Here is a 67,773-nt window from a genome sequence, read left to right as displayed (position 1 = left end):
CTATTATGATAAGCATCTATTTATTTATATCCATTAATAGAATTTTATCACATAAATTCATTTCGATTCATAGAATAAAATTATAATAACAAGTTTGTGCTACATGTTGTTGAGTTTGAATTAAAATTGATGTATCAAAGTTTTATTGCAATAATAAGAAGCAATAAAGTATGAATATAAGTAAATAAATAAGAAATATATAAGTTCAGAAAAGAAATAAAAATGTGGTCCATGAATTAAATTGATTTCTGTTTGAACAACTTGTTATTTTAAAAAAAATCGAAATATTAAAATTTATTTGAAATGGTATTGTAATAAGAGATACATTTCACAGTCTTGATAGTTTGGAGGTTATTATTCTACTTTAAAAATAAAAATAAAAATTTTGTTTGGTAGTTTTAACTAATCTAATTTTTTAAAAAGAACTTATGAAAAATCAACTAAAATTATTACCAACATTGAAAAAATAGTTTGGATAAAAAAAAAAAACTTAAAATTTCAGAAAAGACAAAATTTATATGTGTTTACTATGGTGTTAGGAAAAAATATTATTAATTTTATTATATTTTCATTTTTAATTTTTAAAAATATTGAATTTATTAAAAATAACAATTAGAATTGAAAATTATTTTCAGAATGTGATTGAGAATGCATAAATAGTATATAACATGCTTAAATTCATTTTTTTAAACCTTTTTGTTCTCTTTCTTTCATATGGCCTCAAATTGTGTTTAGCAAGGAAGTTTTCTACATTGCAAACATGTGATTAAGTTATATATATTGATTGAGCATTATGTATTATTTTAGGCTATTGCTAATGCCACCACAATTATTACTACTACTACAACTTGCCTTACACCACATGTCATTTACATCCTTTTGTCAATGCTAAATAAAAAAAGAGTATTTTTTTTTTAAAAAAAATCACTTATTTATATTTTATGTTTTTAGTATTTAAACTCTAAGAATATGTCATACTTTTTATATTTTACATTCAAGAAGAAGTAAGGAGTTGCTAGTCCTATTCAATTCAATTAACTTTCATGAATAAAGAGAAAGAAATCTGGATCAGACAATCAGTGGCCCTTGGGTGTGTGTTTAGATTTAATGGATGTGCTTATAACAATTTGAGATCTGCATGTAACAATTTGGCGTGTTTCTACTCAACGCTTGATTTGTGACTTTCCGTTCAGCTCTCCATCATATTTTGAGCTGAAACCTGGCTGGAATATGGATCATTCATTCATCACATGCAAACATTTGCAAATGTAAGTATGGACTATGTTTTAAAATAGCAACTGAATGGAGAAGTGGGTGCTCCTCTCCCATGGCTATACAAGCTCTCTCTGATCTTATTGTGTGCTACGTCTGGGCTTGAATCTGTATTTTTTTTGTTTGAAAAACACCTCTTAGCTTTGTGGGCAGTATGTGCTAGAACTCTGAGGGTCATGCCCAAAGGCTGGTTTTAAAATGTGCATGATTTAAACTGTGTGGTGCTTAGTTCAAAATTTATTAGGTGTGAATATGCTGAGGAATTAGAGGTCTACAAACAGGGAGTCACGATGAGTGATTGAAGGTTGTTACGGTTCATTTCTCTAAGACGTTGTAAAGATTTTTACACTAGCTACATAGAGTAACAATGTTCTGAGGATGTTAGACTTTGGAAATGGATCAGATTACTGAAAACAACGTCATTTGGGAGAAAAAAAAAAAAATGGATTTAGGATCAATTGAAATAGTAAAAAGAAAAATGCTGTGCATTTACATTGAACGAACAGTCAAAGGAATAGATCCGACTACAAATTTACAATCTCAACTCCATGATCTCTCTACACAACTTATCCTTGCATATCCATGCATCCTTTAGATGTCCAACGGTGTCGTAATACGTGAAGTCTTGCTTGAGAATGCTCCAAGCACTTGGTTGTGGAAGGAAGAATAGAAATTGTAATGACAAAATCCTAATTCTAATAGAATACTAACAATGCTCTAATTGGACCACAATAATGCTAAACAAACTTAATCAAATTCTAAGAAACCTCAAAGAAATTTCAAAGAAACAATAAAAAATCTTAAAGAAATTTTAGAATGATCACAAATATCTCTCAAATATATCTCAATTCAATCTTAATTTAATCCAAATTAAAATCCTATTGGACTTCATTCAAACTTTAGGCCAAAATTAATTAAATCTTAAATCCTAAACAAATCCTAATAAAATTCTAAACCAAACCCTAATAAAATCCTAAATCCAAATCCTAAAACAAATCCTAACCAAATCCTAAATCAAACCCTAAATCTTAAATCGAATCCTAACCAAATCCTAAACCAAACCCCAAATCCTAAATCAAATCCTAACTAAATCCTAACCAAATCCGAAGCCAAATCCTAAATCCTAAACCCTAAATCCTAAATCAAACCCTAACCAAATCCTAAATCAAACTCCTAAATCTTATCCTAAATCCTAAACCAAACCCTATCCAAACCCTAAACCAAATCCTAACCCAAATCCTAACCCTAAATCAATTCTTAACCAAACCCTAGAAATTCCTATAACAGATTTAAACCTCAATAACTAATGAATAAACTGTTGATCTTAACTCAAATTTTGCACATTTCTTAAAAACTAAGATGAAAACAATCACAAATTTTTTTAAAAGGATCGAAATTACCAAATAGGCGATAACCTCAAAAACGTGCTCAGATATTAGTTGGCCTCCTTCTTTAACCTTGATGCCAATCTTCCAGAGCCAATATCTCTTCTTTGCACTATTCGATTGATTTCAAAATTCTCATATACATAGAAAAACAAGTCTAATATCCTCTCACATAAGTTTCACTCCAATTCAATTAGTAGATTATAAGAAATCTTAAAAACCCCCACTAGACCTAAAATTCTACTTTCTAAAATCTTGACATACTTAAACCTCAATATTCTTCAATTCAACCGTTAGATCAAGCTCAAATTTACAAAACATATTAAACACAACTATAACCATGAATCCACATAATTTCACCCATAGATCTATTACCAAACTCTTGAAATCACCCAAAATATAAACCCTATTTTATTTCATAATATCCAAGTTATCCGAAACAAACCTTGACTTTGCAAAGCTCTTATAAAGTCATAAAAACTCCAAATCACCCAAAATTAATGCTCATAGAAATCCTATCCAATATTCTATCAAATCCCACTCTCTGATCTACCAAAGAGTCCCGGAGTCATCGTCAAGACTCGGTTTTGTGCCTCAGGGTCTAATTTTGATCCTAGTTCATAACCAGCCCTCTCCGAGTATCAACATCTAGTTTTTCTAAGTAATTTTTACTAGAATTTACTCTTAAATTCTTCCTAAAGATGTCTATATCATTTATTTTTCCAATCTACCTTATTTTGCCTTATTTTTGGTCCTACAAAGTAAGTAGAAGCTACTTTTCTAAAAAGGCAGCATTACTACTAAAAGTTTTATTACCTTCCTATCTTTTATCCAAATTTTTCTACTTTATCTTTTAACTTGGCTCTTCTATAATAAGATCTATAGTATAATCTTTCACCATATAGTCATGTTACAACACGACAACGGAGTTATGAGTGATTTAGCTGGAGGTCAACTACAGGGATCAGAGGTCTAGAGACAACCATGATAACAGGTACATCCGCACATATTCTCCCATTACTTACAATGATAGTATTCAAGCAAGTATTGGTCATTCACCATTTTTCTTTAATATTTATGAACATCCATTATTCTATCCACACCAACAATCTGACAACAAAAGAATTTATATAATGACTTACAACGATCTTACAAGAGGTACGGCACTGCCTGCTTTGCACAAAATTGACAGAAGTAGTATGCAGATAATTACCGATAATACAAGACCTTCGGAGAAGGTGATTAGTGTTATTCTCCAATGCCTACTTGCCACTTGCTACATCAAGCCAAATCCGCAAACTAGTACTTTAGTGGCTTGGACCTTTCCATATTTCTGCAATGATTTTTGATGTCACATACCACTTTGACCTTCTGCCACATATTCTGGTGTCGTGTTGTGATTCGGCTACTATATGAAAATAATGTAATTATGTACTTAATATATGATTTACTAAATAACATAGTCAGAGCCATGTTAGTAGATTTTAGTTGATTGAAGAATATAATTTGATTATTACCTTGAGAAGAGGTTGTTTAAAAAGATTACTGTAGAATTTGTATAACTTTAATTTCTTTTTGATAGTGGCTTTTAAGATTGGTTTTGGTTGATAGTAACTTCTAAATATTTAGAGTCACCTTTGTTAGACATTGGTGATCTTTGAAAAGTTATTTTGGTTCTTTTATTTGATGTTTAGAGCATAAATTATGTAAATCTTGTAAGAAAAAGGATTAAAGAAGGGTTTTGGTAGCAAAAGGGAATAATTAGGGCAACAATATAGATGAATGGAGATGGATGATGAAAATATCCATTCCTATTGGTCAAAAATCATAACCAATGGGCTTTGAGGAGGCTACCCAAGGCCATATTAGGGATTAGGGTTAGTTTTTCGGAGCTATTTGAGTTTTGAAGGCTAGGGTTAGGTATTTTAGGTTTTTGACTATGGTTTTGGTATAAATCTTATATGATTTGGAGTTTATATGAAGGAGATATAGGCGCTCAAAGTTAAGATGTTGATTTGAGAACTACTGTCACTATTTTTGACATAACGCATACAAAGGGTAATTGAGGATCGAAGACTGTGACTAAAGAGAGCACTTTTGCAACTACACTTTTTGTATACTTCTTGCTAGATTCCAAGTTGAAATGAAGGGGTTATTGGATTTTGAAGTCAGTGCATGCAATCTAAGGGTAGTAAGTGACCTGATTTACTAGTGGTTGTGTCTTGAGCTATATCTTTAGTAATTTGATAAAGTTTTAGCTCAAAATTTCAAATAATAGATAATATCACGTTAGTAAATTTTTTACATAAGTTTGATGACATTTGAATATTGGATTCTTAAGATATTAAGAAAATAGTGCTCATGTGCTTGTAAATTAGGATTTAGAGCATCTACTAGGATTTCTTAGATACCAAAAGATTGGAAGTGAATTTGCAATTGGTTTTTTTTGAGGTAAAACTTAAGGGTGAATTTTACTTATCCTATAAAATTAAGACAAATTGAACAATTAGATCAAGAGTTATGAATTTTTAAAGTTCAAGATGAAAAAACCCTTTGCGGAAAAAATATGTTTTGAAGGGATTTTGTTATATTTTGAGTTTTATGCAAATTAAAGGAGTTTTTTGGAAGCTAAGACAAGATTCATATAAAGGTTTAAGCTAAACTCTCTACAGCTAGATACCCAATGTGTTTTCACATAGCAAATCATGCTATACAACACCGATCCATCTGGTCTTCCATGTTTTGCAACTAAAGGAATTTCATATTGAGCCAAAACACTTTTCGGATCAATATCAACCACCACTACTACCATTTGTTGTTGATGACTAATAAGAATATGAAGTGGACAACATTTTGGAGCATTGCTACCTTTGCCGTGGCAGTGAATGTCCATAACTTTAGTACAAAGTCTTTTGGAAAAGTTATCCCATTTACAATGCAATGTGGAAACTTCAGCAAAACCTCACATATTACGAAGAGAAAATTTGGAGATACCATCAAAAGAAAAATAAGGACATTCCTTATTAGTATAAGAGAATTAACTATAACAGGATATAGATAAGATATTTATATAAGGATAAATAGTTAGAACAATGGAAGTTTTTAGAATTGAAGTTAGGTTAGTGAACCTAGTAGGATCCACCATAGAACATTCTAGAAAGAGTTTAAGATGGTTATTTAGGTAGGATCTACCATAGAACCTTCTAGAAAAGGCTTAGGATGGTTAATTAGGTAGGACCTATCATAAAACATTCTAAAAGGAGTTTAAGGTGGTTATCTAAGTGGAATCCACTACTTAGGAACATTTTAGAAAGTCCAGGGTTGTAAAACAAAGTATAAATAGGACTAGCCAAGGCCTTTTGGGGCATTTGCTCAATTATGGCTTTGAACATTCTCTCTTAATAAAGTTTGGATTTCCATCTTTCTGTTTAGTTTTATTTTGTCCTATTTTCATTTGATTAGTTTTGTCTTCTATGTCCTATTTAGTTTAATTTTGTTCAGTTTTATTCCAGTCCAGTTTGTCCTACCTTATGATGAGGTTTTATATTAAGGTGGATTAGAGCGGTCTTGGATACTTGAAATAGATTGGTCTTATTTCACCACCTCTTTCTATAAAAGTTGATAATAAGCAAGAGTTTGAGGTAGAAGAAGTCTTAGATTTAGGTAAATCCAAAATAAATTATAGTATCTTGTTCATTGATATGGATATAATATTAATAAATGTACATAAAAATAAGCAAAGAATCTTACAAATTTAATAAAGATTATTGAGGCTTTTTATCAGTAACATCCATCAAAATTAAGATGAAGAATAGTAAATATTTGCTATAAAAGAAACAAGATCTAGAGAAAATAACATTCTATTGTCTACTCTTTTTTGTAATTTTTGTGTATTTGTGATACTAAGGAGATTGAAAACCAATAACCAACAAATTCAATTCAAAAGTTATTACTTTCTGATTTATTAGATGAGACATTGTAATTATTACAAGCTTCAAGTCGATATAATTGACATCAAGATTCTCAAGTACGACATATCTTTTAAATAAATTGTGAGATACAATGTATTTGATATCATGACCTTGAAAGAGGCTCTTAATATTTGATGATTTTATTAGAGGTAGGAATGACTCTTAATGGTATTCCAAATGTTTTATTTGAAGGAAGTTACAAAGACCTTAATAACAATCAAATAACAAGGTAATCTTTTTGTCATAGTATAGGATACTATTAATGATTGAGAAGACCTATCAATCATCTTTGAAGAGAACAAAGATCAAAATATGTGGTAAACACAATTTGTTGCATTTTAGATTTTTTCAACATATGATGACCGCTCTTTGTGGAATTTGTCCTTAGAAGGGAAGATAATGTCATGGTCTCATATTGTAGTTTAGCTATTACATGAAAATAATAAATATAAATATTTAATATATAATTTATTATATAATGTAATAAGAGCTATATTATTAGATTTTAATTAGTCACAAAATATGATTAGATTATTATTTTGAAGTGGTTAGTTTAAAAGAACTATTGTTGAAGTTGATTTTATATTGATAATAGTTTTATATATTTAGAACCACCCTTATTAGACATTGATGATCCTTGAAATCTTGATTTGTTTCTTTTATTTGGTGTTTAGGACATATATTATATAAATCTTATTAAAAAAAAGATTGGAGAAGGATTTTGAAAGAAAAAAGAATAATTAAGGCATCTATATGGATGAATGGAGATGCATGATAAAAATATCTATTGCTATTGGCCAAAAGGCATGCCCAATGGACTTTAAGGAGGTTTCTCAAGGCCTTATTAGGAAATAGGATTATTCTTTTAAGATCATCCAAACTTAGAAGAGTAGGATCAGAGAGTTTAGGATTTTGGATATAGTTTTGGTTCAAATTTTGGATGCTTAGGAGTTTTTATGAAAGGGATATAGGCACTCAAAGTTAAGGTATTGGTTTTATACCTACTATCACTCTTTTGGACATTACGCATGCTTACGGAAAGCAATGAAGGATCAACAACTAGGATTTGAAAGAACATTTTTTCGGCTATACTTTTCACATACTTCTTAATAAATTATAAGTTGAAATGAAGGAGTTATAGGAAGTTGTAGCGAGTGCTTGCAATCTAAAGGCAATAAGTGACCTAATTTACTAGTGGTTGTTTTTTGAACTATATCTTGAGCAATTTGAAAAGATTTTGGCTAAAAATTTCCAAGAATGTGTGTTATCATGTTATTAAACTTTATATACAAATTTTGCAGTATTTGGAGTTTGTATTTTTGAGATATGGAGAAAATAGTGTTTAGATGCTTATAAATTAGGGTTTAAAGTATCTACTAGGGTTTCTAAGATGTCAGACGATCTATACTAGATTTATAATTCATTATTTTTGTAGTAAAACTTAAAGATAAATTCTACATTATCTAAAAATTAAAAAAATTAATAAAATATTTAGATCAAGAGATATAAATTTTTAAAATTTGGGAAAAAAATTCTTTTGTGGGAGAAAAATAATTTGAAAGAGTTTTGCTATAATTTTGGTATTTTATACAAAGTAAAGGGAGTTTTGGGAGCCAAGATTTTATATACATATTAAAGATGGAAATATGGAGCTATGGCAAAATTATGGTATAAAGATGGATTTTTGTAAGAAATCCATAATCTCCATACAAAACTTTGTCAATAAGTTAACCACATGTTAATAACTTGCAAAATAAGCTAATTATGTGGCACACATATAGAAAACTTGTCTTGCAAGTTAAGATATGTGTCTTGCAAAGTCAAGCTGTTTTGGAAGTCTTATAAGATATTGCCATGTAGCTCTTAGTTAAAAGTATATATGGAAGCAAGAGTGAAGTCTTCTTCACTCTTATCAACACCTTTCTAGTCTTTAATCTTGTTTTAAGACTTTCTAGTCTTCTTATCTTTGGCAATAGTCATTCTAATTTAATATTATACATCTTTGAGAGATTTTTTAGTCTTTTTGAGTGACAAGAGTGTATTGACATTTTAGTTCTTTAAGGATTCATGTCCTTGACAACAATCAATATTGTGTTTTGGTAAATATGAGCACCAAAAAAATAAAAATCAACATTGTTTTGAATTTTTGCTGCTTATATTTACTAAAATACAACTCTAATTGGCAATATTTTGTAATTTTAGACTTGCAATGGTTTTCTTAGTCAAGATGTCATGTATCCACAATAAAATTTATGCAAAAAAAAACTTAAATACTAAATTATATAAATAAAGATGTATAATTTAAAGTATTGATTTACTTGAAATAAAAGCAATGCAATTTGCCAAGTTCATCCTTATATATAATCAATCAAATACAAGGGTCTCCATAGTGTTGAATCTATTAGATCATAGCGTGGGGACTTCAAGTTCTTTGTTCAATTTTGCAAAAGTGCATTGTAATCTCACTTGCAATGACAAGAGAGTCTCCATATCTAGTAGTTGCAAGTTGGTGAAAAAGACTTCCACTATTGCCACTCACACTAAACAAAAGTTTTCCACTTATATTGATTAGAATGCCCACTTGAGTTATCTGTTTACTTGAACAAAATTGAATATATTTGATTAGTAAATAGAGAATTTGACCATTATCAAGTTAAAGAAAGCTAACTATTAACAACTTAACTATTAGCCTTATGATTTTTTAGAATACAAAAATATTAACTTATAGAGTGAAACAACTTATATCAAGGGAACCTTTATTTAGGTTTGACTATAGTATTTTAAAATTTGACTATAGTATTTTAAAATTTATTTTCATAGATAAGTCACAAGATAAGTATGTGCTTCCATTAAATGCAATCAACTTGATTTGAAGATAAATAAACTAACAAATAAAGGTGATAAACTACTAGCCGATGCACTGCTTAACAATTGATCCAAATTTCTGTACTTTTTACCATGTTTTCCAACACGTACTCCACCACTGTCGTCCACAGGGCCACAGTTGCATGCAAAACTTGGGTTCCCGGAACGTGGAGCTGCAATGCCGTGTGCAGGTGAAGCTGCATGCTGATTTCGACATTGGAACAACTTAGACTTTGGTCAGTATTTTTCAGTTAATGCTTTCAATGACGTCAGTTCGATCCGATGCTCCTCCAATCATACGCCAAGTGGCCAGCAATCATCCGTCTCATAAATGTAATTTGTAACTTTCAACTCCAGAAAATATGAGTTTAGAGCAGGAGCTAAATGCTTTGCTCTTTATAAAAACTTCTATTTTCAAAATACAACAATGAGCAAAATGTGATATCCATGGAATGCCACGTAAAAATGCGGTACCTGGTAATTTGCATTCATTAACTGAGCCCTTGCAGACATAAAAATATAAATACAATACCACTGAGGATGTCTTCAATACATGACATCAGAAAAAATCTATGCAATACAATGCAATTGTCCTACATATTCTGCAACTCTGATTTACTCTTAGCTTAACGTTATTTCCTACACTCTCATTTCACGATCAGATTCAGTATCCTTCCCGGGACATAAATCGTCTTCTTGATTTCTTTGCCTTCAAGGAATTTTGTGAAGTTACCATCTTCGGTAACAGCTGCCAAGGCAGCAGCTTGATCGATTCCAACCGGAACCTGGATAGTGCCTCTTGTTTTCCCATTGAACTGCACAGGCAGCGTCATGGTATCCTCTCTCAAATACTCCGGGTTCGCCTGCAAATAGCAAAACCAGATGTCATATGATTTTCCCATCCCACAAATACTTGCTCAGAAGGAATCCATTCAGGACAAATGTTTCCGTGCTGACATGGCATCGAAACCCTCGATTGCAAAAGCGTTGACAGTGACATTAACAAGTTGTTTATGAGGAAAACGTCGCGTTTCCAAGGTCTTTGAGTACGCGAGCGTTAGGAGCAGAGCCACAGAACGTTTACCTCGGGCCAGCGTTCGTAGGCCAGGCTCTGCGAGTGACCTAACCTACACCACAGCTCTTCCGCTATATGTGGGGCTAACGGTGACAGCAATAGCACAAACGGTTCCAGCACTTCCTTTGGTCGGTCAGTCCACTGCACAACACAACACAACAGTTTACATCTTTTTTTCATTAGAAACATCCATGTCCATACATATCTGTGGGAGTGTCAATTGCAGCGCCTATGTCTACATTTCACTATTTCAGAGTACCTCAACACATGTCCACCCAAACACAGCTTGCGCACCTTGTTTGCAACATTGATGAACTCCATCATCGCAGCTATTGCGGTGTTGAATCGCATGTTATCGATCTCCTCTGTTACCTGCAAGTTTCGTCCAAAACTTCTCTCAGAGTAGAACAATCACTGATTGTGGAAGTCATTGCACGGAAGTACCAGCGAGGGTGTATTACCAACATCTTTTGCTCAACACCCGTACAAACACTGACCTTGCTGATACACTGATGTAGAGCCCGAAGCTGCTCCTTGGAGGGAGCACCGTCAGTTGCCAAAGTGTGCTCTGGGTAACCTCCTCCAGGCAGGGCCGACCCAACCACAAGCCTCCATGCACGTCCCAAAAACCTGTGCACTCCTTCAACGCCGTTTGTGCTCCATATTTTGACATCCCTAATGAAGAATGTGAAGGAAAAGGCGAGTTACATCACAAGATGAGGTGATATAGTGTCCAAGGACGAGGAAGGTTTCAATATTTAGATACTATTTCACAACACGCATGATAATAAGAACTAAAATCAATGCTGTGAACTATTTTTGAGTCAAGAAGATCTACGTCGGGAATATCCAAAAATTCAAAGAGGTAATACATGAGAAAGGAGACCAAACTGAAGAAGAAGTTGGAGACAGAAATTTTGAGCTATGAAGGATAGAGAATAACACCTCAACGGACCCATGAACATCTCGTAGAGTCGCAGTGAATCCGCACCATACTCACTTACAATATCATCAGGATTGATGACATTCCCTCGACTCTTACTCATTTTGTGTGCCCTGGAGCTTACCCTAATCTTAGGATTATCCTTCAGCACGTAAGACTCTCCCTTCTTTACAACCTGAATCAATATGGATGTATAATTTAATACTTTTTCAAGATTCATTACATAGAAGCCTTGAACTTTTTAAATGATTCCCGACTAGATTCATCTTCCAGAAAATAGCATATGTAATGAAGGATTTGACTAGTGTTAATTGAGCAGAAAATGAAACATGAATTTATACGCCACCAAAATTGTAACGGAAAGCTAAGAAACTAAGTACCAGGAAGGACTTCAAAACCTATGTATTCCAAAGGAAAATTTATGAAAATAGAAACTAGCATAATTAAAGAGCATGAGCACCTAGCGTACACCTGTTAGCAGGAATGCATGGACAAATAAACGTGGAATCACATTTATTCAAATAAAGTGACTCTTCAATTATTTCGTGTCTGCTGAAAGACAGAATAGATACGAGACAGAAAGATCCCAACTTACAAGACTTTCTGATATCCTTTCATCTTTGTAATAATCACTTCCGTCCACCATATCAGCCGAAACAAAACTTCCATCTCTGGTGTCTCTAAAAACTGTGTACTCCACCTGTGATAAATATGATGTTCAATAAGTAGTGAACCATACATCCGAGGTAAGACACAATAAATGTCATTGTTCAAGGAACTACGTCATCAAAAGATAACTGCTTTGGCTATTACAGCGTCTTGGAAACCCACAAAAACTGCGCGAAACAGATGCAACATTTGCATAGAATGGATAAATATAAAGTGAGGCAAATACCTCGCCTAGAATCATGCCCTGGTTCACCAGACACTGAAACGGCTCTTTGGTGGAAACGACACCAATATCATAAAGTACCTGTTAAAGATGTGGTCTCATTAGTTACAATGAGTTTATCAAGCACTTATTTTTAACGACACAGGCAATCTACAAACTGATGGAGAAGACTCCATCATTACTTTATCAGTAGCCTTGGAAAAAAACAGTGAGCGATACATCACGTCCACAAGTTTCAGTTAGACTGGTTAAATTCATATCCGGCAGAGTTCAAACTTTGAAAGTTGAAAATCCTATCCACTACTCCAGCAGACACTTCGTATCCGTTTAAACCTGCGTTGAATCTTTAGAACAAGGTGTTCGTTGAAATATGGCTTCAAGGACTGAAAGCCGTACAAATAAATACGAGAGGGCCATATTATACAACTTACTGCTTTTTATAATACAGACTAAGTTGATGTGCAACAGCATGAAAATTTGCTGAGCAATTTCCTTACCTTGTGCCAGAACCGTGCATAAAGAAGATGTAGAACTGAGTGCTCAGCGCCTCCCACGTACAAGTCTACTGGGCCCCAATATCTGCACTGACAGGTTGGTTTCGTGATTTGAGCAGAAATGACTAGTCGACATTGAGACCTACGAGAAAAACAATCAGACTAACTTGGGCATGTGTGAACTTTGTATTAACTACTAAACTCAACAGGAATAAGCACTGTACCTCTCCTTCTCTGGATCAACAAGCGCGTTGGGATTTTTGGGATCTATAAATCTCAAATAGTACCTGATTAAAAGAGGAGATGCATTACAGCAATTCCAGTACATCAGCAAAAAATTGGGAAAGAGCACTACACGCTCTGAACATGGTTAACTGAAATAAGTTTCATAACTCGGATACTCTTGAGAAATGCCAATTATTGAGTGCCGCAAATCGTAAGAAAACATCGACTTGACGAAAAGCAAGATTCTGAGACCCTATAACGCTGTGCACTGAGCGCAATTTAATGAGAGAAAGTGATGAATAAAATGCTGAAAACATACAAAGGTAGAACTTACACAGCTCAAATATTAGACCATTACATTTGAAAACAAGATCAAATAAGCTCAATTTTTGAAAAGGTTGATATCCCAATTGATACAAAGTAAACCGACAATCCTACTCGGATATACGCTGATATGTGAGGAAGGATAAGATTATACCAGCAGGAACCAGCCCACTGCGGCATAGTGTTTGTTTCACGACGAGCTGGTTTCCCTGATTCTGGATCGGTAGTATTCACCTGTCAATCGTCCATCATATTGTTCAGCTCCAATGACCACAAACAAGAAAATTCATTGCTAGTAGGTGCTTCCATCATCGCCATTGCGAAAATTAAAAGATTCATATAATTAGCACGACTTGCCTAAAATACAGCATCCAAGACCGCAATGATCTTCAAGATTATGGTTAAGTAGAAGTGAAAAAAATTTTAAAAAATGCCAGAAAACACAGAAGCAACATAAAAGAAATGGAAAAGCGTGTTGTGGGAAATACCCAGGAGGTAGCTTTAGCTAGAGGTGGTTCACCAGTTCCAGTTGGTGTAAACTCGTCTATTTCTGGTAAAGTCACGGGCAGATCGCTCTCTGGCACAGCCTTGATTTCACCGTTCTCGAGTAACAGCAATGGGAAGGGTTCCCCCCAGTATCGTTGTCTAGCAAATAGCCAGTCTCGTAGCTTGTAGTTAACCTGTATAAGTGGAGTTTTAAAGTATGTTATTTAACAATACGAGTGACTTCACTGAAAAATTTATTCAGGAGGCTATTGACATGGGTTGCTCAATCAACACACTAAGCCTGCTGAATTTCTCACCTTCTTCGTACCAAATCCGTTTTGCTCAAGCCAATGGATCACTTTGGATGCTGCTTCACTTGTAGATAAACCATTGATATCAATTTCATAAGATGAATTGACAAGTTTTCCATCTCCGGAATAAGCTTTCTCCTGATCCCACTCTTTGCCGTCATTAGGGGAGACAACAAGACGCATTGGAAGATCGAAAGCTTTAGCAAACTCGAAATCTCTGGAATCGTGAGCAGGAACAGCCATGATTGCCCCTGTGCCATAGCTGCAGCACGCTTAAAAACCTCAGGTACCATGTTCTAGATGAATATTTGAGATGCTCACTCAGGACAGAGAGTTTGAAAATTAGGCTACAGAAGTACAACTTTCATGAGGTAGAAGAGCAGCAATACAACATAAAGGCAAACAAAAGGACGACATAGACAGGACTAGGGAAGCAAGTGCAAAGCTTCATCACTAGAGATGAAACACAGCGTAACGAACGGAGAGGCAAGAGGAACCTACCCGCCTAAAACATAGTCTGCCACCCAGATAGGAATGGCTTCCGCCGTGGCTGGGTTCCTAGCATATGTACCGGTGAAAACACCTGTCTTCACTTTTTGTAGTTCCGTTCTCTCCAAATCGGTCTTCTTGGAGGCTGCTTCAACGTACTCAGCCACCTACAGGGTCATATGTCACTTATTGTAACTCATACTAAATATCGTTCCGATACGTCTTATTGGGTTACAATGAAGTTACCGATCATAGTTAGAATACGCATGTACAACAGATTGAATTTCTCTCACGGCGATAAATTTGGAGTCTGGAGCAGGAAATTTAAACCAAAGGACTGAGGCATGCAAGACCAGGGTACAAACTATCCACTAGTTCAATCATGTAGAATCTACCACACCAACCACAGGGACAAGCGACCGACACACTTACTGCCTGCTTTTGATCGTCTGATGTTATCTGCTGTAGCAGCGGATGCTCAGGACCCACAACAAGATACCTGCAGAAATTCAAGGTTGATTGACCCTCTTCACTCAATATGTTCCTAGAAAATGCTGCATTCTATCATCGACAATGTTAAGCCATAACCAAGGCACGACGATGTGCATTGTTAACTATGTCTACATTCGACTCCTGCTGATAAAATCACCTGCATTGTGCCTGCAAATGTACTTGCTTCTATCGTCCAGGAGGAAATCAAGTTAGGAGCTTCAATACTTACGTGGCTCCGCACAAAGTGTCAGGTCGGGTTGTATAAACACGCACGTTCAGATCCCGCAGTGTCCCATTACCATCCAGGATTGGGAAACCAAGTTCAGCACCTTCAGAACGGCCAATCCAGTTGCGTTGCATGTCTTTGATGCTTTCTGGCCAATCTAGGTCATCTAAATCCTCCACCAAACGATCAGCATACTGAGTAATCTTCAGCATCCATTGTCGCATTGGCTGTAGCGCATGTGCAGCACTAATCGGGATTAATTTAGGCGGAAATCGGACTTCAACAACACCAAATATTTCATGTGGTTCTGATCAACTTACCAACGCAACACGTAAAAAGGAACCCCGTAAATTCTTCTCAATCCAACTAACAAAGTAGACCCATATTTAAGGAGCGGCAATATCGTTATGAACGAACCTTTCGGATGACAGGGTGACTTCCACGCTCACTGAGACCATCGATAACTTCCTCGTTAGACAAGACTGTCCCAAGTGCTGGGCACCAATTCACAGCAACCTCTGCCTGGCCCAAATAATCAGGTAGTCAAAACATTGTCAAATACGACAAAGATTAATTGCGATCCTTACAGAACATGCCCATCCGCGTATTTGAAGAAGACTTTCTCCAACATCTTGAACACACATGCCACTCGCACACATCGAGAGAGAGAGAGAGAAGCCAAGGGTTTAGGGTTTAAGGTTAAAAGACGCGTCTAAAAACTTCAAGAAAAATTGAGTTAACAATATGCTAACGTTTACCTCATATGCCAAGCCCCTCTTAAATAGTTGCAAGAAAATCCACTGTGTCCATTTGTAGTAGTCCGGCTCAGTCGTAGATATTTCCCGTTGCCAATCATATGAAAAGCCAAGTGATTTGAGCTGGGAGCAAAATCACAAAAACCAAATGAGAAGGAACCAAGAGACCTCCGTAGCGAAACAACAGCTGAACGGACTCTCTCAATTAAACCTTCCAGCATAAAGAGTTTAGGAGAATTCCTGAGAAATTTTACCTGTGAACGAAAGCGGTCGATATTTTTCAGCGTCGTCTCTCGTGGATGAGTTCCTGTCTGCAACAGAATCAAAAACAAATTCAGTTTCAACATGTCTGGTAACTAGAGGTTATTTTGTGATATGTATCATCAGTTATAACATGTGAAGGTTGCGCGCCTCATTAAAGCTCTTAGCTCATCGATCGGGAATGAGCTGAGCTCATCACAGAATGAACAGCTAATAAACTTGTCACATATACTACATGATTGGATCCAGGCACTTCAGACACCTTACCCTACAAGCTCGCAATAATAGAACTGCTTAGCGACAAAGGAAGAATTAAAGAAGGCGTAACTACCGAATCTCGAGAGAGATACAATGACCGAATATTTTGGACTAAAAAGAAACCTGGATGGCATATTGCTCAGCTGGTAAACCAAATGCATCCCAGCCCATTGGATGCAACACATTAAAACCTCGCATTCGTTTGTAGCGGGCCATGATATCAGTTGCAGTGTAACCTTCGGGGTGGCCAACATGCAAGCCTGCACCACTGAAGACGTACACACTATCGTCAGCTTCATCCTCTTGTTGAATGAACAAGGTTGAAGTGATTCCATATGCGACAATAATCCCAAATTACGTGGACCGGCAATACTGGTGATAAAAATTACCAACTAAGCACTCCATTGAAGCCGCCGCTCAAGACACAAACCTGGGATATGGAAACATGTCCAGGACATAATATTTTGGCTTAGTGGTGTCCACCACGTCTGGAGTCCGAAAGGTTTGATTATCTTCCCAGTATTGCTGCCATCGAGCCTCTATCTCTGGAAAAGGATATCCTCTGATTTTTTGTGGAGTTTCAAGGCCTTTCTCTTGGTCCAGCTGCAATGGCAAGGAGAAGGGACTATCATTTAATCGGTTCATCTCATGACATACATTAAAAGCGCTGAAGGATTCGTTCAATTAGGTCTCTCCAGCTTTTGGACCTTCCCAACTGTCATCATCTATCTCAAAATTAAGATTCTCTGCCTCTGAAATTCACCAAACGTCCACAGCTTTACACAGGCTCACGATACCTCAGCCTGCGACTCGGCCTGCTCCAATTGAGCTGCCTTCCCAGCCACGGTTGCTTCGCTCCTGACATTGATAAACCCAGCATCGCAGGTGCTAACAATCCTTGGATGACGCAAAATGCTGAGTCCATTAGCGCGGCCAGAGACCAACGCTGCAGACCTCAGAGCACCAACTCGTCGAGAAGGCAGAAACGAGGACCTCTTGCAGCTGCCACCAGAAGAGGCGATTGGAGCTGAGCTTACGCACTGTGCAAAACTCGAATGCAACGAAACCCACACGAATTAGGGGGGGGGGGGGGTTGGAATGAGGAAAAAAAAAAAAAAAAAAGAGAGAGAGAGAGAAGACTCTCCCACACACTACATTGGGTAAAAACGCATTCGAAATACTCTCCGCCCCCAAGACTCTCCATCTAAAACCCTTCGACAAACGAACCATCCAACTCGCGCTCACCTCACGCGACAAATTAGCACAAACGCGAGAGCCGGAAGCAGAGGCCATGGCTCCAACTTCTCTCACGGAAGCTGGGAGCGCTCTCATGGAGCGCCGCATGAACCAGGATTCACAGCCACAAAATGGTAAACCACGCAATCCAGCCAACAATCGGCTTATGAGGCAATCAGAAGAGCGAAGTGGCCGAAAAGATGATGCACTTTGCAATCAATTGGCATCGCCACAAACGCTTCGAGGTTCTCCGAAGAGCGACGAATGGACCCCCACCCATTCTCGGATGAGGGTTGATCGATACCCGGATCATCTCACAGATTGCTGCCCTGAACATACCATCCTTTTATACCCTGGTTGTTAGCTCAGGGTATATATAACTAGCTTTTCCGTATTGGCTTTCGTTTTACTGTGCGAAACCGTGCACCCGCGTGTGAAGTGGTGTATACCCTATCGTGATACCCGACATGGAGGGTATAGATTCAGCCCTTTTGCCGAAACTCTGCGTCGCACCTTCAGCTGTGATAACCCTTTCTCCATGCCGCAGCGAGAGTGAGACGATCGTATTTGCTTGGAACGGAGTACTGCGATCAGTTGAGATTAGGGTTGCGAATTCGCTGAAGCTATGGGTGGAGCTCCTCATGACGCGCATTACCCTGGGTACCCCACACAGGTGTGGAGTCCTACGGGAGGGTGGTGGTGTCACCCGAAGCTTTGGCGCCGCAACACAGTGATTGCTTTCGCTGGCATTTTCGCCGTGTGCATTCCGATTGCCATGAAGTCTGCTCAGTTGGAGGTGAGATTCTAGTTGGGAATGAAGTCGTTCTAGGTCTCCGATTGCGTAGAATCGATGCCACGGACCTTTGAGCTGCACCGTGGTTCTTGGAGGATAAGGGTTGTATCCCGCGTCGATGTGATGTGGTTTGCGTCCGTCGTGGTCTGTGCATCTATTCATGTGAAATTGTTTCTTCATAGAGTGTCCTTCAAAGTAGTGATACTCGTTTCTTCCTCTAATCTTATGTAGGTTTCACCTATCCCAGAGTGAATGTACTTCGAAATCTAATTCAGATTCGTGCCACCTTTACTTCCAATCCGAATTTCCTGTTTCAATGGGTGTTTTCATCATCATGAAACTGAGTCTTGATTTTTCCGTGTGAATTTTCTTTTTTTGGGTATGTGCAGCAACGGCCCTTGATGCCTGTGCGACCTGTGCCATCTCAAATGTGGTGCAAGAACTTTGGTGACAAAGAAGCTGCGACTGATTGAGTTTACAAATGTTCCTCAGAGATAGCAAAGCCAAATTAAGCAAGCATATGACAGTAAATTGTTCTCTCAGATTGTCGGTGTTGTTTCGGTTGGAGTTGCACAGTAAACATAGGAATTGGTGATTAGAGTAGTTTTAGCGCCTATGCATCGGCATCTTTTAGATGTTGTGAAGGGTGGTATTTGAACGACAAGTGCAATAGTGTTGTTGCTTTCATTTTGATTGTGGTTAGCAGGTGGTGGTTCTCTTGCTTCTGCGTTTCCCTGTCACTTGTAATGTCATGGCACAATTCAACTTGAAACTGTGCACATTCGGCCCAAATTTTAAGTATTTCTAATAATCCAGAGTAGCGTAAAGACTACGATTCGCAAGGGTCCTTCCTGGTACATGCCATCATTCACGAATGACGTTTCTTTAGGTTTCGCAAATGTTGGACAGGCTCTCGTGCTTGTAGTAATTTGCCATCTATGAAAACCGAGGCATGGTTGCTTCATTTTCTGCAAAACAGTAACTAATTGTCCAGAAATTTGTATTTGTTACTTCACATCCAAAAATTTACTATATTTCTAACTGCTCCGGGGCAGTTTTTCCTAGTTCAATTCAGGAATGTAGGAGATGCTGTTAGATTGCTGCCTTGCTTAAGAATAGTTTATGTATTCGTGCAGTCAATTTGTTTAAATATAGTTTTGTTTTGTTGGATCATCAGCATTCCTTGATTTGTGCAATCTGGGTATTTTACAATAGCATGTCATGAGTAAATTTGCACAAATCTAACGAACACTTGATCTAAGGACTGAACCTACATGATTAAGTTTGACCATTCGGAATTCGTCATGTGTTAAAAGTGTATGTGCAGTGAATTAAACTAAGTTAAGCTGTTGGACATAAGGTTTATTTTTTTGCTGGTTTACACTTTGATTGATCAATTATCAACTCTATTAAAAATATATCTATGCCATGAAGATGTAATGCAAGTTTATATGTTTCTGTTTGACACTTGAGAACATGAAAATTGTGCAAAATGTTATGAAACTGTAAATTTATGTTCAAAAACAAAAACAAAATACAAAAAACAGAGAAAAATAATTCTTGCACACAAGATAAAAGTGAATTAGTAAATCCAATGTACTGGAATACATTAAGATATTGAAATGACCATATTAAAATGAAAGAAGGTATACAAGGCATAAAATCTAACAAGATATAAGAAAGTATTTAATCACACTGAAACAACATAGTTTATATGTTTGGATTTTATTGTGTAGTTTGGAACAAGAGAATAAATGAGGTGGAGAGAAACTTTGTCTAGAACATTGTAAAAATACTCAAATGTCTATTAGTAAGATTGCATGGTGAAAAGGAGACTTGAGACATCATATATCACCATTCCATTCAATGTGTTTGTAGCCATGTTGTTTTTTTTAATGAAATCAAAGTAGGTAAGCCTACATTCAAATTTTTGAAAAATCCTAAAATCTCAAAACCATTTAAAGAACATTCCAAATCATTTATTCTCCACCTCATTTATTCTCTTGTTCCAAACTATGACTGAATCCTTCATATATCTCTAGGAATGTGTTCAAAATGTGTTCTAATTAGGGTGAGCAACCCATGATCTAAGTTGATGTAAGAATTTGCATTTTCCAATGTATCCTACAATTAGACATTCCACTAAAGAACTATTTAAGTTAGACATGTATTGCCAATCATTTTATTTCTTGTTTTTGAAAATTTTATTATCTTCTTATTCCAAATTTATAATGTGTAAACATGTTCAAGAATTTCGTAACAATGTTTCACTCAATTAACAGTCTCAATCTCTTCTTCATTTACAATCTCTCTTTCAAAAATATTAACTTATGGTTGATTGTTTTGGTGGCTCATTGCTTAGATTTTTGAATGGAAGCTCTTAAGGAAAAAATAATTGCTTTTAGAATCTATCAATGAACAATAGAAAAAATAAATTTTGTTAAATAACTGAGAGTGGGTAATTGTAAAATCACAGTTTTTTTAACAGTGATTATTATTACTACAATTGCAAAAAAATAAAAAATAAAAAATAAATCCATTGAGTAAACAACATTCTCCATGTTTTCAATTGCACTGCTTGTGTAACTGATTGGTTATTTATTTAATTCCTCGTTCTCTTTGTTAGTTGAAGGTTCTAGTCATTTGTTAATAACCATTTTGTAAACCAATCAATATTGATGCTTTCACATCAATCTCCTTCATGTAATGTCTAAAGTTTTATATACAAACACACATATACATATTATGATGAAAATTTTAACAAATAAATATAAAATTCAGGTACATTATCTGTACTAAAAACGCCATTAATAGAAGGATTGTTGTTTAGGGAACATACTCTTAGAATTCCTGAATGGAAAGCCCAGAATAATTTACTCCGGATACTCAGGTAATTAGATACCCTACCCAGGAGTCCCAGGTTGTAACTCATTGGTGCCCATCCCCATAGCTTCTCCATGTTATCGTTCACAGGGCCTCACTTATATTGATACCCTTTCTAAAGGGTATACGTAACCGATGTTTACGGAGAGGGTATCCGGGCCGTGGGAGGGATTCACACTGGCAATGGGACCGCGGTGAGGGAAGACCATCGCGGCAAGTTGGAGAGGCGGAGGCCCCTTCCGTTGCATCGGCATTTCGGTGGGATCTGCAAAGATGCATGAACAAGCTGTGAGTGGATTGGGAACGTGACATTGAGATGGTTTGAAATCATGGGGAGATTGAGTTCAGCTGATCGATACAACCTTGAATGATCCAGTTAGGGTGGTGGGAGATTAGGGTTTCGGGGAGAAGAGGAGGGCTCTGCAGCAGGGGCGGGGATGTGGTTACGGCATGGGTTCAAAGAATTTCGAGCATCGTGAGCATGAGCACCGGGAGAATCGGCGGGACGATGCATCGAGGCTCGTGCCGTGTGAGCATTTGGCTGAGTACCGCGCACGGAATGGGTCGGAGAGTTTGCGAGTGCTGCAGAGGTGCGTGAAGACGGAGGCCTCGGGGAGGGCTTGCATCAAGCGGGAGGCCAAGGAGGTGCCGCGGTGCGGTAGCTGCTCGCGGGCGCGGGGGAGGTTGTATGCGTGCGTGGTTTGTGGGACTATTGGCTGCTGGAGCCCGCCGGATGCGCTGCACGCGCGGACGCATGCGCAGGATAACCCCGGGCATGGTATAGCTGTGGACATTGAGCGTGCAGAGCTTTTTTGTTGCTTCTGTGGCGATCAGGTATACGATGTGGATTTCGATCGAGCAATTATTGCGGCGCGGGCGGATGTGCTGCGGCGGGAGACAGAGGAGAGGCGGAGAAATGCGGGTGATGTGGGTGACAATCTTAAGAAGAATGTGGGGAGCGGATGTGGCAGAGACGGATGTGGGGATTTCGGGGCGGGGTCGCGTACTGTGTCGGGTTTGGTTGTGTCTTCACCTTGCGGTGGGGAAGTTGGGAATAGCCATGAGTCGAGGAAGCGAAGGAGAAGCATCGAGTATAAGCCGTGGGTGGCATCGGGTCAGGAGCAATTGGGTTTGAAACAGAGCTCCACGCCTTTGAATGATGGCAAGAAGCTTCCAGCTGGTTTAAGAGGCCTTAATAATCTTGGAAACACGTGTTTCATGAATTCCGTGCTGCAAGCACTTCTCCACACACCACCATTGCGAAATTATTTTTTGAGTGACCGTCACAACCAAGCCATGTGCCAGCGGGGGGATGCACAGCTTTGCCTTGGTTGTGATATGGACATCATCTTCACTGCAGCTTTTTCAGGAGATCGGACGCCTTACAGTCCAGCCAATTTTTTGTACAGGTGTGTGATGTTCGCATTGCCTGGAGTTTACCGTTGCGTTACTCGGCTTTGGGTGAACTAATTGTGTTTTCCTGTGAACTCGCTCGCATGTTGTATGAATTTTCATATGTTAATGCAATGTTTTCTTCGTCACGAGTTATGCAGTCCTGCATTTCAGAATTGAGGGAAACAGAGACCTTTTTAATTTATTCCTGTTAATTTCGACTATACATGGATTGATCCTACTGCATTAGAAGAGTTTTTGGTTTTCTTCTCTCTCTAGCATTGCCATTAGCAGCCACTATCTATGTGAGGTATCACCATGTGACTAAGCAGCAACGAGTAATCAAATCCCATCATACTCTGTTCGTTATAATCTTGGTACAGCTATTAGTTGGGAGGTTTTTGTTATTCTATGTTCCAACAGCGTGTTTTGTCCCTCTCTGTTTTATACATTTAATTTTTAAAAATTAGACTAATTAATTATTTTTGTCGTGTAAAGTAGATGAATTCACTTGGTACTTAGAATCCAGACGGACTTACTCTCATGTGTGTTATCGTCTGGGTGCCGTCAAGCCTATCTCACGTTTCCCCTCTTTTTTTCTATCTTTACTTTTATATTTCCTCTTTAATCGTGAATTGATTTCTCAACATGCAATAATTTTTTCCACACATGAATTTGAACTCTGATCTTGTATTGAGCTGGGTTCGCTAAATCGCATGTGTTTATGTAAGGGTTTTTTTAGCTGGTAAGATTTCACTTCAGCGTAGTGGGGTAAATTTTTTTTACTTTTTTGCATCCGATCAGAAAGAATCCAAATCCATCATACATAAAAGTTTATGGATCGAGGTTACCATCTCGTGTGTTCAACTTGATAAATGGATGAATGAGATAACGTTCAACCTTTTGATGTGAATGCAGCTGGTGGCGATATGCTTCAAACCTGGCAGGGTACGAGCAGCAAGATGCACACGAATTTTTTATTTCCTTAGTCTCTGGCATACATGATGAAGGAGGCACAACCTCCTCGTGCAAGACGACGAGGTATGCTTTTGTCCCTCAGCTTCTTTTATTGTGTTCTTTGAAGATGTTATTGTATCATGACCCGCAAACGTTAAATGACGACCGTTTCCTGTCACATTTTGCATACCGATTGTGGCTTTCTCTCGTTATGACCAGATTCTGATAATATGTGGTTTGACAGGTCCGGAGATGATAATTGCCATTGCAAAGTTCACCGTGTTTTCTCAGGACTTCTTCGGTCCGATGTAACATGCACTGTATGTGATTTAACCTCCACTACATATGACCCCTGTGTTGATATTTCGTTAGACCTTGAGCCCGACTTTGGAACAGAGAAAGGCTTCTCAGAATCAATAATACATGCTGAACATGGTGGCCGGACGTCTAGAGCAGCTTCAAGTGCTTCGGGGGCTTCCTCATTGCTGGGTTGTTTAGACCGTTTTACCAGACCTGAACGCTTGGGAGCAAACGAAAAGTCTTTCTGCGAGAGATGTCAAACTCGACAGGAATCTATCAAGCAAATGTCTATTCGGAAAGTCCCACTAGTTCTGTGCTTTCACATAAAGCGCTTTGATTTCACTCGTAACCAGCCCAAGAAGCTTGATCGCTATGTGCAGTTTCCTTTATTTCTTGATTTGTTACCGTATATGTCATCTTCTATTGTAAGATTGAGGCATGGCAATAGGCTCTTGAGTGTTAGTGGTGATGCAAGTAATCTTCCACCCTCACAAAGCCCGTCGGAGTTTGAGCTTTTTGCTGTAGTCACTCATTCCGGTAAGCTAGACTCGGGACACTACGTATCGTTTCTGCGTCTCAACAAGTGTTGGTACAAATGCGATGATGCTTGGATTACTCGCGTAACTGAAGACTATGTCCGAGCCTCGCAAGCCTACATGCTCTATTATGTCCAGAAGACCCTTTTTTATAAAGCTAGTGACACAGCCCGTCCTCCAATGGGGGGATAGCACCATTTTTGTTTCCAGAGGGAAAAAAAAGAAAGAAGAAAAAGGAAAAAAATTCTTTACTCCATTTTTCAATGTATAGCCTCGGAGTCTGCAACCCTGAGTTCCGTCACCATAATTTGGATGGTGACCAGTGTAGCGTGAAGGACATTGTTAAAGCAGAGTTAGATGGGCACACCTTCCCAGATAATTTGCCAACGTTGGTCTCGGTTTCAAGACTTGCAGGTGTCTTAATTGGTTTTATTTTTGTTTTGTTTTGTTTTGTTTCTCTTTTCTTCTCCAGTTTTGCCATCCACTCCCTCTCTAGACGCTGTACATGCTATGAGATGGCCGGTTATTTTCAAAGGTTGTCACAGTGGCAGATGATCAGAACTGGTGATTTACACTTACATCAATTGTGCCTTCTTGCCACTCCTACTTTTCTGCAGTCCTCTCCCGTTGAGGCAACACATCCTCCCAGGGCTGGGTGTGGCTCCTCCGGGGCAGTTGTGGCTTCTCAGTGTATATCAATGCCGACGTCCTCTGAGCACAGGTTGAAACAGACGAAACATGTAAACTAGTTTTGAGGGCAGGAAAGAGCTGGTGTTTTTGGGGGAGTATAGGTTGGGAGGAAGAGGGAGAGAGAGTCAAGAGCGAAGTCTCACCTTCAATGCTGAGTCGGCCATACGCAGGTCCATCTTTATGAACGAGCAAACGGCGCGACATCTCAAGCTCTCGTTTGGTGAGGCGAGCATAAGCATTGGTTTGCTTCAGCTTGGCTTGCATGACGACGACGCCCAGCAGCAGGGCTAGAATGGCTCCCCACTGCAGCCATGTGTTGGACAGCACGCTCACCACCATCGCCAATGCTTTCGGCGCTCGCTGCATCATCCCCAACAAGGCTCCCTCAACAAACAACCACACAGACACACACACACACACACACAGACACATACACATAGACACACTCACATACAACTCACACAGAGACATACATATATACCGACAGACACAGACACAGGCACAGAAAGAGAGAACGTAACACAAGAGCCATGGAAACTCAATACTGCAAAAACCATGTCACGTGGGGTAAAAAGGATTTGGTTTCTTTAGTTTTGGTTTGCGGATAAGGAAGTGGGCTTTTCTTTCAGGGATTTCTTTTTTAAAAAAATATTACTATTTTATAATTATAATAATAGTTTTTTTGTTACTAATGTATTCAGTGGAATATAAATGGGGTTGTTGTGTGAGGAGGAGGAACCTGAATGTAGTTGTTGAGCACAGAGTACATAGAAATGCGGTCATTGATTGGACCACAGAAGGCTGCACTTGGTGATACAAACTCGATCCCAATGGGGATGACGCTCAGTAGCAATGTTGCTAAGAGCATGCCATATGTGAGCCTGTCTGTGCTCGTTGCACTATATGGGTTTTGCACGGGCTTGCACGTATAAAAGATCACATACTAAAAGGAGAAAAAACAGTAAGAAAATAAAAAATAAAATGGTATTTCAGAATTGTTTATGATAATGATTATTATTATTATTCAAAGAAGAACATGGAAATTCAATGCAATGTATGTTCACATGGTTTTTAGTGTGAAAAATGTTGGTGTGAAGAAAGGTACCTTGTATCCAGTAAATGTAACAAAGTTACACAATGCCCCCACTAGACAAGCAAAGGGGCTATATGTGCATGTTATCCACACCAATGCTTGGATATATACAATGTCCACCACAAAATCTGTAATGTCTAGACTCCATTTTGTCTACATTTTTTACAATATCCATATTAAGGAGGGCTTTTAAATTTCATGTTAAGCATGACTTATTTTTTCAATTATATAATTTCTGTTTCAAATTTCATGAATGTGAAATAAATTAATTTTCTCAACACTCAGGAGTGTTTGTAAAGGTAAATTCAAAATTTTGAAATTTCAAGGTAACTTAAATTCATAAATTTTAAAATTTTAAATGAAATTTTAACAAAATTTAAGATTTATAATTGAAAAAGTTAAATTTCAATCTATTAATATCTAGACTTGAAAATCTGCTCCAATTTCATTGTATAATTGTAATTATATTGAAATTAACCAACATTTGTACAACACTACACAACACTTGTAACAAGCATAAGCTTTTAAAAATATATCCATGTTTAAAATTTTAAAAACCATAACTCAAATGTATGTGAACTATTGAATAGTGTAGATTGGTAAGTGGAATAAGTACCCCATACCACAAAAGGTTGAAAAGTCCAATAAAAATAGAGACTCCCACATTCAATAGGGTATTGATGCCAATCATTCCAAGCAACTCCCTTGCAACCCAATTCTCCGTACATCCAGCCACACAATAACCTATCTATATTTATCCATTTCAATTCCTTTATTATTATACTTTTACATTATATGTATACAATGGTTGAAATCCACTTTCTATTTTTAAAAATTTGAAATAAAATTAAGGATAATTGGATTTGTTATCTACCATAAATTTTACAAAAACAAAAACCAAGTTTGTAATTATGAATGTTTATTTATACTATAGTTTCAAGAATACAAAATCTTTAAAGATTTCCTTTCTAGATAAATAATAATAATAAAAAAAAATTGAAAAGAAAGAAGAGAAGAATTAAACATAAAACATTTATGTAGGATATGTGATATTTATATTTTGGAATGAATAATATTGATGGAAAACTACTAACCTCATTTTTAGCACAAAGATGCCATTCACCCATGTCTACGGAAGTACAACATACAAAGCCATCACCACAATCCGCAGCACGGACACAAACCTTAACATTATTGGAAACACCTTCTATCTCTTGCCAAGAGGCTTGAATTGTTAATATGGACCTATATATTTTCATCGCTCATTTTAGCATCAAACTCCATTTTGGAATGTTCAAAAAATGTCTTAAACCATTTAAACAAAGTAAAAAAAAAAAATGAATACATGGATCTTTATTTATTTATTGATCCTATCAATTATATATAAATAGATAATAAGTAAATAAAATTGAATCTTGAAAACACTGAGAAATTGCTTCTCTTAGATGTATGATCTTGAACATGTTGATGCTATTTGTTTAATAACTAGAATTTTAATTTCTTTTTTATTTATCAAGTGAAAAAGTTGCATGGTTGAACCTCCAAAGAATGGTGGACACATTGAAAACCCTCAAAAAGTAAAGTTTGATAATGGTCACTTTTTCATGGGTTGCGGGTTTCCACTCTTGCATTCTTACCAACATCTTCACCACCCACGGACTCACATTGTTGACTATGGACATAAATATGGAGTCCGCATAAACTCCTTTCATTCATTTCAAAATGGTTTTTTTTTATCAATTTTTATCAACTTATCAATAATTTTTTTCATAAAGATCATTCATACACATTGATAAAAATTCATTCTTTCATGCTAATGTAAACACATCAGAGTTCCTTGGGTTAGCATCATGGTGTTATTTAAAAATAAAGAGTAAAAAATAAGAATATTATACCCAATTTATTGTTAATTGAGTCTCCGTATGTCACAAGAATGTATTCACATCCCGCACATGCACCCAACAACATTGGCCATAATAATAATAATGAAGTGTACCTCTGCAATCTTAAGAATGGACCAAGTGTTAATGATGTAAAATTAAAACGAATGAAGTTTCAAATTTTCCATTCTATAAACTATAATTCCTCAATAAATTTATCAAAATAACATCACCTTAAAAGAAAAAAGAAATGTAGACACCAATTAATTTTTTTATTTTTATTTTTATTTTTTTGTCAATAATACCTTTATTTTTCTTTATGATTATTTCGAATCCTATGAAAAGGCTACATATATTTGAACAAGAGTTAAAGTCTTTTTTTAGTGATGATGAAAATTTGAAAGTTCTTATTTAGCTATTGTTTTTAAGAGCAAAGTCATTTATTGTTTCTAGGAATGCATTCTTATTTACCACTCCTATTTGAATGAGACTCAAACTTCTCTCTAAAACAGGCTTCAAATTTGGATGTTTTAAGGAAGAAAGAAAGAGAATGAAGCAGTTCAAAGTTCAAACAATACCCGTATTAAGGTAGTAGGTTTGTATGTGAGATGTTTTATTTTATTTTTGGCATCTGCTAGTCTTTCACGCACTTGCATCCGTATACCTCTCCGCATAATTGTTGCCCCCTACCAACCATACTTTAAATTAGAAACACCTCTTAAATGTCTCAACTAAACTATGATTTCTTTGCAAATTTCAATATATTTATTTATTTATTTGAACATGTCAATTATAAGGTGTGTGGAAATAGAAATAGAGAACACAAATACTTATGTTGTACTTTTAAATTCAAGTTACATATTAAGAATTAAACTAGGTCAACAATCGATTTTTGTGGGCCATTTAATTAAAATGGAATGGAATAATAGAAAATAAAAAACTTGGTGAAAAAAATATTATATGTAATATTATATGATGAGTTCAACTTGTGAGTGGAATAATACCTCAAAGGAAGTGATGTGAAAATCCCATGAAGCAAATGTAAGAGTTGCGAAAGGATATAATACATTCTGCGATGTCCCAATTGTTTTAGAGCCTGCCTCCAAGATTTGTTTTGTTATTCTGCATAAGATCTGCTAATGGTTTAGCATTTCATGTCTTATTTTGTAAGAATACCATTACCATGCAAGAGTTAATGGTGGAATTTAAACGTTACTTGCTCACTAATCAAACTTTGTACAAACACAATCAGCAGATTACAGGATAAAATATTATAAGTTAAATGGTATTATGAATTATGTGTTGACATGATTTGAAGGATGAATCCCGTGTAGAACTTGTATAAAGTACATATTTTAAACATACAAAAGGACTTGTACTACCAATTGTTTAAAATAATAAAATTATAGTTATACCTTCTCAATATAGCTATAATTGAAAAAATAATTGTTCCAACAATTGTTAGGGGGTACATGTAATCCGTTTTATACCATGTGTGTTGTTCACCACGCATATAATCATATCCTCCATAGTAAATAAAAGATTTGTCAATTCCAATACCCTACATTGTAACCAACTCAAAAACTTATAAAATAAAACTTGACAATAGTTATTGCACCTTCAAAAAAAACCTCTTAATTTAAGAACAAAAAAAAAAAAAAAAAAAAAAAATCCAAGATTTAAATATTTTTGATGTTCAAGACTAACAAGAATATTTTGTGCTTTTCATGTAATTATATTAAATAAAAGGTATGATAATGCTACCTGCAAAGCTTGTAAGAAATTTTTGTTTTGAAAGGCCTTTTTGAATGTTGGCCAATCAAAGGATAATGGGGGCGCAAGAATGAAAGGAAGTATGATTGCGCAAAACCATATCAATGCAAGGACAAGATTCAAAACAAACACCCAACGCAAAAAAGCAAACGTTATCATCATGGATGACCCAAAACTGCATTCGAGCCAAACCAAATCTTTTGACCAAAATTTAATTTCCTGCTCCCAAAAACCCACAAACAACAGTTCACTGTGAGAAATGCATTAACTTGAAGCACACTTTTCCACACAATTCAATCTGTTTCATTGACCAGTAAGCCATTTTTTTATTCACAAATTAAAAAAAGAAAAGAAAAAAGACATGAATAAACAAACAAACAAACAACAAACAAACAATAAACCAATCACCATGATGGAGCCACAAAAGGTCTCCAAATACTTCCACATCTTCCACAACATGTTTGTGGTGTTTGTCATAAACCCACTTTCACGAACTGGGACCTTTTTCTTATTCATGCCCATTTCCACAACTCTTTCCTGTGCCTTGGCCCATGCTTTGGCTGCCTACAACAAGCACTTCATAGACAGTTTTTCTTACTTATCATATACAAAATCTTCACAACAACAACAAAAACAAAGAAAGAAATGAGAGGAAATCCTAACAATGAATCATATATATATATAAATATATTTATAGATAGATAGAGGGTGATGAGGTGATATAGTTCAGGGGCTGCAACCTGGAAACGGTAGCGGTTCAGGGTGGTAGGATCATGCATCACTGGAGGCAAATAATGCATGCCCAACAGATAACGGTGGTCATTAGCACTGAGAATAGTAGGATTAGCAGGATGATTAGAAGGAGGATGCTGATTATGCTGGTGATGGTGCTGTTTCAGCTGCAGCTGCCTCGTGGCCTCCGCTTCAGCGAGCTCTGCGTCTCGCTGGATCCTCATCACCGCCGCCGCCACCCTGCGCCGCTGCAGGAAATCTGGGTTCTGCTGCGCCTCTTGAACCGATTGCAGCAAACTCAGCTCCCTCTTGGATTCTCTCTTCTCTTGGTGGTCCTTGTCTTCCTTCTGCTCACCTTCTTTTTCTACTACTTCTGTTGCTGCTGCTGCTGCTGCTGCTCCCACTTCTTCTTCCCCTTGGTGGCTTTTCTCCTTCACAGCACGCTCCATTGCCACCCCCATTATCATCAGTGAGTCCCCCAAACTGTCTTCGCCACTTAGGGGAGGTGACTCTGCAACACTGTGTAATGGGCCCGTTGAGGGGATTGAGGTTATTGGTGAGGGTGTTGAAGGCAACGACGTCGTCGCTGTTTTTGGGGACTTTGGATTTGGCTTCTTCACGTCCTGCTTCTGTCGTCCGATCGTTTTTTTCGTCATGTTGATAGGGGTTGGTTTTGTTGAGTGGGGGCAAGCGGATCATGAAAAATGTCGGCAGAGAGGAGACTGTCAGGAGGCTTGACTTCGAACTGTGCTACCGAAGGTGTCTCTATCGCGGTGGAATTCATTTGGGCATCCGCTTCTCATTGCCCTGGTGAGTCCAGCACTTGCAAGAGATTATGAGAGGCCAGAGTTGGTGGAAATGGTTGCCCATTTTGGAGGTCACTGCTAACACAATCACAAAAAGATCGACAACATATTCGTCAATTCCGTCTGTACCTGTAACCTATGTGGATCTTTTTGACAAACCTGTAATAGAAGCAGCTGCGACTGTAGACCTGAATCTTGCGTACAATAGCACAAAACTACCTCGGCGCGATGTGTAAAATGCTTTCAGAATGTATGTGACGAAACAAAATGTAGAAGATATTGCATTTTCATGAAATTCCATACCAAGCTGCAGTGCTTTGATTAGGTTTTCTTGGGGTCGTTGTGGGCTCTATCGTTCCCACTGACTGCAGAAGGATACGATGAGACGTAACTGATTATTGACATAAACAAACCAGCAACAAACAACATGGTTTTAGTTAGTTTGATGATGCCTTAAGCACATTAGTATTGACTACATTGGAGCCACACTGGAACTGAACCAAACCTAATCACAAGGTTTAGCGTAACCTTGGGCATAGCACAAGTCTTCAGGACTTCATACACACAAAATTAAAAAAAACGCAAAAAGAAGAGAGAAAACAAAACAAAAGAAAGGAATTGGGGGGGAGCGAGCGAGAGGTAAAATGAAAGGAGGGAGAAGAAAGAAACAAAAACAAAACCCAGCGTCTACTCGTGAACGCTTCCTTAATTGTGCTCTAATACCCAATAGTATTCCTACATGTCTGCAATTGGGATAAAAGCCCCAGAGTTGGCCATCTTGGACCTTTCTAGGAGATTCGTAAGACTTACACGCCTTGGCTGACAAGGGCGAGAATAAATCCAAGATGGGCAGAAACGGGTAAAATTTGGCCCAGGGACTGGACCTAATAAAGAGACAGAAACTTATTGCTACAAGCCTCCACCTCTACAACGCGGCCTCAAGCTCAGCCCAGGCGCCCTACATCTGTTACCTCAAATTTCAGCCTACATTTTCAAATAGAGTTTGACAGGGCAGATTCACTGATCGTTCCCAGGCACAAAAATCAGGTGTTTTCCATTGCACCATAGAATATACTGAGCTTCGAGCTGCACTTTCTCAAATTCGTGCCTTTCTCTTCTACTTCATCTGTAATGCCGAGTTCCTCCACCAACTCCAGGTGAACGCTTCAGCAAGAACTCCTCCTTTTGGCAGCCTAACCTCTGAAGGATATTTACCATCAAGTGCTAAAATCCCACTTTGAATTGTAGTACCTGTCAAGGGTAAAAACCTTTCCCGATTCTCTTGGCGAGATTGAGAATTACAGGAGAGCAGGTGCCCGTGGAGGTTACAGATATCTGCTCTCACAGTCTGTATATGCGATTAACTGCAGAAGTTACCAAGTCTCAAATTAACCTACACCCCCAATTATACTCCTGCTACTGCAAGTTCAAAACGGTGTTGACCTGCGTTTCTGTGAGGACTTCAAACTTGCCGGGCCTGCACGTGACAGAAATACCAGATACAGAACAATTGAAACGGACACTGTTATTACTTCTCGCATAGGTAACTCAACAGATAGCTACACAATGCGTTCGGCTGCACCATGCATCTTTATAAAATACAGAACGTGTAGTGATGGCTCGGTATGGATCCAGAACATTTACAAGGTCCTTAAAGGAATGCAAAAACAACATTTCGAAAAAAATGATGAGAGGATAGTAATAATATTTTCAACTTACGAAAGCTTTCTAGAAAGTGAGAGACCTCCAATTCGGACCCTCTTCAACGCCAAGACCTGTTAATCAAAACAGGGCATAATCAGAATGATACGAGTGTCACTGAGGAACTAATATTAAACTCCAGACCACAGAAAAGGTTTCCCACATAGCTACCATACACCGAGTTAGAACGATCACTAACTATATATACAACAGCAGCGTATGCAACCCAGCATTGACTTTATGAGAATACAAACCTCCAAACCCGCATTTGCAACGAGCTCTCGCACTTCTCGATTTCGTCCTTCACAAACCTGCACTCCGTAGATTTATGATAATTAACGTGATGTACCACCATCTTCATTTGCAATCGATTTTACAATGGCTGAGCCATGCAGTCAAGATTGAAAAACAACATGGAGAGACTTCTACAAAGTTACCTTGCTTAAAGTCTAGCTGACTTACCACGATGCGAATCCTGTTTCGTGCGTCCCCAGGTTCAGGAGGCAATAGTTCAACCTCAGTGGGTACACAATGAACATCCTGCACCTTAGTACCACCTGCTATGAGCTGCAACTGTCGCTTAGTGACCCTCTCGGTTACTGTAGCAATATACCTGCCAGTTAACAAGCTATTTAGCACCACAACCACAATCTGTATGGATAAAAAGATTGCTGTTGCAGGATCAACGATCGTACTATTTGGTGCCAGGATGGTTCACAGTATTACTCTTTGGTCAGCCCTGATGATGGATGTGATACCCTTTGTGCAAAGTCACCTGCAAAAAGAAGCCCCAGAATCATTAAGCAACATGCAGGACATGAAAACGGATACTTCCGAAAATTGCTTTTTAACACCAGGAACAGCCTTGACGAGAACAGACTACTACAATGCACGCAGAGAAATTCCATGCACAATCAGCTCACCATCATTTGTAATCAGCAGTAGACCAGATGTGGCAACATCAAGTCTTCCAACCGTAAAAAGTCGTGGCCTTGAAACCCCAGGATTTTTCTTATCCTGAATTCCAACAAGGGATAGACTTAAACGGATAGTTTCAACTAGAAAGGTGTACGTTTCACATAGGGCTCAATACCAGACGGTAGTTGTCACGACGGTCGCTGAATACAAGATGTATAAGTCGGTTTTAAGAAAACGAAGTCGAATTCACATCAAATATAAACAACATCAAGAAGCGTCACTGTGAAGCTGAAACAAGTAGCTATTGCAGAGCACATTGGAGGTTGTCACAATTCAAGGAGTTCCAATCATCACACAGTGACAGTTTACGTTGCCTGGTTGACAAAGTCTCAATTCCATGAAATGCGATCACAAAACGAAATGAATAATAAAGATTGAGTAACAAGGCTTACCCAAATTTTCCAGTAATCCTCCAAGAGCGACAAAGCTGGTTTAGGAGCATCCTTTGCACTTGAGCATATGTACCTGTGCCGTCCAAAGCATCCAAACAAGTGATAAATTGTAAAGCGAAATCAGCGTGAACCCAAAAACTCTAATGTTGCGCTTTATCTTGTTTGAGATTTCGACGTTCTATGACGTGCTGTAAAAACCAATCCGGGCGGTACAGAGAACTCGCATATCCAATACAAATACTTATGTAACGGAGGGTACAAAGGGCACCTATAAATAGAATGTGAAATGATACATACCCTTTCGGCTTGTTAAGAGCAAAATAAAATTTCGGAGGTGGCTTCTTTGGCAGGGACCGGCCGTCCAGAAAAATGGTATCCTTCAGAGGATTGACAGGGGTCTGTAATACACCAAAGGCGAATAAAAAAAAAAGCATAATTCTAACTCAAGAACAACCTAGGAAGTTAGAAAATCTCTTCCAGTATGAAACATCAGAGCAAGCGCGAGAATTCTCAGCTTCAGGGTTTTGAAAGTGAGTAAAAAAATTCTCCCAAATTTCCAGCATCAATTACTTAACTTAAACCCTGAACCCCAATGTACATTGCCCCATACCAGCAAAAGCTAATAACTGCAATCTTGTATAACAACAATGAAACTAATGTAATCACAGAAAAACGTATGACAATAACATATCTGTGTAAGACCTGCGATAATTCCGAAACACTTCTACAAGGGAATAGTGTCCACACCTGCGGTACCGTGCAAACTTTGCCATTCACCTTCACTCGGCCAGCGAAAATAATGTCTTCACTACCCCGCCGGGATGCAACTGCACCACAAAATCAACTCTACTTTAAAGCAACACCAAATTTGGATCCGGCACCCAGCTCAAGAAGCCAAAACCCTCCTACCTGAAGGGTAATTCACATCGAAACCATGGAGGAAGACTTATGCCCCAAAATGTGTACAGTGAAGCGTGCAGCAAGCCGAATACCAGCCTTCAATATAATCCATCCCTACACAATGCCAGTCAAACATGAGCTCCGCGGCAACACTCACCTCCGGCAGCCGCCAACACCTTACTCAACCTCTCGCACTCAGCCCGGTAAGTCTCGTTATAAAACCTACGCGCCGCTTTGGAGTACTTGGGCACCGCGCCGCTTTTCTTCACGCCCACACTAATCCTCGACGCTGGCTCCGTCTTGGCCTTTCGCTTCGAATCTACCTCTCCAGCGGCCGGCACTCCACCTACATCTTTGATATAAATCTCCCCTTTCTCGTTGATATCCAAAATGGGTCTTGAAATTCTCGCAGGCGCAGGCGTCTTACCATCTCTGGAGCCATTTTCCCGCTGGGTCACGCAATTGATGGCCAGCGACACCCTGCTGAAGCGTAACGCCAAGTGGTGGTGGATAAGGTTCGGGTGAAGAGAGGATTTGGCCCTCAGGGGAAGCAGAGGGGAGGGCAACAGGGAGGAGCGCAGTGGCGCTGAGACAGCACCCATGACAGAAAATTCTTCGATGCCACAACGACGGAAGAGCTTTCGGAATTGCAACTCGGAATTGGGGCGTGATTGCCTTCGACATTGAAGCAGTGGCGCTCGCCGACGCTCTGGAGACGATGCCGAGACGAAGATGGGCTTGCTCTGCGAATGGATGAATGTATATCTCATAGGATGAATCCGCTGCGGGGACACCTCGAAGCTTTGGTGGAGAAGGCGATGCACAGACGCAATCTCGCCTTCAGCACCATATCTATCCTCTCATGTTCCGTTGTACGTTGCATGTGGGTTCTTTTCTGAAGCTTTCGTTCTAACTATCCTGACCAGGTTCTTCTAGTGGTTGTGCTGCATCGCTAACTGGCAAGTTTTTCAATCCCCGAAGGTACGCCATGGTCGCCGCTGCTATTGCCTATCTCAAGTGTGTGTCCAATGACATGTTCTTCCATGAGTTTCTGCGTCTCACGAATCTCGCCCCCAAGAAGTAGAAGTGCGTCATGCTCGTTGGTTTGTGGCTCTTGCGGGTTCTTGGGATTTTGTTGAGATTTTTTGTGTTTTTGGAGTATTTCTGAAATTTTCTTGTTGCTAACAATTGAACAAAGATTGAATTCTCGCTCGTTGATGTGACCAGTTTGGGTATGTTGGGCGTCCAGGATGTGGGGAGGGAACCCGGATCCTCATTTTCAAGGAGGGGCACTGCCTGGACCGGTTGGCGACGGGCGGTATTCTGCGCGCAGCGGTTGACCAGCAGGCGTCCTTAGGCGTACATGCCAAGGCAGTCATGGACCATATACTCATAGGCTCCAATTTCGTGGCATGGAAAGTGGATGAAAGTGGTATAGGGTAGAAGCGGGTTCTGGGTTTGCAGCATGTATTGATATAGATGGAGGCGTTTGTTGGCAAGGCGCATTGGTGCTCGATGACTTAGAGGTGAGCATGATTGGCGATGGTTTGAAACGGGCGTCATACTCGCAGGATTTTATTCTAGCTGGTTTCTCCCCATTGTCGTTCAAGCAGAAGAAAACAATGATGCTATTATTCTTGTTCTTGCCCTCTTTTGCTTTCTGGATAATTGTTTAACCTTGAGCTCTGTGATCCGAGCAATTCGTACCTCAATGGAGTACCTAGTTTTGTCAATGCTAGTGATATTCATGCACTCCTAGCAGTTGGAATGCCACTCTAGGAAAGCAGGGCATGAAGATCGTTAAGTTGCTATATGTAGAGATTTATGATGCCGTTCTTAAAGAGCTTACCACTGACCGGTGGACTCACCTTGCCAGTGGCCGATCTTATATGACTCCGAGTTCGCACCCTCGAAGGTGGCTGGCCGCAGTGGTATGAGTTTCACGGTCATTTAACTTAATTATGATATTTCATTTCTAAAACAACACAATTCGTTATTCTCTGTACCTTGTTACGAAAGCGGCTTGTCATGCTTTGTTAGAAGGAAACTAAATTTCTTGTAATGGGCACTTTGCAGGGACACAGGTGCCAGTCTCTTCCACGTGGCCATGCAAACATCTAGGGTCAGAGCATATTTTTAGGTTTGAATTTGTGGCCAGCAGATCACTGGAGTGCATTTGATTCAACGCAAAGATGACACCATGGAAGTATGGAAGAAGTTTCTGCCGTCGTTCCACGAACAGTCCACACCTGTGAGTTTTCTGTTGCATGTTCCCAGCTGTTCTTTCCGGTTCATTTTCCAAATTAGAGAATGTATCTCGGAAGGTTTATATGTTAGCTCTTACTTGATCTGTATCCTTGAACGGAGCAGTTGAGTCAGTTGCATCTTTACTGCAACTTCGTTAGAGCTGCAGATTGAGTGTGGAAGTTGTCGATGTGTTTAGAGACCATCACTTATTTTGTACTACTTTGTTGCGGGATGTACATCTTTGTTGAAATTCGTCACATCCAGGTGATTGAGTACTACACTCAAAAGGGCATTGTAAGGAACATTGAAGCTGCGAAGTCAGCTACAACATTCGTCAGTCAGGAGATCCAGAAAGCCAGAAGTCTGAATGCTGTACAGCTAATTTACTACTTCGCCTGCTCGAGCCAGCTTAAGTAAAATTTTGGCTGTTTGAACTGCTTTTGAAGCGGAGGTTGCACACTTCTCCCCTTCTCCCCTTCTCCATCTGCCCATGCATCTAATTTGGCAACGTGATTCTCTAGTCCATCTATTTTTGAAACTGTGATGAAAAAACAATGGAATCAATTTTCTACTCCTCGAGCCACTGGGGAACTAGGACGGTCAGTAGGATATATACACAAGCTCTCAAGCAGGTTCATATGAAAGATTCTTTTTATTCAGCTCCGATGTAACATTCCAACACAGTCGCATCATGTGATTGAGACTGAAAAAAGAAGCCCTAGTTTTTTACACTTTCTGCCTCTTGACTGAATCTTTGAACCATTTTCCATTTTCATTGCAACGCGCAAGACTACGCGTGTTTTGTTGGTCAGGGGTGAGGTCATAGCCTCACAGAATAGTTACTTTCTACTGTTGGATTCGTCAACAAAAGGATTTCCGGAATTCAAAACTAGTAGCCCACAGATTTGGCATGCAAGAAAGTGAAGGCGGGTGGAGGATTGTTCACGGTTAAGGCCCCAGCTCTGCTTGACGTGCTTTTTCGAGGTCTTCCCGGTTACCCTCAGCACGATTCACTCGTTTATAACGCAAACTCCTTGATGCCGCTACACATTACAAACAAAAGCGCGACCGCCTCTTTCTGTCGATTCCTCGGCTTTTCACACCATCGCCGAAAAGGCCACACCTGGTGACCCCACCTCCTGCCTTTCAACGTCCAGATGCCGTTAGTCAGCCAACTCGCTCAAATGCCTGATGAATCACACACTAAATAAAACACCCAAACCCAAGAATCCATTTCGACACGTGGGCATTCTAATCAGATTCACCAAAGCGGCAAATTCCAGCATTGCCAGATCATCTTCATGCCCGCTGAACATCCGCATCGTATGTTCCCCGGAACTAACATGCTCTCCGACATCTATCCACATTCTCCCTAAACCTACAGCATCTCCTATTTTGTTGATCAATCTGGCTATCTCCGAAAGCCCTATTGCCCCTAAGTGCACACCGAAGATGCCAATTTCGGAGTTCATCCGATGGGCTTACCGATGCCGTTAGATTTTAACTGGGTGCGGGATCGGGGGTTGGGGTTGAAGTCCGGCAAGGCAGGCGGCTGTGAAACGTGGAGACCTACGGTCATGAATTTCGGAACTTGGCAGTGTGCCAGCGTGTGATAAGTCTTCACCTCGTCACGCTTCGCACCTGCAGTGGCAATTGAGCGTGGGTAGGATGATGCTGCTGCTGCTTAGAATTTGGTGTTCATCGACAACGCGATCGAGAGTTCGTTGTCGACCTCAGTCCGCGCGGAGCTTCAATTGTTGGATGTACTTGTAGTGCTTGAGTGACTTGGCCAAGTGACTACGCCAGAGGTTTTGCAGGACACGAGGATCTGTGTCAGTGAAGCAATCGAATGAGTCGCAGTTGGGTTTTGGCACAGTTGCGGTTAATTGGGTGAGCTTTCTCAAAATCATTTGCCCTAGTGCGAGGTTTTTCTTAACGCGTGAGTTTTAGAGTTAGGAGAATGATCTCTTGGTTTTTGTTTGCAGAATGAGTGTGAACTTGCTTATGATCGCCGCGCGATCGATCGCGACTTTGTGGGAAGGGATCGTCTATGTTGGGGTTTTCGTTTCTAGTTTTCTTGCGGTTTACCAACACTAAGTTTCAGAGTTTAATTTTGTGAAATGCCTTGTGTGTGTTGCTGTTGTGGGTTGACTTGTAGACCTCATCAGAGCGTTAGTTCAAAAGCATTTCACGTTTATGAGTTGACGTTTTTTTTTACTTTATTTTTTTTCCATTTAGGAATGGATTTTGGGTTACAGAGGTTTGCTTGGTAATTTTATGGAGGATCTTGTTGTTGATTTTAGGATGAGGAGTTGGTGCAAGACACTCGAAATTGCTGAACTGAGTGACGAAGTTGTGCTTGTACAGAGTCTTCTCTAATTGTGAAGTGTAAGTGAAAGTGTGAGTATTCAGAATCTTTACTAATACACAAGAGAAGCGAGGATTCTGTTGTATGCTATGGATGGCTTGTAAATGTGAATTACTTTTATTGCATAATTAGTTGAAAACTTGTCGTGAATGTCGAACATATCTGGGAGTAGAAAATTGCTGTCATGCGACCATTGCTCTCTTTATTCAACTCTTTCTTTTAATGCGGCTTCGGAGCAAGCTTGAAGGACTTAAGAGTTAATTTGGGGTGCAGAGAGTGCGAAAAACTGAATTGTAGTAAAGTGGGAAGATTAAGGAGCGAGCAAGATGGCTTTGGATTTTAAGTCTTTGACGGAGGCGACATCTGGTGCCGTTGGAGGACTTCTTAGCACCACCATTCTCTATCCGTTGGATACATGCAAATCCAAGTATCAGGCGGAAGCTAAAGCTGGAAAGGCACGAAAATACAAGTAAGAACATGGGTGTCGACGCCGATCATGGCATAATGAAGCCCCGGCATCTTCATCGTAGACTGATTTCCGGTTCCTTGCTCACAACCTACATTCTGTATCCTGGTTTTGGATCAGCTGGAGTGGTGACTCAAAGCTGTAAACGATGTTGATTTCAGTCACTTATCGAGAGTTTTTCATTTTACAGGTCTTTGTTTGATGTGTTCCAAGAGTCCCTCAAATCTGGCAAGATTTTATCCTTGTACCAAGGCCTTGCCACGAAGAATTTGCAGTCGGTCGTTTCTCAATTTATCTATTTCTATAGCTACAGCATCTTCAAGAAGTGGTATTTAGCTAAGGCTAGAGTATCCAAGATGGGCACTGGAACTAATCTACTAGTAGCTGCAGCAGCTGGCACATGCACTGCAGTATTGACACAGGTTTGTAACTAATGCTGATTTTTCTGAAGTGCGAAGTGCATGATTTTCTTTTTCTTTTATTTCTTTTTCCCACATCTACACGAGTTCATAATATCTTGGGTGAATTGGGTGCAGCCACTAGATGTGGCGTCAACTAGGATGCAAACGAGCGCATTCGGAAAGTCGAAAGGATTATGGGCCACATTGACCGAAGGCAGCTTGCAGGAGGCTTACTCTGGCTTTGGAGCATCTCTTGCGCTTGTTTCTAACCCTGCAATTCAGGTACCAAGTGATTCTCATTTTTCGAGAATTTTAACAGAAGGCTGTCCGTCCTTCAGTCACTTGAGATTTGATAGATGAATGTCCTGCTTTTCTCGATCTACACGTAGTATTGTGGGAAAGGATTTTAACTTGAACTATCCTTCGGAATGGATTTGGGCTTCTGACTTCTGTTTGTTTCCATCCTGTGTTTTTGTTTGCGGTACAGATTTTAGTGGGTATTGTGGTGGTTCTGATTCGGGTAGAATAACATGGTTACGAACACGATGAATTAACTAACGAACATTGCTTTGGGGATTTTGTTACAGTACACCGTATTTGAACAGCTGAAGGATTTCCTATTACGACCAGAAGTGGTCGTCGAGGTTGTGGGAACGGATCAGCCTCTCAGTAGGTCGTCTCCGAAGGTGCTGACGGCTTTCCAAGCATTCTTGATTGGAGCCTTTTCCAAAACTATTGCTACAGTTATCACTTATCCAGCCATCAGGTACATTTTTTATTCATTTCATGTTACATACTAACAATGCCGGAAATATTATGATTTGGGGATGATTACTGTTACTAGTCATGTAATAATTTCATCATGAGAAGTGGTCAAACGTCGTGGATTTACACATCAAGGAGCTGTTTTTTCTCGTATGCTGAGTTGTGATTGTTTTGTTTGCAGGGCAAAGGTAATGCTTCAAGCAGCCGAATCTGACGAAGACAAGGTCCTGCGTCTGAACAGTTCAACAACAAACCTGAAGGTGAGACGCCGTGCTAGAAGCATGGTGGAAGCGTTTCATCAGATATGGGCAGAAGAAGGCTTGAAGGGCTACTTCAAGGGACTGAACGCACAAATCGTTAAGACCGTTTTATCTGCTGCTCTCATGCTTATGATCAAAGAGAAAGTTGCTAGGAGTACATGGGTTGTCATGTTGGCGATCCAGAGATGGTTGCTTGCAGGGGAGAATAAGCTCAAGTCCGTCAGCCTTCCTGCGTCTACTGTTGCTCCCATAGTTGGCATTGCTATTTCTTCAAACGCTGCTAGAGGATAGAGCCCAAGCTTGGGTTATGAAGGCAGTGATACCCTCATCCAAATGGCTGTGTTCCCAACTCAATGATTCTGTCACATATTAGTCATAGATTTAGATTCAGGTGCGTAGAAACAATCCACTGATAAGGGGGTTCAAGGCCATCTGGTTTAATCGGCGAAGAAGAAGACTAGTATTCGCTTCTAGATGCTCTTCTATTCGGCTTTGAATGGAATGCTCTCCTCTTCTGTATACTTGTTCATAACAACAAAGATTTAGCGAATTCTTAAAGTAGATGCACATTTCCATTTCGGAGCATGTGATGATAAAAGTGAATATTTGTTAACTGAATTGTTAGGTGATACAATCACATTGCTAGACGTGGTTGCCTGTAGCAGGAAATACCCAAGATGGTCTTCCAAGGTTTGCATTATTATAACAATTAATGTTCCAGTAATTAGTTCAGTGAACATTGGCGAGTAGACACAAATGACTAGTACCAATTTATTTTCTAGTAAACACACGTTTATAACCATTTTTTTCCTTCACTATGAAGTCTAAGTCCGTATATCACAATTAATAAATTAATGAAATTGTTCCATTGCACGCTCCATGTGTGAACTTCCTTTAGAACAACATGGTGTTAGAGCAACGATTATTGTAAAATACCTTCTCCTTCATGATCTAATATTAAATTTTAATCCAGTGGCTGCTCGAGCTTTTTCTTGAACAGTGGATTGATTCTTGGTAGTACAACAACAGCCTCTTCATCTTCAAGGTATGCTTCTTGAGTATAATAAAGATCTCTATGCAGTGCAAAACATTATTACTGCATGAAACACTAAAATAAAAAAGATCTTGCACGCCTTCGCAACTCAAGAATTCAAAAGTCCAGTCTAACATAATTATCTTTTGTGGAGAAAAATGTCTAATAAATCTAAGACTGCTTTTTATTCCCAAGCAAGTGATATATATATATATATACATATATAGATACTTTTATTTTATTTTTTTCTATCTGAACATTTCAAAAAGAAAAATAGAGGGCACTATAAGAAATAAATTTCCATCTTCAAAAAACCATTACAATAAAATTTCTCAAAAGTTGCCATAAATTGCATGCAATACTATTATCCTTCAAAATGTAATCTTCTCTTTGGCGTTACACCAAATTCATGGAATGCTTTTAGAACTGTACAAGATGTCATAATTTGTTTTTTTAAAATAATTTTACTATATTTTCAAGTACACTACAAAATAATAATAATAATAATAATAACTTCATTTGAAATTGACATCTCATCACTATCCACATCAATCTCATGGTCACACTATTTCCAAGTTTTACAACCACAATAAGTCTTCACTACTGTAAAATTCCACATCATAAAACGTATAAAGTATTGCAATCATAATAATAATAATAATAATAATAACAACAAGTTGAAATTCACTGTTCTAGGCTCGAAATAAGATTCCAAATTCTATTAAGTTTGAGGTCATGAGGCACATGTTCTAATTGAGGAATTTATTTCATGGTTTTGCTAACATTAACAATAGTAATCCTTTGCTTTGAACGTTGATATCAGTACGCTCACTTACTTTCATTTTGGTTCAATACCATAATGCCTTCCCGCCATACAACCCTTAATGAAATTTTATGGTTTAATTTGTTCCAAAACTGATTGAACTTTTTTTAAATAAAATATCATATTTTACTAAGACTAACAATGATTATTTTACTTATCTTTTGAATGACCGTATTTTCACTCATTTTTTACGGCGTCACCAAGTATTGTTTAATTCTGGAGAGGTATTCAACAACGTTTTAATTCCCCAATTGACAATTTTAGTGAAAACATGTACAAATCACTATCTTTAATCTGAAAAAGTGTGATGATTGTTTTGACATAACACAACAATTTGTGCTATGTTTGGTTGCCTAATAAATTTATATGGTACGGATATATATATATATATATGTATTTATGTATATTAGTAGTAACATGTTATATGGTAAAAGATATGCTAATGTAAAATTCTAGATATAAATCCACTTGATTCACATCGAACGTGCGACGGTGATAGAACCACCTTTATTTACCTTTATAAGATACAGAGTCAACTTTCTTTAATTAATTAGTAATAAGGTCAGCGTGCACTCACTGCCAGGCACCTTCCAATCCGGTACCCAAAGCCGTGGCACCAATCAGGGAGATTAATAAAGGCGGTGCCTTTGGAGATGGGCATGCACAAACAGTGGTAAATTGCACGAAGGGCATTAACTAGGGTTGCAAAATACGGCACCCACTGGGATTGTGTGCGTTAAGGTTGTTGTTGCTGAGAAAGAGACAAGGTGAGTATTAGCTCTGAAACTTGATGTATTTATGTATGTATGTATGAGAGAGAGAGAGAGAGAGAGAGAGTGTGAGTGAGTGATCTTATAAACATGTGAATGCGTATGGGTGCGTGCTGTTGAGCAAGATTCTGAACCAGTTGTTTTGTGAGTGAAAGTTTTTGCATTTTTTCTTTTTAACTTTAGCTGCCAGTAAGAATATCGCTGCGCTGTCGATCTTAGGGGGTTTCTGCTAACTCGCCGGCGATGTGTTAAAGCCCCAGCTGGGCTCCGCCAGGAATCGTGACATGGTGCATTATCAGGAGTTGTCATCGTCGTTGTCATCGTCGTTGTCATCGTCGTCGTCGTTGTCGTTGTCGTCGTCGTTGTCGTCGTAGAAATTCGAGACGTTGCGACACGTGAGAAAGAGAGAGAGAGAGAGCGAGAGTGAGTAGTAGTGGAAGCGGTACTGCTGCTTGCACTGGTAACGAGAATGCTCACATTTTTTTTCTTTTCTTGGACAGATCGAAGCGGTCCTTTCTCCCCCGGCGTTGTAATTAACAGCAGCTCGACGATCGTGGGATAGTGGGAAACGTCAGGGATCATTGGCTAGAGGGGATGGAGTTTAGTCACTGCGGGAAGCGACTCCGTGGTCATGGTGGTGAAGGGTCTCACTACCTCGTCAGGGCATGCGTTGCAGGTGCTTCATCGCGACCCGGCTGTTTTTTAATCGGTTCTCATTTCGCTGCAGTGTGCTCCCGCATGCACCTAAACCGCAGATGTGACCTACCACCTCCTGGCCGCTGGCACTGATGGAGTGAATTGCATTTGAATCCAATGTTTCTGTTACGCAAGGCGGTTGCCAGTAGGTGTGCGCGATACGTTGTTGTGACAACGTGAAGCGCTGCATTCGGAGTTTTTATATAGTGTTAAGTCTTGGTGAAGATCAGAGGGTGGCACGATGACGCCCATCTCGGAGGCGAAGGGGAAGTCGTGCTCGAAGCAGCCGGTGAAATTTATTCAGTTGATCTCGTTTTTATTGCTGTTCTTCCTCGTAGGCGAGTTTTTCTTGCAAAAAGAGCTCGCCAGCAGTCCGAGGGCACGGGTAGCGTGCTCACGGTTCGAGAGGGACGCTCTTGCAGTGCTGCGGCTCGGAGAATCATGGGACAGCAGTCTTTTGGCTGCTCCAGTTCTTGTGAATTCGCCAACGGTGCATGAGACGTTCAGTTCCGATGTTGTCGTGCACTGGGACAATCTCACCGAGCTTGCACCAAAGGGGCTGCGAACTCACATCGACACAAGAGACAGTGACAATGTTCGCTTCATGCGCTACGGGATGCCGCCTCTGAAGAATGTGTGCATCACTCCCAAGGGGACAATCGTGGTGGTCGGTTTGTCTCCGGAAGAATTTTTGCAGGACCTTGCAGCAGCAGGGAAAGTCATGGTTTCCGAATGGGGCGAGACATATAACTGCTCATCGAACTGTCCAGGCTCAGCTTTTGAAAAAGACACACCGAAGGACGCCTTGTGGCTCGCTGGAAACACTACACACATAGTTCCATACCTTGGGAATGTTTTCCACCATTTTTCCGAGCGCGTGTGGCCGCTTTTGTCTGGTTTTCAGGATCCAGTTGACGGGAGCTACACACCTGTGAACCATTATTATGTGCACCGCATGCACAAATGGCTGGAACAGGCTCACCACAACATGGACCGCAACACATTCATGTACCAAGTTGCGATACTGGCGAAAACCGCTGCACCGGGGGCAAAGTTTCTTCAGCACGGAGAAAATGAGGCTCGACCACTGTGTTTTGAGAGCCTAACTCTTTCAGCTGACGCAACTGGAAGAATGACTCCACACCTAGGGCTGCAGAACTTCGGTCCAGCTATCGACCGTTATCGCAAAGCAGCCTACAGCTACTTCCGGATTCCAGACCCGAAGTTGTCCACCCCACCACGCCCCATGCGAGTCACGCTCTATGGACGAGGAGATGCTTCTCGGAGACGGATAGTGAACATTGATGAAGTGGCACAGCACCTTCGCTCAATGACGCAACCGCCTCTGCTTGTGACAATTGTTGATGAGCTTCTGGCAAGTGGCGCTTACAACCAGTCATTGCCGGAGGTTGTTTCGCTCATGGCGCAAACTGATGTGTACATTACACCGCACGGTGCGAACACCTGGGCTACGTTGTTCATGCCAAAACGTGCGGCCGTGATCGAGATTTACGGACCTTGTGGTCCTACGACATGGTTGGCGTCGACCATTGTTCCTGCACTCGAGCTGAAGCACATGACGCAAGGAAATCCGTGGGGTGAGCGGGTTGCAGCTCTTTCAGCTGGCAATACGACAGAATGCAAGAGCTCTTACCACACGCCCCACTTCACAGTCGACCTCGCCAAGCTCGACGAAGAAATTCGGTCCCTGCGAGTGCCTGCTGGCCCCGGCGATCGATTGCCTCTCTACTGGCTGTACAATTGGAGTACCAACTCATACTGAAACCTTTTCACATTTTTCGGCACCGCAGTTCCTTTTCTTCCAGTAGCGTGAAGGCGATTTCAGATTTGAAGTCCACATCGAAACCTTCAGGTCGTAATGCTCAAGTTGTTGAAGGTGGTGTTGGCGTTGTGCCGAGATATGTTCATCCAGTTGCCACAGCGGCATGCCGAGTTTTTTTCCTTGTTTTGTGATGTCCTGCGAAGACTCAAACGATTTTTCCTACAGGAATGCATCTGCAGTTGGTTGAAGTACTCGAATGTCATGTACAAAGTGACATGAATAGTAGCGGGAGTCATAGTCGTAGGACTTCTGGCAGATTACTCCATTACTTGACTTGAAGGTGGATTAACTACAAACACATTCAACTTGAGAATTGTTCGCACCGTGAAGAGATTCTTCAGTTCTACAGCATTTAGGTGACACTGATTCACATCTAAACAGAGCAATTGGAGCGGAGGGAGACACACGGATTCATGCTTTCCCCGGGGCTCTCAACATGCTGTAATAAGATGTTGTCTGTAGCTGTATAGAGAGGGGAGAGGGATGACAAAAACAATTAAACAATACTGTCTTGCATTTACCGTTGCATGAATGTCTTGTAACCCAAAAACATATCTTCAAGTGCTTTTCAATTTTTTCCATTATAGTACTCAATAGTGGGCATCGAGGAAGCTGTGACACTTGATAAATTTTAGAGAATCTTCACATTTTGATAAATCCTTCCTTGGGATATTTTTTCCAATAATGCAATGTACCCACAGAAATGAAGAAAGTTTCACTTTGAAAGCACCTACTCCATGTTTTTTTGAAACATCTCTTCCAATTGGGATGTGCCTCTTTTTTTAATCCAATGTATTATCCTCTCCCAAGCATTGAATAGGCAGGAAATATTGGATTGTATTACTGTTGTGTATTGGTAAGTGCATGTGTATATAATAGTTATAATTTAAAGAACTTTGGTGTATTTTACAACTTCAAATCTTGTTAATAATCCTGTGAGTAAAATTACTTTTTGTTGAAAGAAGAAGAAAGTTCACAAAAATTATTAAAGATATATGAAGGATTGCTGCTTTATAAACTAAAAGAAATGCACTTGATTGTTCACAGCCATGCAATTGTTTCTTAAATTCATTATGTCATTAGTGCATTTTTACATTTATTCTTCATGCCTTATAATTAAAAGCCATAAAATGTTTGAGTGTAATGAAGAAAAGAATGAACAAATAAATGAGTAATAAACATTTTAAAAATCCCTCATTTGACTATTTTTTAAATTTTCTTTTAGGCATGTTTTATTTTTATTTTTTTAGGCATGTTATAACAGAAGTGAAACTAACATAATGTTTTTAAGAAAAAACATTTGCTGAAGTTTGGAATAAAGTCCCTCTACTTTTCTAACCAAGATCTTTAATATATTAGACTTAGCATGGAAATATTTTGAAAAAAGAGAATAGAAAAAAAAATTGATATCCAAATATTAATGAAACCATAAAAATTTAACTAAAAAAAAATAAAAAACTAGACATTTAATAGATCTCATTTATACAACTTATCTTTATATATATATAATCTAGTTTTAGATTTATTTTATTTTAATGATTACTTTAAATATTTTTAAGAAATTGGAATTTTATAAGTTACAAAAATCATTAAAAACTTAAAATTAAATTAAAAAGTCATTGCATGACATTTGAGGGATTTATTAGATAAAAAAATTAAATTCATAGTTACTATCTAAACTATAAAAATTGTTGAGACCATAGAGTGAAATTTGTTGATTTTTAAAATTTATGTAAGATTATTGTGATTAAAACTTCTATTTGTATGAATTTTTGGACTAATAATTAAGCTTGTAAGCTAGTTATTTTTTCATTCACAAATAAAATATTCCATATGCTGTAGTTGTGTAAGAGAACCTCAAATTTCATAACAATATTTTATTTCTTATTTGTGTTTTCAATGCAATGGCTGACAAACAATTCATTCTACAAGACACAAGAGAGCTCTTGGAAATTCATGGAGGTTTCAAATTACGTATCATCTTGATTAAGAATGCACTAAGTGTTTGATTGTGGAAGGTAAATTTGTATTTTACAATAAATAAAGAACCTAACAATCCTAATCAAATTCCAATTGAATCTTAACAATCCTAATCATATCTTATTTAAATTGTGAAGAGATCTTAAAGAATTTTTAAAAAAATCCTAAAGAATCATAAAAAAAATCTTTCAAAAAATCTTTATAAAGAAAATCTTAAAGATATCATAATCAAATTCTAAATAAATCATTAAAAAATCATATATAAATCTTAATAAACTCTAATAAAATCCTAAATAAATCTTTAGTAAATCCTATATAAATCCTAATAAAATTTTATATAAATCTTTAATAAATTCTAACAATCCTAATGAAATCCTAAAGATAATCTAACCAAATTCTAGGTAAATTCTAACAAACCTTAACCAATTCCTATAGTAGTCTTAAAATCTTAATAACTAAGAATTAAACCATTGATCTTGCTTAAAAATTTACAAACATTTTATCCTAGAAGTTAATAGCAAGCACATAAAATTTTAAAGAAAATTGAACTTACTAATTGAGATAAAAAAAAATCCTATTTTCTTATGTCTTGATGATTATTATTCACCAATCTTAATATCAATGTACTAGCAATAATAGCTCTTTATTAAAGCATTCACTTTTTTAAAATTTATTTTTATTTTTATTTTTATATATAAATTAAGTTTATTATTTGATTATAAAATCTTATTTCAATTTGACTAGTAGATTGCTTTAGATTAAAGAAACCTTTACTAACCATTAAAATCCGAATTCAAAGACTCTAAACCAATTGAATATTATTAACCTTTAATTTGATTTTTTGATTGAGTTTAAATTAAAAAAGCACATTTATAACAAGTAGATCTACAATCCTACAAAATTTCACTTTTCAATATGCTACTATAGTCACAAATTTTCAATAATATAAGTCTTTTTTATTTCCTAAAATTCCAAATCACCTAAAATACTTCTAACTTTGTAAAGCTCTTACAAATTCAATATCAATCTAAATTACTCCAAATCAATATTCAAACAACCCTCATTAAGTTTTTTTTTTTTTTTTTTTTTTTTTGATATTTTCACTTTCTAATCAACATTAAAAAGCTCCATTTGTCATAAGTATATGGTTTTGTGTCGTAAAGTCTAATTTCATCCTTGGTTTGTAATCAACCTTCTATGGGTATCAATATAAGATTTATCTAAGTAATTTTTTGTTGATTTTTATTTTTTATTTTTACATAAAGATGCCTATAATATTATTATTTTTAGTCTATATTTTTTGCCTCATTTATGGTTCTATAAAGTAAATAGAAGCTTATTTTTAAAAATATATATATTATTACTTATTAATTTCATTACCTCCTTAACTTTTATTTATATTTATAAGACAATTTACTTTTATAGTTTAAAATAAGATCTTCTATAATATAATATTTTCTTTTTTCTTTTATTTAATAGTCATATTACAATAAAATAACAAGCAATATATGATGCCATTTAACTTACACCTAGAGAAAATCATAATAGCTTTGGCTAAATTAATTACAACTACATCACACATAAAGTATTGCCAAATCTTAAATATATTTTGTAAGTGATGGCTATGAAAATCATAATCAAAAGCAAAAAAATTGGTATATATAAAGTTTTTTCATTGAAACTTGTGGAATAAAAAATATATTTACATCCTAAAGATTCATAGCTTCTTATTATAGAAGATGGAAGAAAATCCATTAAAAAATGTATGATGATTTTGTTGTTATATTTGTAGGTGTTCTTTCACAATGATGTATTTGGTGCTTCATTGGAGATGAGCTTGTAGTTCTTAATTTAGTTCCATATCTAGCCAATTACATGTTTTATTTGCATCTTCAAGCTTATTGTGTCAATTAATCTTATTTTTTTAAAATAACTATGTGACAAAGAAGACGTGCTATTCAATATTTTTAGATTTTTAAGGTTTATGATCCATTCTTCAAGGAATAGCCTTTTAACTTTCAATCTTATTACATTTATTTGTATTAATATAAGTTTTAGAGGCACATTTATTGTACTAAATTCTTTTCAAATATGTGCTTCAAAAATTACTTTTATTGGCAAACATCACAACAAAGATGTAACTTCAATGTAGTCAATTACACACACACATATATATATATATATATATATATATATATAGAATTATATGTAAAAATATATAAAATATTATGTATATACACATAAAATTATTCAATTTCAATTATGCAAATACAAGCTATCAAAGCATCTACTATGTGCATACAATTTTTCAAAGCCCAATTCCACAAAATTCAACTTTAAGCATACTAATCTAAGGAAGCAAAGCATTGTAGCTATTCCAAAATACATCTTAGATAATGATAAAGGCAGAGGTATTTGGTTCTAAAAGTAGCATACCTTCTAATTTTCTTCCTTGATAGCATAGATGGAAGACACTATCGTTGAGAATTGCTTGCAAAACCTTATTCTGTTGTATTATGCAGCATAACAAAGAAGCTTCTTTGCAAGACATTGATAAAAAAGACAAAGCATAACTTGGATAGAAATGAAGAAGAGCAAGAAGAAGAATAAAACTAATAAACAAGAAATTTAACCAACCAACAAGAGGGAGTGAAGATGAAAGCAAGGACAAAGCAAAAATATAATACAAGTATACATTGAAGAAAGAGAAAGAATGTATCTTTTGCAATCAATAGTTTTGGAGTAGAAAAGTGGTTATTGAAAATCTTTATGATCCCAACTACTTGGTTCTTAGAGATCGTTGAGATCCTAAACACTTTGTGATTCCTTCCTTCCTTCATGGCCAATCAAAAAGCTTTTTTGCCTTTTTATATTATATCCAAGTTGTCTTATATAATAGACATATAAAACATTGATTTATACATATTAAATATATGTGTTATGATAGACAACATATTCATTTTTTTTTTTGAAAATATAATAAATGTTTAGTTTTTCTGGATTATATTCTGTAACTTATACTTTATGAGTGTATATGGATATATAATTTATGTCAAAACCATCTTAATGCATCTTTAAATTAGATAATGTAATAAAATTGATTTTTCCTTTGAAATATTGTATGAATATATTGCATAATGATTAAAACTTTTGTAGTATAATAAACATAAAAGGATATTACTTTGAATACTAAAATATTAGTCACTGTATACTTTATTATGTATTTTCTGTAAAACAATTCTTAAGACACCATAGAAATGCCAACTTCTACAAAATTATCACAAAATTTTACACATCCAAGTTATCATGTATCTTGTAATACTACTTTATTTACATTTATTTTTTGAGGATGCAATGTGCTTGAAGGTATTACAAGAACGTACATTATCATTTACAGGGTGTGGTACTAAATTTTGTACTTTAAAGTGTGAACTTTGAGAACATCAAAGAACTAGTAGGTACAAAATTATCAATAAAATATAGTTTTGTTCATATGGGCAAACAACAACCATTAAATATTGGAAAGAAATTACCACATAAAATTGCATTGGTAAGGCCAAGAAGTAAAAAACAAAATACCAAAGTTCTGTTTCTTGTTAGTAAAAATATTGATATAAATTTTATAATCAAATCATACTGGAATGATTTTTTTGAATTATTCATAATGGTGATGAAATTGTCACAATAACATTTGACCTTAGCTATTAGAATGTTTTTTGGAAGATGTATTTAGAACTAGAAAAATACATAATAAGAGGCAATATTATAATGTAAAAAATATTGAAGGCCATGCTATATGGCATGAAATTACTGAGGTAATTATAAAAATAAGTATGCATTTCATGCATCTATATATGTGACTATGCGATATTTATGCTATGTGTATACTTGCTAAACACTATTTTAATAACTTTCACGTATGATAAATTGTGCATGTAATGTTTAAAGTTGCACTCAGAAATCCCTTTCATTTTGGAATCCCATCTCCAACAAATCGGTGCAATTTGAAACTCTAACTCTCATTCACACAATTCATTGTTGAAGTTGACACATTGTCTCCTTTTGTGGTTAGAATCCACACATACAGTCCAATCAAGGTACAAGAAATTTTTAAAAAATAATAATAATAAATATGAAAAACACACTTACACTCTTCTCACAAGCATGTAATCCTATAATAAGTTCATGAAATTCGCCAAAAGGTTTTTGATAATAATAATAACAATGAAGACTTGACGGCAATAAGCCATTTCCTAAACACCAACCGCGGAGTCAGAAATTTCGGCCCCTGCCCTAGCCACGAGGTCACCATGACGCCTAACGACGCCGCGAGGGAGTCAGAATGATGACGTGGTCGTAGTAATCCAGATGGCATCACGAGAGCTTCTCCAGCTGGCGCCAGGTGAGCAGATCGCGCGGGAATCTGTCAGTGAGGGAGGTGCTGCTCAATCACAAGCCTATGAAAGCCAATGAAAGCCATGCAACTTTTATCCTCGGCCATCTCAGTCAAGCAGGTTGGCAAGCAGATATACACCTCAATCGGTGGCACAGAGCTCGATCACCAGGGCTGCACGCTCTCAATCGATCGCCATGGACGCCAAGAAGGTGAGCTGGGTTGACTTGTTTAGTTCTTATTGCTTGCTGTTGTGTCGATTGCCCAGAGTGAGCAGTTTGGGGTTCGATTGCATGTTGTTAAGCTTGCTCGGTGTTGGAGTTTGGTTGAGGGATTGTGGATTGTACGATGTTTTGTGGAGCACTCGTGGGGCATGCGTAATTCAGTAGCAGGAGACGTTTATGGGTTGCTGGTGGGTGCGAGCGGGTGCTTGAGAGCAGCGGTGGCGAGGGTAGTTGGGAATGTGGCTCTTGTAGATTGTCGTCTGATGAGATTGTCGCAGTTATGTTGGGGGCGTATTCTATGTTGGAACATGCTAGGGTTTCGGAAAGAGGCAGAGGTGGTTCTCTCAGGTGATACTTGTTATTTAGGAGCGCTTCAAATAACATCCTCTGTTGCAGCGAGACTCTTGGGGGTGGTTGTTACAATTTTGAGCTTGTTGCTGTATCATATGTCCGTTCAACTTGTGGTTCCATGTCGTCCTGGTTGTGGCCACCCCACGAGTATTAGAGTACTATGTTTTCTCGTGTTTTGAACCTTTTTTGGAGCCCCTTCGAAACTTGTCCATTTTACAAGAGCAAGGTGTAAGAGACGTAGATGACACTGTTTGCTTTTGTGAAATGGACATTAGCTGTACAAAGGCATCAAATCTTGTTCTGGAAATCATCATTTAAATCAATGTTCTTAAGTGACCTTCACGCAGAGCCACTTGAATAACAGACAGCTTTTAGTTTCCTCAGAGAAGTGGGAACTTCTGATTGAAGAAGTCTCACGGACTTGTACGTTTACATTGTTGTACGTGTCATCATTACTCTACTGCGACTGAACTATACACTTCTGAATCGATCTTGTCACAGGGGCAAAACATTCCTACCAGAAAGGTTAAATCTACTACTCGTTGATAATGCGTTTAGGTGTAAGAGCTGAAATATGTGGTTTCAATTTCTTCTGCTAACGTTCGAGGATGACTTTATTGCACAGGGAATTAGCCATGTATGGTCAGCTGCAGCAAGAGCTGCAAAGTTGCAGCGGCAGCGATTACTGTCTACGCAGCCAGCTAAGTATTTGAAGGAGAATGCAGACACCACGAAAATGAGTTCAGCCGAGGCTGCCCACTTAGGAGCAGCAAAGAGACCACCTGGTTCGAACCCCGGAACATTCATGCACCAGCAGAGCAATCTAGCTACGAAGAATAACAAGTGAGTGCCGTTTACAAAAATTTGAGTGGTGACACATAGTTTTGGAACTTCAAGCATTTGAACCATTCTCAAAGAAATTGTCGGAAAATCTCATTTCAAATCTGACTGCGAACTGTTATTTTGAAAATTGGCACAGATTTCTACAGCCATGGTTGTTGCCGATCTATCCCATGGCGGGCATGGTGGCCATCGGACTGGGTCTTGCAGTAATGACAGGTTACCGGGAGCTGGTGGTGAACCCCGGAGTGTTGATCGACAAAACAAAACGCACAGACGAGTTGCCGGAGTTGCACGAACAAGAGTGGACTATGAAAATGTCCCGCCAGTACGCCGAGGGTAGTCCACTGCGGAATATATCAACTCACGCTAAGATCTCGCCTTTTGGTCGCCACCTCGACGAAGATATGTCGGAGTCTCCAGCGATCCAAATTGGTCAAAAAGCCATGGAGCTCTCTGGTGAGCCTCCAGTGTTGCCAGGAGACGACAATCCTGTCCACGGCCCTGGCGGAAATAAAATGGTCCATGGAAGACCCTTGGGTGGCAACAACTAATTTCAGCATTCGATTCATTGCTTCAGTGTTCAAATGACTTAACACCGCGGTGGTGGCCTTGTGCTTGCGGTACATCTTGATTCTGGCCACTGTTTTTTTCTATCTGTGATCACGTAGGAAGGATATGAACCATGTTAATATGTATGAGAGGTGCTACTACAGCCGAGGTAGAAGGAAACTTGGTGTTAGCTCAATGATCACATGTATCTATATTTTACCCATCGAAAACTGTACATATTGGCGGATGACATTTCCAGACTGTCGGTCTGCAGACTCATACACTATGTAGAGATCCTGTTTGTGTATAACAAGAATAAATTAACTAGCTTTTATCTTAAAATTTTGTTCTCAATTCCAATGTCATCAGTGAATCTTGTGTGGATGCATTTTCTTTATGAGCATTGCATATTTTTGTGAAGTTGTATCCGTCATAAATGATAAAAGGATTCTTACCTCCTTTTCCCGCTTCCACAAAACACGTTTTTCCGCCTTCTTTGGTTTCACTAATCATGTACATATATATATATATATATATGTATATATATGTGTGTGTGTGTGAATTTGTTTAAAACAATGACAGGCACCATCAGTTACACATTGATGTTGGCATTGCAAGAAATATGCAGTTATTGAAGTGGGCGGGAATTGGAATTTCTTGCAAATTACGTAAATCGCCATGCCATCGTATTAACAAGCATTAATCCAAAAACATTTCCCAAGAAATGTGAAAAGTTTCAACCTTGACAAGTTCTCGCTTAAAGTATCCACTCCAAGATCAGTAGTAAGGTGGTTGCGGAATCAACGACAGCATTTATTAAGATATTTGCACAAAATCTGGGAATGACTTATCGTGGCTTTCAGACAATGGCTTCAAGCTCACATTCCCATTGTAACCAATGCAGATACAGGATTGGGAAACACTCTACACAATACAGTTAACTGACAGAATTATTGCAAGTTGATACAATATATCTGAGGAAACAAAATCGAAGTCTCAAAAATCCTTGGTTTTATTACGCAACTCGTTCAGTTCCCTGTCAATCTCTGATTCATTGAAAGGGTATGGGGTACTGCTATTACTTGCAACTGGTTGTGAGCGGCCTTCCGGCAGTTCGCCCTTCTTCTGCACCACAAACGCACCATTGTTAGTCTGCAGCATAAGGAGAAGAGTGATGTTTATTACCAAGTTCAATGCAGCACCCCCTCTACTCGAGATTTCCAAGGTCGGCTATCCCTGGCATCATTTGTCTGTTCTAGACACTAAATAACGAGGTCACATTTTGTTCAAAACCCATGCTTGACAGTACATTTTTATGTGGAGCAAAGTGAAAAACAACTTTTCCAAATAAGCTTAAGCACAACCAATTTCGTTCCAGATGCAGGTGGTCATGGAAAGAGGGAAAAAACGAAAATAGAACCTTGGAAGTCCCCAACATCTCTTGTCTCAAAGATGCCAGGTCGTCATCAACGGAATCACTTTCTAGGAGTGCAAACTGCCAGCAAAAAAAGGCAAAAAGTATTAGTACTTCAGTCTCTAATTAAACAAATCTATCCGCTTTATTATCTTGTAAAAGCGAATGCCAACTCCAAATTGTTTTTAAAAAGTGCACTTAAAGGAAGGATTGAACGAATGCATACCTTGCCAGCCAGATCATCCGTGCTGAGCTGATTGAGTGCCTCGGATTCTGCCTCCAACGCAGAAACTGCAAGGCAACTACCAAGTTAGTAATTCATGACTTAACAAGATTCTACCAATTTAGATAAACTTACGAGGTGCACTCATCTAATCCGGTCAGATAGTGTAGTAAGAGTCAGGCAACCTGAATGAGTAATAAAAATAATGCAGAAATAGTAACTACTGAGTTCAACAAAGTTCTGATGTCACATTTAATCCCACCCAATCTTTTCAGACATACACACTGCTATCTGAGCCAGAAATTGGTCTGATTTAACAGGAACAGAGAACATGTTACCTTTCTCTTCCATTCTTTCAAATGCTGAAAGAGCACTGCTGGTGTTGATATTCCCTAACATCTCATTGACCTTCTGCGAAGTCCTGTAGCCATCCCAATATTATCACATTGTATAAGTATCTCAGTCGTGTTCTTCTCAACCCATCCATGCAGTGCTCGACAAAAGTAAACGACTTATTCGCCAGGAAAACGCAAGTCTTCAAAATAACACTACCGAGTAGTTAAGGCAGGCATCAAATTTCAACGCGTTACTGTAAGCAGAGAGGTGACACCTACTTTGCAGATTGTGCTCGTGCTTTCAGTGTGTCCTTCTTCGACCTAGCTTCTTGAATCTTGCTCTCAAGCAGCTGCACTTCAACACACTGAAGTCAGTATATGTCCTGATCATATTACGCCTCGTTAAATATCACAATCAATAAACTTGCGAGAGACGTACTGCAATCGAGTTGATTCAGAACGAATAAATAAGGACATGAAATAACACTAACTAATCGCAGAAGAAACGATAAAGGGATTGTCTTACCCGAGTGTTGGATATTAGTTTCTCTACGACACCTTTCTGTTGATCCAACTGACTTTTCAACGCCTTGGCGCTTTCCTGTGCAGATATCGCAGCAAGAACTCTAAAGAAATCGCAAGTACCAGCTTCGCACACATCACATTGGGAGGTCCTACCTACCAACCTCAGTGCAACATAATATATTTACCACACTAGGAGTCCACTTTGGTGTCCACTCACACAGCGAAGTAGAAATCACACTGAAATTTCAAAACCATTAAGATCAAGCATTCATGAAACCGAGTCGGAATGAGCAGCGCACTTGAACACACAAGTAACAGTGGAGGTTAAGTGCCAGTACCTCATAATCCTTACGACGTTTGAGAGCCTCTCTAGCCAAAACTTCGTCACCTTTTTCAAGTGCCAATTTTGCTCTCTTATACCAATCATCTGCTGTTGTTTGAGCTGCTTTGTATTTATTCTCCATCTGCTTTTGTGAAGCTAGTACCTGCACAAACCCAAGGAAATGAAATCGTCCCCGTCGTCAACGCTCAATGGTTCACCTCAGTACGATGAAGGTCAACAAGAAATCGTAAAACCTTGATTAGAGTATGAGCCTCAAGTACCTACTTTAATATGAACCTGCCTGCAAACTGTAAAACCCACAAATGAATAAAATGAGGAATACGAACCTGTGCAGAAGCTTGCCGCATCTTGATCAGATCTTCATTCATTTCCAACACGGTCTGGTCCAGTAACTTCTCTGGGTCCTCAGCAGAGCTCACTATAGCATTTGCGTAAGACTGCATTCAATGAAAACGTATAACATGAACATTTTCACTACATTTGGTGAGTGCAAACTCCTACTCCGTACGAAATTCATCAATGAGATTCAAATAGTCAACTGTACAAGATTTTTCTGTGTATTTGCAAAGCCTCAAACCAGTTGAACTAGCGTTTACGCAATTCCTCATCGATAATCCTGCTGTCAACATGATACACATCTCCCCAAAAAGGTAGTATCAAAGAACAGAGAATCCGCGTTTCTGCAAGGGGCGGGTTATCATACTTTCACGACTCTGACCACGCGCTCAAAAATGTTCGCTTGGGTACAAAGGGCACCACCCCTGTTACTTTGCTTGATTGACTCCTCGAAGGCAAGGGCCAGCACACATGCTCCCACTGTCACCACCCCCAATTCTCAACGCGTTAAGCTTATTAACTGTGAATGCCAGAGCGAAAGGAGCACATAGTTATAAGGTCATTATTCTCTCTTTCACATTGCCTGGTTTTGAAAAAGGAGCCCAAACAATTAATTACTTGTGATTCAGTTCTTTAAAATCCAGGAGCATCAAGAATAAGAGGAGGCATTCTTGAGACGAATTGAGACGAAGTTGTTAAAGAACTCTACTTTAAACGTTGCCAAATCATTTCTGAAAGCTCATGCCCTACTCAAACCCTCATTTCGGAACAAATTAGAATCAAATGCAAAAATTTCTAGTAAACTACACTGCTTTAGTGAAAACATTCCAGTTCAACGTTACCTCTGTCCTACTAAACACTGCTGAATGATAGCCACTCATTAGTGACACCCCGCAAAATCCTAAAGCACCTAGAAAACTGTAGGTCAAGTTTGTGTCAATTCAACGCACACTAAACTATGTAAATTGCTTTTCAGTTGATTGAAGGAAAGGAGAAAAATGTCTTTAATCAAATCACGCTTAGCGCCATGAGTTGATAGGTGTCTTCTTCCCAAGACCTTCGACACATTGAAGAATGGGAGGAGGAGGAGTAGTAGAGTCGACCTAGACAGCCTACACATTGCATGTTTCTGACAAGAAACAAGGTCCGGGTTACCTATGCGAGCAGCAGGAATTCATCCAAAAAAAATCGAGATTCCTTCATTAAAAGTCTAAAGAACGGGGTTTCAAGGGGCAGCACTTCCAATACGAAGAAAACGAGCGTACCTCCACCATCCCAGAAGCTGGAATGATTACTCCGCGAGACGAAAGAGCTTTTCAGAACAAGCGGTTTCTGAGACCTGGCATGCGTAATGCTGTAGGAAGAAAAGGAAGCAGAGCAACTGACGCAAGAAGAAGAAGAAGAGGAAGAGGAAGAAGGAGAAGAGAACTGAGCCCTCTTAGTGGCTACCAGCTCCAACCCCGGGACTCCGAGTCCCAGTGCCACACCCGCCATAGGCACCCTTCCGTTAACGCGACCCAAGTCCTACGCAGCAACAATAAGTCCAATTCTACCTCTTCCTCCTTCAAACACAACACGAGCGACCCAAATCTGCAACCAACACCGAATGAAAACCGTCATGAAAATACCACATTCACCTCTACATCCGCGACCAACACAGAAAAAAAACTGGATGGTCTCACCAGAACCGAACGGCAAATTCTCACAAAACCCAGAGATCAAGCTGCGGCACTACACCCCACGGTCTGCCACAATCCTCCAAAAACTCACCACCAATAACGAAATTCCATGTCTGAGCAACAATGAAGCTTACAGGTGCCACTCATCCCCCTCAATCCACCCTACAACGGCCCCTAAGAGTGTCAGTGTGAGCCTCAGATTGAGACCAATCGGTCGAAAGCTTGAGATGGGTATTGTACCATGCAGATTCAGAAGTCCTGGGGTGCGTTTGCACGATCGCGGCAGCGCTGAATGGAGCAGGCGAGGGAGGGATGGGTTTGGGTCTGCGAGGGAATGGCTGGCTTCGTGAAGGCGCTGCTGCGGGGAAGAAGGGGAGCTCACAGCGACCGTCCTATTGGAAGGGACCATATCTAATCCCTCCACTCATATTATGCCACGTGTCGACCCTCCTCCTCAACCTTCTTCTTCTTGTGGCCGGGCTGCCCCCCCCGTCCTCTTCGTTACTTCACCTCTTTTAAAGCCCTGCCCGCCTTTTTAGAAAGGCGGCTGTCGCATTGAGCGCTGCGTTGTGGGCTGTTTGTTGAGAGCGAGCAGATTTGGACTTCCAACAAAAAGGAATTATACCTTTGGGAGTGGGTTAATGGATTTATAAATAAAAGGGAGTGAGCAGATGAAGAAGAAGAAGAAGAAGAAGGAGAAGAGAAGGGTTTTGTATCGGAGCATCAACGATTATCTGGAAGGCAGAAAAATAGATTGTATAATTCTTGAGTCTACAAATTTGTGATAAAGTTTGTTATTGTGCTTGCTAATTGCTGAATGTTGGACTGCCACAGAGTTTGTATCTTCATTCCAAGACCTTCACATTATCTTTTAGTGGTTATAATCTATGAAATACGGGTAAAAATGGAGTAATATCAACTTTGTGCCTATGATTTGGTTTTGAGTTTAATTGTTGGAGGATTTGTCAGTACTAAATGTATATTTAGTTAAAAAAATCATATTAAATACATGTTATTTTTTTATTTTTGTGTCTGTAGTTGAGGATTTGTAGCTTGATCGAGTCTTTTGAAAGCTAAGAATAGTTTAAAAGATAAAAATATAATAATAAGCACACTTGAGGTTGTGGAAGTGATTTGAAAGAGGAATATATATTTACACACACATTGGTAATAGTTTTTATAATAAAATAACTTTATTTGGGTAAAAACACATAAATATGAAATATTTAATCAAGATTTTTTATGTATTTTTTTTAAATAGATGTACTTTAAATAAGATGGATTAATTGTAACTAACCAAATGAACAAAAATCTTCCTTCTAGAAAAAGGAAAAAAAGAAGAAAATAAAGTAATTAATGGAACCAAATTTAAAAGTATGTACTTGTTGTTTTTATTTATTTGAAAAAAGAATATGGATATTTTAACAAAAACAAAAACAAAAAAACAAAACAAAAGCTTGATCTATTTTGTATTAAAAAATTAAATGCATATAATTTGTAAGATGTCAAATATAAAAATAAATACAATGAAGCCACAAAAAATAAAATATATTTATTAAAAAATAAACATATAAATTAATAAATTTAATGTACAAAATAAGTTAGTAAAATATTACCTAAATTAGTTTTAAAGTTTATATAAGTAACAAGGAGACAACATGACATATCAATAAGTATAGATATTTTTATTTAAAAAATTAAAGGATAGTTTTAAATAATATCTATTCTTTTTTTTAATAATAAAGACAAAAATATTCTAAAATATAACAAAACTATTAAATAGCTATTCTAAGCTTTAATTATTTTTTAAATTGTAAGACCAATAAGAAATAAGATATATTTTGACAAATTTAAGAATAACTTTGATTTTATATGTATAAATTCTATTTAAAAAATATACTTTTTAGAGATTTGTTGGAAGTTAATTTAAAAAAAAAATGAAAAAAGAAGTTGGAATTCTACTATAAGAAAAATCTATTCTATACTTTATAGAACAATATTGGTAGGTTAGAATGTAAGAATTTACACATTTGTGTTCAAACTTTGCTAATTTTGTTATAGACTTTTGAGATGGAATTTCACTTGTGATTTAAAGTTAGACTCAATACACAATGTTTTAAAGTTGTTGATTTGACATTCATCATTGTATATCTAAAAACTTGTTGAATGTTGGTGTGTCTAGGTTGTAGGGCTCCTATAACCCACTTAGTTAAAAATACTTTTATTGTTACTTTTGGATCAATTATACCAAAGTTTTTTTTAGTTTATTTCTTATAATGAATTCACTGAGCCATATTGCAACAAATCAAAGAAAAGTATCTTTTGATAAGAATTTGTTAATTAAGTATTTTATTTTATAAATTTATTATATAGAACTTACTAAAAAGAAATATAATGATGAGAGTAAGATTCTATTTATTATAATAATCCTACTAGCTACATTAATTTTAATAGAGTACCAATATTTTTAATTTATGTATTACTTTGATAGTAAATAATTAATTGATATCTTTTATATATAAAAAATATCAAAAAAATACCTAATAGCTTTCTAATATTATTATATGACTAAAATATAATCTAAAACATATCTTAGAGGTGATATGTTTTTTGGTCTAAACAAATTATTTCCATTAGTACATATTAAAGGAATTATTGGATAGCCTTAGCATATATTTACATAGAATATTAAATAGGATAATAGACTACCAATTTTCTAATCTATTTTTATCTTTATTTAAAATTAAAACTTATAAAAAGATGTAGTAGTAAGCTTTGGATAAGCTTTGGGCTCCAAAATAAATAAATTATAAATATATAAATAAATAATAAATAAATTAAAAGTTTTATCTTTTTTTCATTCCAAAAGGCATAGCAAAGAGCGATATATAGATGTTATTATTTTTTTTGGGCTTTCAAAAAACCTTTGAGCTATATGAGATAAAAAACCATAAATTATTTATAATAAAAAATTTCTTACTTACTTTACGATTTCAACACTTCTACCATTCCAATTGCTTGTTTGTTTTCAAGATTTTTTATGAGGCATGATACCACCATAAGTATGAGACTTGGATTTTGAGTCTTGCAAAGAATCTTAGAATCAAGTCTTAAAGATTATTGATATTTTATTCAAATCTCATAGTATTTAAGTATCTCAAAATGCTATTTTTTTTTTTTTTTTTTTTTTTTTAAAATCAAGCATTTTAGAGATGAATTAAAATATTTTCTTTTCTTTGTATACATATTAATATATTTTTATAGAGTTTATATATAAATTAATGTATTATATTTTTCATATAATTTATATTCTTTTAGACGTTTTATTCACAAATTGTTATTTTAAAAAATTCCTATTTCATATATGAGTGTAAATGATGTAGTTTTGGTAGATAATATAATGGTTTGTCTCATAGGATTATTGGATTGTTGCAAGAAGGAAACTCACACATAATTGTTGGATTATTCCAATAAGATAAATAACACCATTACATTTAGTTGTTGTAGTATGCAATTGATACGACAACATTAAATTGCTCTAAGTTAGGACTCTAAATTAAGACTCTAAATTGTAGTGTCTTATTGGTATTGCAAGTCTTTATATATTTATGACCTCAAGCCAAAATAAAGAATTGCATATCCCTATGCTTGTATTTCAATGTGGAGCAACCAATAATTAGTAATTGATAAACATTGTTATTGCTAGAACCTTGTGAATTAAATCTACAATGAATATTAGATACTTGGAGGACTTTGAGATTTTAAATTAGATTTTGTATTTATAGTTATAATTATTACCATTAATTTTTCAATATTTATTTTACTTAATGATTCTTTACATGGCAAGGTGATATGGCATATCAAGAAAAAATAATGGATGGAAGAAAGTTGGATTATTTATTGTAGTTTTTATCCAAATTTTGTGTTGCAATATAAACCAACCTTATATTTTATTTTAAATTAGCCTTGTGCCTCAAATTGGACTTGTCTTATGATGTTGCAATGTCCTAAAAGACCTCCAAATCATGTTGACTTTAGAAGATATGTATTTTAACTTGTAAGACAAGTTTTCAATATGATTGCTACATAGTGACCTTGTTCTATAAGCTTCTAACATGTGATTAATTTGTTGACCAAGTTTCTAACCTACTAATAAACTACAAATATATATAAAGTCAAAGTAATATTCATAAAGCTTTTAGAAAGCTTTTCTAAGAAATATTATGAAATAAATCTACTTTTATTCACTTCTATTTAATCATATAGGTAAATATTAGAATAAATATGTATGTCTATGATATTATCCTCCCTTCTAAAGACAAGTTCCATTAGAAGTGGTCACCATATGTTGAAAAAATCTAAGATACAATAAATTGTATTTGCTACATATTTTGATCTTTGTTCTCTTTGAAGATGGTTGATAGGTTGTCTTAGCCATCAATAGGATCTCAAATCAATGCAAAAAGATCACCTTATTATTTTATTATTGTTGAGGCCTTCATAACTACCTTTAAATAAATTATTTGAAACATCGTCAAAAGTCATTTCTATCTCTAATAAAATCACTAAACATCGAGAATCTCTTCTAAGATCATAATATAAAATATGATGTATTCCGCCATCTATTCAAAGAAAGACATGTTGTTCCTAAAGATCTTTATTTTGATTATGTCCTCTTGAAGGTTGTGACAATTGTAATGTCTCATCTGATAAGTCAATAAGTGATAATTCTTGAGTTGAATCTACTTTTTGTTGATTTTCTATCTTTTTAGATTCATAAATATACAAAAGTTACAAATAAGAATAGAAGGTAGAATGCTATCTTCTCTAGATCTTGTTTCTTTTACAGCAAAGATTTATTATTCTACATTTTGATTTTAATATATGTCATCAATGAAAAGCCTCAATTTTTTTTGTTGCATTTGTAAGATTCTTTGCTAGCTTCTATGTGCATTCACTAATATCATATTTATACCATTGAACAAGATATTCTAATCTATTTCAATGCTACCTTAAATCTAAGATTCTTTCCATCTTGAATTCTTGATTATTATCTATTTTTATAAAAAGTAGTATTTGACTTATTCTTGAGATATTTATTATCTTATAAGACTCAAAAAGAGATATATAGAGTATAGAATAGATCTTTATAGACTTTAATAGATATAATTGATAAGCAATAAGATTGATTTATTCAAAAATAGAAAATAGTTTAAGCCTATAATAGTCTAATTTATTATAATGACAAGTAGTCTTAATATTATAATAAAATAGTCATAACTTATCACCTACAATGAATTGTGGTTGTTTTTGGCGATAGGCATCCACATTGAACTTTTATCATTCTTGAGCTTCTTTTAACTATACCTTTATTATTACATATAGCTATGATAAATGATTTGTTAAATCTTTTGCTATAGGATTATCAACTTTTGAAAAGTTAAAAATATCAAGTTATAGATGATAAACATGATTGTTAAAAAAAAAATTTATTGAGTAGAAAAATGTGCCAAATTATTATATATAAACTCTGCTGATGGTAAAAGAGTTGTTTAATCATCTTAATGATAGTTGATAATGCACCTCAAATATTACTTCAAAATTTGATTCATCTATTTTTTTTGCCTATCAATTTGAGGTTAAAAAGACAAAAAGAGTTTTTTATCTACTTTTAAAATTTTCAAAAGGATTTTTTAAAATCTTCATATAAATTAGATCTTCTTATCCAATATAATATCCTTAGGTAATTAATAATAGTAATAGATGTTATCAAAAAAAAACTTAGATATTTCTTTACATCTGATAGATTTTATACATAGTAAAAAATGTATCATTTTGATAAAAAGCTTTACTATTATAAATATAGAATCATATAAACTTGAGACTAAAAGATCTGTGATAAAATCTATAAAAACAAAAGATCATGATTATTCTAAAATAGGTAATGGTTAGAAAAGTCCATAAAATCAATAATAAAGAGATTTTAATCTTGAACAAATATCACCTCATTGTAAAAAGTCTTTAAATGCCTTCTGTATTTGAAGCCACTAAAAATCTCTTGATATTAGTTTCAAAGTCTTGTTGTATCTAAAATATTTGATTATTGAAAAATCATGACAAACTTGAAGAATATATAATTGTACTCTACCTTTTGAAATATATATTTAGATGGTACATCTTAAATATTGCTCCAAAACTTGATTAACACGCTCTGTTTATCTATCAGTTTGAGGATGGAATGCCAAAGATAGTTTTATATCTACTTTTAGAATCTTGAAAAGAGTCCGCCAAAATCTTGATACAAACTGAGTTCCTCTATCCAATATAATATCTTTGATTAATCTATGATAGCGATGTTATATTACGTGCTATCTTACTTGAGAACGCATTGGGTGTTTGATTGTGGAAGATAAAACAATGTTTGCAAGTATCCAGGTAGGCTAGTGGGTTTCAAACATCTAAATATAAATTATTTCGGATTTCAATGTAAAAGCTTAATGCCAATATAAAGTATTTAAAAACACTATTTTTAATAACTTTAAGATATTATAAGCACAAAGCCTTTTGTTATTTGTTAGTTTTTATTTATTTTATTTTAATTCTAACTCTAGATAGCGAGCTTTAGTAAGCTGTAATTTTCAATCTGACCATCCGATTGTTGTAAATTTCTACCACTAGTATCTTTGCAAGGCTTCTAAATGTTCAAGAAGTTTCAATCCAATCTAACTTATAGATTGCAGGAAAATACTGTTAATCCACACTGATGTATCTTGACTACCACCTAGAAGTCTTCGACTTACCACACCAAAAGTCACCTTATTTCATTCGATAGATCTCCAAATATTATAGAAATCCTAAACAATTCCAATCTACTAACTTCTGATACCTCTTTACACTAATGGTCAAATATCTTCTAGCTGTTTCATCAGATTAACACAACTTTTTGCATGCACTCGGCATACTCAACCCTCTAGACACCTCGAAGTTTCAACCGCAAAAGTTTTTTCAATTTCACAAAACAGTTAAGAGTACTAGCCGTTACTTTATTGCAAAAAAAATCCAATTCACTAATACAAACAGTGACTTTCAGCAACGATTGCCAAAGTTCTTCCAAACCCTATGAAACTCAATTCTACACCT

The 67,773-nt window shown here is 37.2% G+C and overlaps 10 protein-coding genes across 28 annotated transcripts; 6 read left to right on the top strand and 4 right to left on the bottom strand.

Moving 5' to 3' along the window:
• Positions 1-9,964: 9,964 nt before the first annotated feature.
• Positions 9,965-18,089, bottom strand: LOC112284960 (leucine--tRNA ligase, chloroplastic/mitochondrial). Its single transcript, XM_024525383.3, has 22 exons — positions 17,970-18,089; positions 17,522-17,764; positions 17,155-17,327; positions 16,848-16,992; positions 16,460-16,516; positions 16,209-16,328; positions 15,868-15,972; positions 15,454-15,677; positions 15,165-15,231; positions 14,745-14,899; positions 14,250-14,505; positions 13,935-14,126; positions 13,601-13,680; positions 13,122-13,184; positions 12,901-12,982; positions 12,407-12,484; positions 12,107-12,211; positions 11,514-11,686; positions 11,066-11,243; positions 10,863-10,940; positions 10,578-10,709; positions 9,965-10,356 (listed from the first exon to the last, which is right to left on the bottom strand). The coding sequence occupies exons 1-22, from the start codon at positions 18,066-18,068 to the stop codon at positions 10,141-10,143; spliced, it is 3,021 nt and encodes a 1,006-aa protein (XP_024381151.1). The 5' UTR covers positions 18,069-18,089; the 3' UTR covers positions 9,965-10,140.
• Positions 18,090-18,527: 438 nt separating this feature from the next.
• Positions 18,528-19,610, top strand: LOC112284315 (uncharacterized). The gene is made up of 2 exons (XM_024524017.3): positions 18,528-18,756; positions 19,143-19,610. Exons 1-2 carry the CDS (start codon positions 18,586-18,588, stop codon positions 19,224-19,226), a joined length of 255 nt encoding a protein of 84 aa, XP_024379785.1. The 5' UTR covers positions 18,528-18,585; the 3' UTR covers positions 19,227-19,610.
• Positions 19,611-21,819: 2,209 nt separating this feature from the next.
• Positions 21,820-26,758, top strand: LOC112284280 (ubiquitin C-terminal hydrolase 22). Its single transcript, XM_024523964.3, has 3 exons — positions 21,820-23,045; positions 23,947-24,069; positions 24,230-26,758. The coding sequence occupies exons 1-3, from the start codon at positions 22,087-22,089 to the stop codon at positions 25,011-25,013; spliced, it is 1,866 nt and encodes a 621-aa protein (XP_024379732.1). The 5' UTR covers positions 21,820-22,086; the 3' UTR covers positions 25,014-26,758.
• Positions 25,046-32,328, bottom strand: LOC112284978 (uncharacterized). Of its 5 annotated transcripts, none has more exons than XM_090251904.1 (15): positions 31,955-32,328; positions 30,998-31,796; positions 30,666-30,821; positions 30,249-30,476; positions 29,900-30,045; positions 29,489-29,606; positions 29,063-29,170; positions 28,500-28,602; positions 28,144-28,309; positions 27,699-27,849; positions 27,221-27,352; positions 26,617-26,757; positions 26,251-26,454; positions 25,655-25,871; positions 25,046-25,532 (listed from the first exon to the last, which is right to left on the bottom strand). In XM_090251904.1, the coding sequence occupies exons 2-15, from the start codon at positions 31,643-31,645 to the stop codon at positions 25,507-25,509; spliced, it is 2,544 nt and encodes an 847-aa protein (XP_090108030.1). In that variant the 5' UTR covers positions 31,646-31,796; positions 31,955-32,328; the 3' UTR covers positions 25,046-25,506. The 5 variants fall into 5 exon arrangements, with proteins under 5 accessions (XP_090108030.1, XP_073391526.2, XP_090108029.1 ...); XM_073535425.2 differs by having other exon boundaries at positions 30,998-31,873; positions 32,099-32,328; XM_090251903.1 differs by having other exon boundaries at positions 30,998-31,870; positions 32,099-32,328.
• Positions 32,329-32,459: 131 nt separating this feature from the next.
• Positions 32,460-36,536, bottom strand: LOC112284643 (putative ribosomal large subunit pseudouridine synthase SVR1, chloroplastic). The gene is made up of 10 exons (XM_024524642.2): positions 35,924-36,536; positions 35,614-35,693; positions 35,164-35,264; positions 34,867-34,939; positions 34,420-34,513; positions 34,223-34,271; positions 33,959-34,109; positions 33,751-33,807; positions 33,515-33,570; positions 32,460-33,272 (listed from the first exon to the last, which is right to left on the bottom strand). The coding sequence occupies exons 1-10, from the start codon at positions 36,534-36,536 to the stop codon at positions 33,212-33,214; spliced, it is 1,335 nt and encodes a 444-aa protein (XP_024380410.1). The 3' UTR covers positions 32,460-33,211.
• A 70-nt stretch (positions 36,537-36,606) lies between these two features.
• Positions 36,607-38,744, top strand: LOC112284646 (uncharacterized). 5 transcript variants are annotated; one of them, XM_090251909.1, is made up of 5 exons: positions 36,607-36,747; positions 37,016-37,292; positions 37,643-37,697; positions 37,843-38,017; positions 38,278-38,744. In XM_090251909.1, exons 4-5 carry the CDS (start codon positions 37,967-37,969, stop codon positions 38,428-38,430), a joined length of 204 nt encoding a protein of 67 aa, XP_090108035.1. In that variant the 5' UTR covers positions 36,607-36,747; positions 37,016-37,292; positions 37,643-37,697; positions 37,843-37,966; the 3' UTR covers positions 38,431-38,744. The 5 variants fall into 5 exon arrangements, 4 of the variants coding, with proteins under 4 accessions (XP_090108035.1, XP_073391264.1, XP_090108034.1 ...); XM_073535163.2 differs by having other exon boundaries at positions 36,609-36,747; positions 36,994-37,292; XR_012217848.2 differs by having other exon boundaries at positions 36,733-36,852.
• Positions 38,745-39,443: 699 nt separating this feature from the next.
• Positions 39,444-42,834, top strand: LOC112284645 (peroxisomal adenine nucleotide carrier 1). Of its 4 annotated transcripts, none has more exons than XM_024524643.3 (7): positions 39,444-39,903; positions 40,317-40,401; positions 40,655-40,850; positions 41,038-41,269; positions 41,384-41,530; positions 41,836-42,014; positions 42,195-42,834. In XM_024524643.3, exons 3-7 carry the CDS (start codon positions 40,708-40,710, stop codon positions 42,562-42,564), a joined length of 1,071 nt encoding a protein of 356 aa, XP_024380411.1. In that variant the 5' UTR covers positions 39,444-39,903; positions 40,317-40,401; positions 40,655-40,707; the 3' UTR covers positions 42,565-42,834. The 4 variants fall into 4 exon arrangements, with proteins under 4 accessions (XP_024380411.1, XP_024380412.1, XP_090108033.1 ...); XM_024524644.3 differs by having other exon boundaries at positions 39,459-39,903; positions 40,317-40,413; XM_090251907.1 differs by having other exon boundaries at positions 39,459-39,903; positions 39,999-40,413.
• A 1,999-nt stretch (positions 42,835-44,833) lies between these two features.
• On the top strand, positions 44,834-48,167 carry LOC112284476 (uncharacterized). Its single transcript, XM_024524297.3, has 2 exons — positions 44,834-44,896; positions 45,400-48,167. The coding sequence occupies exon 2, from the start codon at positions 45,837-45,839 to the stop codon at positions 47,376-47,378; it is 1,542 nt and encodes a 513-aa protein (XP_024380065.1). The 5' UTR covers positions 44,834-44,896; positions 45,400-45,836; the 3' UTR covers positions 47,379-48,167.
• Positions 48,168-53,986: 5,819 nt separating this feature from the next.
• Positions 53,987-56,120, top strand: LOC112284826 (uncharacterized). 2 transcript variants are annotated; one of them, XM_073535270.2, is made up of 3 exons: positions 53,987-54,023; positions 55,012-55,229; positions 55,366-56,120. In XM_073535270.2, exons 1-3 carry the CDS (start codon positions 54,009-54,011, stop codon positions 55,778-55,780), a joined length of 648 nt encoding a protein of 215 aa, XP_073391371.1. In that variant the 5' UTR covers positions 53,987-54,008; the 3' UTR covers positions 55,781-56,120. The 2 variants fall into 2 exon arrangements, with proteins under 2 accessions (XP_073391371.1, XP_090108028.1); XM_090251902.1 differs by having other exon boundaries at positions 53,987-54,911.
• Positions 56,121-56,570: 450 nt separating this feature from the next.
• LOC112284824 (membrane-associated protein VIPP1, chloroplastic) lies at positions 56,571-60,959 on the bottom strand. 7 transcript variants are annotated; one of them, XM_024525105.3, is made up of 11 exons: positions 60,725-60,959; positions 60,220-60,544; positions 59,322-59,434; positions 58,945-59,055; positions 58,614-58,760; positions 58,277-58,351; positions 58,030-58,100; positions 57,754-57,836; positions 57,419-57,483; positions 57,199-57,273; positions 56,571-56,903 (listed from the first exon to the last, which is right to left on the bottom strand). In XM_024525105.3, the coding sequence occupies exons 2-11, from the start codon at positions 60,446-60,448 to the stop codon at positions 56,775-56,777; spliced, it is 1,098 nt and encodes a 365-aa protein (XP_024380873.1). In that variant the 5' UTR covers positions 60,449-60,544; positions 60,725-60,959; the 3' UTR covers positions 56,571-56,774. The 7 variants fall into 7 exon arrangements, with proteins under 7 accessions (XP_024380873.1, XP_090108026.1, XP_090108025.1 ...); XM_090251900.1 differs by having other exon boundaries at positions 56,571-56,900; XM_090251899.1 differs by having other exon boundaries at positions 60,768-60,959.
• Between the last annotated feature and the right edge of the window lie 6,814 nt (positions 60,960-67,773).

The sequence above is a fragment of the Physcomitrium patens genome, chromosome 7, assembly GCF_059467195.1.
Source record: "Physcomitrium patens ecotype Gransden chromosome 7, ASM5946719v1, whole genome shotgun sequence".
In the NCBI taxonomy this organism is placed as follows: Eukaryota; Viridiplantae; Streptophyta; class Bryopsida; order Funariales; family Funariaceae; genus Physcomitrium; species Physcomitrium patens.
This window is presented reverse-complemented; position numbering and strand designations above follow the sequence as displayed.

Excerpts from the sequence above, each read along its gene's own strand:
- LOC112284960 (XM_024525383.3), bottom strand. The coding sequence starts at position 18,068 with ATGCGGCGCTCCATGAGAGCGCTCCCAGCTTCCGTGAGAGAAGTTGGA. Across the intron at positions 15,232-15,453 it reads GACACTTTGTGCGGAGCCAC|GTATCTTGTTGTGGGTCCTG; the intron begins GTAAGTATTGAA and ends GAATTTCTGCAG. Across the intron at positions 10,357-10,577 it reads CCTACGAACGCTGGCCCGAG|GCGAACCCGGAGTATTTGAG; the intron begins GTAAACGTTCTG and ends TGCTATTTGCAG.
- LOC112284315 (XM_024524017.3), top strand. The coding sequence starts at position 18,586 with ATGGGTGGAGCTCCTCATGACGCGCATTACCCTGGGTACCCCACACAG. Across the intron at positions 18,757-19,142 it reads TGAAGTCTGCTCAGTTGGAG|CAACGGCCCTTGATGCCTGT; the intron begins GTGAGATTCTAG and ends GGGTATGTGCAG.
- LOC112284280 (XM_024523964.3), top strand. The coding sequence starts at position 22,087 with ATGGGTTCAAAGAATTTCGAGCATCGTGAGCATGAGCACCGGGAGAAT. Across the intron at positions 23,046-23,946 it reads CCAGCCAATTTTTTGTACAG|CTGGTGGCGATATGCTTCAA; the intron begins GTGTGTGATGTT and ends ATGTGAATGCAG. Across the intron at positions 24,070-24,229 it reads TCCTCGTGCAAGACGACGAG|GTCCGGAGATGATAATTGCC; the intron begins GTATGCTTTTGT and ends GTGGTTTGACAG.
- LOC112284978 (XM_090251904.1), bottom strand. The coding sequence starts at position 31,645 with ATGACGAAAAAAACGATCGGACGACAGAAGCAGGACGTGAAGAAGCCA. Across the intron at positions 29,171-29,488 it reads TTCACATCACTTCCTTTGAG|GGGGCAACAATTATGCGGAG; the intron begins GTATTATTCCAC and ends TATGGTTGGTAG. Across the intron at positions 27,850-28,143 it reads GTGTCCACCATTCTTTGGAG|GTCCATATTAACAATTCAAG; the intron begins GTTCAACCATGC and ends GAAAATATATAG.
- LOC112284643 (XM_024524642.2), bottom strand. The coding sequence starts at position 36,536 with ATGAGATATACATTCATCCATTCGCAGAGCAAGCCCATCTTCGTCTCG. Across the intron at positions 34,514-34,866 it reads AGGATTACTGGAAAATTTGG|GATAAGAAAAATCCTGGGGT; the intron begins GTAAGCCTTGTT and ends GTTGGAATTCAG. Across the intron at positions 33,571-33,750 it reads TTGCAAATGCGGGTTTGGAG|GTCTTGGCGTTGAAGAGGGT; the intron begins GTTTGTATTCTC and ends TTTGATTAACAG.
- LOC112284646 (XM_090251908.1), top strand. The coding sequence starts at position 36,795 with ATGACATGTTCTTCCATGAGTTTCTGCGTCTCACGAATCTCGCCCCCA. Across the intron at positions 36,853-37,015 it reads CTCGCCCCCAAGAAGTAGAA|GATGTGGGGAGGGAACCCGG; the intron begins GTGCGTCATGCT and ends TTGGGCGTCCAG.
- LOC112284645 (XM_024524643.3), top strand. The coding sequence starts at position 40,708 with ATGGCTTTGGATTTTAAGTCTTTGACGGAGGCGACATCTGGTGCCGTT. Across the intron at positions 41,531-41,835 it reads TTTCTAACCCTGCAATTCAG|TACACCGTATTTGAACAGCT; the intron begins GTACCAAGTGAT and ends ATTTTGTTACAG. Across the intron at positions 42,015-42,194 it reads ATCACTTATCCAGCCATCAG|GGCAAAGGTAATGCTTCAAG; the intron begins GTACATTTTTTA and ends TTTTGTTTGCAG.
- LOC112284476 (XM_024524297.3), top strand. The coding sequence starts at position 45,837 with ATGACGCCCATCTCGGAGGCGAAGGGGAAGTCGTGCTCGAAGCAGCCG.
- LOC112284826 (XM_073535270.2), top strand. Across the intron at positions 55,230-55,365 it reads CTAGCTACGAAGAATAACAA|ATTTCTACAGCCATGGTTGT; the intron begins GTGAGTGCCGTT and ends AAATTGGCACAG.
- LOC112284824 (XM_024525105.3), bottom strand. The coding sequence starts at position 60,448 with ATGGCGGGTGTGGCACTGGGACTCGGAGTCCCGGGGTTGGAGCTGGTA. Across the intron at positions 58,101-58,276 it reads AACTAATATCCAACACTCGG|CTGCTTGAGAGCAAGATTCA; the intron begins GTAAGACAATCC and ends GTTGAAGTGCAG. Across the intron at positions 57,274-57,418 it reads CGGATGATCTGGCTGGCAAG|TTTGCACTCCTAGAAAGTGA; the intron begins GTATGCATTCGT and ends TTTTGCTGGCAG.